The sequence below is a fragment of the Ranitomeya variabilis genome, chromosome 1, assembly GCF_051348905.1.
Source record: "Ranitomeya variabilis isolate aRanVar5 chromosome 1, aRanVar5.hap1, whole genome shotgun sequence".
Lineage (NCBI taxonomy): Eukaryota > Metazoa > Chordata > Amphibia > Anura > Dendrobatidae > Ranitomeya > Ranitomeya variabilis.
This window is the reverse complement of record NC_135232.1, coordinates 1,126,507,689-1,126,579,777: the sequence shown is the minus strand read 5'-3', so window position 1 is coordinate 1,126,579,777 and position 72,089 is coordinate 1,126,507,689. Positions and strand designations below refer to the sequence as shown.

The window sequence follows — 72,089 nt, the reverse complement described above, 5'->3', positions numbered from 1 at the left end:
AGGTGACTGGAAGTTTGATTGTTTTACCATCGTAATAGGGTAAAGGAGAAACCTGTGGGGCAGAAAGAAGTTAGCGGTGACTGAGTGTCAGTCTTGCAGTATAGAGAGGCAGGCAGAGAGGAGAGAATCCTGGCCACAAAATGGTGTTACGTAAAATGTAATCTCATCATGCAAAAAATAAGCCCATACACAACTGTATTAAGGGTAAAGAAAAAATGTTACAGGTTCTCCGATTATGGCTACACAATTTTTTTTTTAACAAATTTCTGAATTTGTTTTTACCACTTAATGGGGTTGTCCTATCTAAAATGAAAAGTTTTAGTCACTGTGTGTGACTGCAGTCTTAGGAAATCCCCAAGGGTAGGCATTATGCGCTGCGAGGATTCGCAAGTCTCTGAGCTGTGAACGGCGATGATGTATACGTTATGTATACTCCTGGGAAGAAACCGTCTAGTAGGCATAACCTCGCTCCATACACTTGCATGAAGTGAGGCTGCGCCCACAAGTTGGGTTCTGCCCAGGAGTATACATAATCTATCCATCACAGCCGTTCCCAACTCAAAAACCAGTGGTTCTTCGTGGGGCACAGTGCCTGCCCTGGGGGATTAGACTGCAGTCTCACAAAGTGACTGCAAACATCAATTTAGACCGTAAAATCTCTTTAAATTAAAAAAACAATACTCAAGTTTGGCATCATCTTAATCTTAATGACCTGGATAATCAGCTTTCTAGGTCGATTTTACCGTACAACAAATACCATAAAAACAAACCCAAATTCAATGTCAAGATTGCATATTTTCCACCATTTCGTCACACTTGGAATTTCTTTCCTATTTTCAGTACTTTAAAATGAATGGCGTCATACAAACCTAAAACTTGTCCATCAAATGACAAGCCGACATACAGCTACAGTACAGAACAAAAGTTTGGATACACCTTCTCATTTAAAGATTTTTCTGTATTTTCATTACTATGAAAATTGTAAATTCACACGGAATGCATCAAAACTGCTTCTTGAAGCTCATCAAGAGAATGCCAAGAGTGTGCAAAGCAGTCATCAAAGCAAAATGTGGCTACTTTGAAGAACCTAGAATATAAGACATATTTTCAGTTGTTTCACACTTTTTTGTTGAGTATATAATTCCACATGTTCCATAGCTCATACTGCCTGATATGGAGTTGGAGGAGTGTTTTGTTATTTGGAGTTGGCGTTTGGAGACTTGCTCTGGCAATTTCTGTGTGGAGTTTGTTTGCGTGTTCATCCTTCTTCCTGTCCTGTTTGGTTTCACCTACCTTACACTCCACTGTGTTCCACTCTGTTGTGTGGTAAGTGTATTTTGTATATGAGTGCAGTTTTAATTTATCCCTGTCTATCTTCCCTTGTCTGTCTGGTTTGTCTAATCCTATACACTTTGGCCTCGCACTATCCTGGGTGGGTGAGATAAAGGTAAGTCAGGAGAATAGCAAGGCAAATGATTCCGGCATCTCCAACTTCCAGGGTAATCCAAGTAACAAGGATAGACTAGGGCACTCCTAGCATGAGCGATTGGAAAGGAGATTCTTTCCCTGAGAATTTCTGCAACACTACCGTGACATATAAGTTTTCAGAGACTTTTACACAAATGCCTGATATTTTTATTGGCATGTCTTGTTTACATTAATGCATTTATTTTAATGTATGGAAAAATGTGGTCAACAACCCTATCCTTCACATCATATTCAGTAAAATTATATTTTTAAGGTAGGAGGTTTCCTATATGTGCTATGTAGCTATATACCTTTGCAATGGCCTGTCACAAAGGATTCCATTTTCTCCATATAAAAGTATGATTTATGCATAAGTGCCTTACAGACCATATGGGTGATTAATAGAGATGGGAGAATCAATTCACAGGACCAAGATCCAATGTCCATGTCAATAGCCCAAGACTGCTGGATGGGAGATGTTCAAACCACTTCTAACCTGTTTGTCATCTCCAGTGTCATGGGAGTATTATTAATCCACCACAATGACATCTCCCTCTCCTACATATCAGAAGAGGTGTTGAGGATTCTGGAAGGTAGAAGATGGTTGGAAAGCCTCTCTTCCAGTTATCATGGACAAGTGGTGAGGCCAATAAGCCAGGGTCCTGGGAATTAATTTGCTCATCTCTAGTGATTACAGAAAACCCATAGTTCCTGTAGCCCCATAATATGGAGACAAATACACTCTGCTTACTGCCACATTTTGCCTCCATATTATTCACCATATTGTGAACACATTTTCACAAAGATGCTATACTTGTAGGAAATTGAGTGAAATCCTAGTTTCAGGGCACTAGGATCTGAGAGAACTTGGTGAAGCAAGAAGAAAATGCAGAGCTTGCAAGTGAGGCTAGAGTATCAGGATAGATACATATTTGTAGGCTTGATAATTAACATACAGGGTGTTCTTACACATATAAAAATTGAGGTATGTAATATTTTATGAACAACTGTACAACTTAACAGTTCTACATGGTATCCATTTTATACAGAATAAGAGGTGACATCTTCTTAACTTTGGACATTCTCTTTATTCACCACCCTGCCCTGGCTGCTATAATGACTGCTTTAATTCCGCATGTGAAAATCTGAGGTTGTGGGTTATAAAAATCACCTAGCCAGGTTAACAATGCAACTATTTTTATTCTATACTTCCATGGATGTACAACAAATCCACGTAGATGGCCAAAGTACAATGTCCTCAGTCCATAAGTTCCCAATCTGAGATCGGTAGTTCCACTAGCTCCATTCCAGGCCATACCCACCGTCTCCCAACTTTTGGTTGGCCCACAGCTTTTAGTATCTCCAGCCGGTATGGTGTGCAGTCACAGCCTATGTTCCTCTGGACAATGGATATCATGACCGTATGTCATGGATACCCCTCCAGCCAGCAGCCAATCTCCTAAACTCCATATACATCCATCCATCCGAGCTTGTATCCTCTCACTTCAAAGTCCCTCCGACCACTGCCTGCCTCAACCCTCCCCCTTAAACATTTTTCTTTAGCTCACAGAACAAAGCATATTCCATCCCCTGAGGCTGATGTGAGACCCCCTGTGGTGACGGCTTCCCTGGGCCTACTATCTCCATCCACACAATGGACCTAGGCAGGTAAAAAAATGGATTGATAGGATGATTGCTTTACATTTACCCTTAGCAGTTTCCTGCCTGGCCTTAGGTTTACAAAAGATCTAGCCAGCTCGTCTTCCTCTGCTTACTGTCACTGAATGGAAACATTGACTCCTGAGGATGAACTGATGAGCAAGCAAATCATTAATAAAACATGGCAAGAAAATATTTAACAAAATACAACAAAACTTGTGCTCTGTGCTGGAAAAAGTCTCTGCTCTATGTCCATTTGTCTAATAGTCTTTAGTAAGTGGCTGTATCTTCACACTGTAGTTTTAGAGCAAACTCATCCAGGATGCTGGGGCCCTATCGCAGGCAAAACTGTTTCATGGTTGACCCTTGGCACACTTTCTCTCTCCTTTACATCCCTGTGCAGACAAGAAAACTTCTTTAATATGACATCTAATGGAGAAGGCCACAATATCATCTTTGTCTTCTTCCATATGAACCCAAGAGCCAAAATGTATGTAAGGCAATATCTTGTTTGCGTGGGTTTCATCAGGGTTCTCCGGTTTCTTTCCACATTACAAAGCCATATTGATAAATATAAAGGGCAAATATACACCTTAACCACACAATACCCACCACACAAACATTAATAAGAACCCCCTAATAACATGTTGTGGTGATGAAACTGTGCTGTTTTTAGATTTAGCGGATGAAAAAATATATTGTGACAATCTCGCACTGTACAGGTGTCTCAGAATTCTCCGTACCTATTTATTCTCGGCAAAGCTTCATATTTAATTTTTGTTTTCCGATATTTTAAGATTTACAAAGACTACAACATGAATTATGCCTCTGTGAGAACACATTCTCCGTTGTGTCAGATAAAAATAAATAGTAAACACAAGGAACATAGAACTAATTCCAGAGCGATATATACGGAGGCTTCGGGATGTTTACCAGTGAAGAAGCTTTTAATACTCGCATTTATTTTCAGAACAATCTGCTACGTGGAGAAATACCCAATATCATTTTGGGCACAAAATAATATTATTAAAGTGTTTTGCTAAATACTTATTTTCCTTCCGCACCTATGGTCTAGTTGAGTTGGGAAATATCGTAACAGTACTAGGTGCATCATTTAGAGGAGCTTATTGTGACATAAAATAAAACCTAAAGCATCTTATTTACCTCTTCTAGTCTTAACACGAACATGAAGATAGCCTTGTCACAGGCTTAGTCTACTCCATTGTTCACTTTCACTTTATAGGAAAGATTATGTGAGTGGTCACATCTTCTACATGTTCCTGAATATGGTTGGCACAGAGGATCAACTGACACCTGGGTTTGAGTAGCGGGATGGTGGCCCCACCAAAGTTTTTAGCTCACGGCCTTCCATTAATATTCTTGTAGACTTGTTTTTAATAAGAAAGTGGGCCCAATTCATACTCCGTGATTTTTGGAAGCCACTTTTCTTTTTATGTCTTGTGCTATCCACCGACGATTGTTTTGTGCCAAATTCAAATAGGCTAACTCGGTTCACAATTTTTTTGCCAAACCAAAAATACTCTTTATTTTTTGCCTTTCACCTGTTTTGCAACCTTTCATAGCAAAAAGTCACATATTCCGCAAAAATGTTGCCAAACTTACGCCAAAGTTTTGTGCCTCTTCTTGATGGAATCCATTAGTGACACAACATTTGTAGCTCTTCAAAAAACCGTAGGAGACGAACTAGACAAAAACATTAGAAAATCCCCAAATCTGCCCACGGGGGGCCCAAAAAAAAAGAACAGACAAAATCGTAAAAAAGTGAATTAAAAAAAGGAATATAGTGCGAACAAATAAAAAAGGCGCAAAACACCAAAAACTCTGCAAAGAACAGGCACATTTCTAAAAAAAATGGGTCACAGATAATTTCACAAATTGCAATATGACTGCTTTCTACTTGACGGAGCCATGTCTTACAATACCTACTTTTTCCGTAATATAAAAGCATTCGGCTAATAGGATAAATTTTGTCTTCCGCTACTGCCACCGTTACACAATTTATTAATTTGTTCTGTATGCTAACATTTGTGGCCTGCCAGGATATGCTGGCACAATATGAAAGAAATATGGAATATATAAAGAGATTAGTCATTTGAGATAAGTGGTGGAGCAAGTAGCACTACATTTGGCCATATAAAACACTGGGCAGAAGTTCGCTGACAATTTCAGGTCATGGAACAGTAGGCTGCAGATTTTTTCCTTGACCTGGGGCCAGCTATTTAAAGGAGGTTCACAGGACTATACTGAGAGTAGATGGAAATACGACTGCAAAGAAGCGAGATGAAAAGGAAGTTTAGCGAGGTTAAATACCATGAGATCTATTCATTATCACAAGCTGCTAGTAGGTCATTTAATGTCTGATCAGCCCACTCTTCCGGAGAAGCTCTTATTAATCAGGGAGAAAGTTCACCTCTGTTTTACTTTTCAGATTATACTTTTTTATATTAAATTGTTAGAGGGATACATATTGCAATTTATGGCCTTAAAATATAGTCAAATATATAAAAAGGAATGATTTCTCATGAAGGCAAATTAAAAATGAATCGCAGAAGATCAATGATCAACAGACTAACTTCTCTAGCCTTTGGTGCTACGATACAAAAAGTGTCACATTTGTTCTGTAATTTTAAATTTAAAGTCTTCCAAGATATTAGCTCACATGTAAAGCGCCATGGAATAAATGGCACTATAATAATAAATGATAATAATTTGCATTCACCATAAAGTGTCAGTAAATATATATGGACTAACATAGATCAACAAGCCAAGTGGACAGCCTGAGAGTTAACAGAAAATCAGCTAAGCTTTAAAAACAGCCTAAGTGTAGCACCTAGGATAGGTAATAACATAACTCAAATAAAAAAAAAGATAATTATGGATATTATTGATTATGTAATAGGCTTTATTGCAATTTATAAACACAGAGAACGGGGTTCATCGGGTCCTAAAGATTAGCTGTGAATATGCTCAGCACGGAAAGTGAAAGCTGTTGTGAATTGACCTTTTGGCTCCCTCTTGTGGTCACTAGTGATATGACACTTTGATATTCCTTCCCTTGCTTGGTATCCACCTGGCCTCGTTAGTCCAGGGGTGTCGCTATTTGAACTTCCTGGATTTTCAGTCTGGTGCCTGGCATCGTTGTAATCAGATCCTTCTGTTTGCTCCTATCTGCTGGTCCTGGTTCTAAGCAAGATTAAGCTAAGTCCTGCTTACTTGTTTTTGGTTATTTTCTGTGCTCTTATTTTTGTCCAGCTTGTACTAAATGTGATTCCTTATATTGCTGGAAGCTCTAGGGTGCGGATGTTCTCCCCCCGTGCCGTTAGACGGTTCGGGGGTTCTTGAATATTCCGCGTGGAGTTTTTGTGAGGGTTTTCGCTGACCATATAAGTCATCTTCCTATATTCTGCTATTAGTTAGCGGGCCTCTCTTTGCTAAAACCTAGTTCATTTCTTGCGTTTGTCTTTTCTTCTTACCTCACCGTTATTATTTGTTGGGGGCTTGTATCCAACTTTTTGGCGTATTTCCTCTGGAGGCAAGAAAGGTCTTTCTTTTCCCTGCTAGGGTTAGTTAGTTCTCCGGCTGGCGCGAGACGTCTAGAATCAATGTAGGTACGTTCCCCGGCTGCTGTTATTTGTGTGCTAGGTTCAGGTATATGGTCAGCCCAGTTACCACTGCCCTATGAGCTGGGTTTTATGTTTGCAGACTTCGCTATTGTCTCTGAGACCCCCTGCCATTGGGGTCATAACAGAAAGCCCCTGCTTGGCTTGAGATGCAGACAATGCAAATGAAGGAATCCAGCTGGCCGTTTGGATATGAAACTTTACCTATTTCTTAGTACAGAGTAAAAGGTAATTTATTAAAACAGCATAAAAAAGTTCCAGGTATATGAAAAATATTGCATCAAAGCAAAATCCTACGCGTTTGTTCCTTGATTCAATATTTTTAATGCACCTGGAACCTTTTAAACTGTACTAAGAAATTACATTTTAAGCCGGACCAATACATGAAATAATACTGAAATATTTTTAATGTACCGGGAACTTTTTCAGCTGTAATAAGAAACTGGTTCCAGGTGCATTAAAAATATTGAATCTCGGCAAAAAACTGACGAGTTTTGGACGTAAAGCTGTTTTTAATGATACCCCGATTAAGGACAGCTCTATGTCTGAAACCGTTTTTGCCTTGTTGCAATATTTTTACTGTACCTGGAAACTTTTAAGCTGTGTTAAGAAATTTGTTCCAGGTGCACTAAAAATATTGCGTCATGGCAAAAAGCAACATTTTTTGGACACAGAGCTGTTTTTAATCCTACCATGGGTAAGGACAGCTCTATGTCTGAAACGCATCGGATTTTGCATTGTTGTAACATTTTTACCATACCTTGCAACCTCTTAAGCTGTACTAATAGATTGGTTTGTTTGCTTTTCCATATTGCAGTTGTTTGCTATACCCTCATCCCTATCCTGGTATGCATGGCCCCATCAGAAAAACATCAAAAAAATTGTACTTACCTTTCTGCGTTCCCTTGCAGCATATTGTTCTGATGCCAGCAGCTGATTTATGCTTGTAAGCAACGCATGGCAGAGACGTCATGTGCTGCTTACAATCAGAGGACAGATGCCGAAATATGTACTGCTCTCCACGCTGTGACTATGTGCGTGGAGGGCAATGAGTATTCATTGTTATTTAGTAGTGTGCAAAGTGTTGGCCGCAGCCACCAACTTCAAGCAGCAGATGAGCAATCATGTGTGCCCGCTACTTAAGGGAGTGAAAATTCACTGCCCTCCACGCCCATGGGAGTGGAGAGAATTGAATATTTTTTCCTCTTAAGTAGCAGGCACACGTGATCACCCGGCTGCTGCAGGAAGCCGGTGGCTGCAACTACTGTGCCCACTATTACAGCGCAATGAATATCCACTGTGAGTGCATTGAATAATCATTTCTCTTTAGCAGCTGGCACAGGCTTAGGCGCAGCAGCTTTCACCTGTCTCCTGTGACCCACTGCTCCGCCGTTGTCTCTCCCTCTCCATCCTCAGGGACCCTCACTCGAGTGTAAGCCCAAAAAAAGTGCTGAAAAACTCGGCTTATACTCGAGTATATATGGTATATATATATGTAAGATTTCTAAAAGATAACATTGAAAACATGCATTGCAGAAGGCTAGCCAAACTGTGCCCAACTCATTAGCTGTACAAAGCAAAAAGTCAGGAATAGAAATGATTGAAACTTTTCAAATTAAAAAAATTACCAGACTTAGCAATTTTTTTGCAAAAACTAATAGATTTGCTACAAATTTCATTTAGTTTGTAATGAAATGAGGGGCTAACATGGTGACATTTTAGTAGGGTGTGCTTATCAGGTTTCAGGAATTTGGAAGTGAGATGCAAAAGAGAGAGATGGTCACAGTTCTGGCTCAGGACAATCCACAGATGTTTTTGTGCCCCTTATTAAGATGAGTTCCCTCTCTCCATTCACCGCTGTCATTATCTAAAATTGTAGACTTTTTATATAATTTAGAAATAGATGAAAGTGTGAAATAAGTGAGCGGTCACATGAGCGGTCACGTGACCAATCACAAGCCGCGACGTCATCGAAGGTCCTAAACTCCTCATTCTTAGGAACGGAGGTTCCCGGTTACATCGGTAAGGTCCAGGGGCCGCGGGAGGGGTGAGTATATCCATATTTTTTATTTTAATTCTTTATTTTTTACATGAATATGGATCCCAGGGATCCCCAGTTTCCTCTCCTTCAGACCCTGGGAACCATCCAGGATACCTTCCGATACTTGTGTCCCATTGACTTGTATTGGTATCGGGTATCGGTATCGGCGATATCCGATATTTTTCGGATATCGGCCGATGCTATCCAATACCGATACTTTCAAGTATCGGAAGGTATCGCTCAACACTAGATTAATCAAAAGCAAACATGAGACTTGTATTACACCCATTTAGGTTAACTGTCACTACTAAGATATTTTGGAGAAGACCATGCAGTCTGTGACTGATGCAGTTTACTACAATGTGGAAAATGGTGATGTCCATTTCTTTCCCATCCTATAAAGTGCTGGGTGAGTTTGCTAGGACATGCAGATTTCATTTTACATCAAATCGATTCAATCATCTCAAGTCATGAATGTCCTTGTACTATAATTATAATTTTGACCAATTTGCCTATTTGCAATGAAACATTACAATCTCCAAAAATACAAACGATAAAAAAGGATAATTTTGTTGGAAGCAGCAAGAGGCTCATTCTTCTTTAGAAAAGTAATTTAGCTAAAATTTTAATATAGCAAAATCAGTAAAGGATGTTTGATCCTAATAAAGTGTCAGTTTTGTGTGGCAATCTATTGCTTTTTATAAAAATAAGTAAACTATCTTACAAAGAGTCAGAAAAAAGATAAATGGAAGAAGATCAATAAAAGCGAGCCAAATCATACTATGCCCAATTAATTAGCTTTAGAAAATACAAAGTGCCATGACTGTCCTATTACATAAATCATAATGTTTCCCAAACTATTTCCAATTAAACATTCCCAATAAAGCATAAGAGCAAATCAAAGCCTTATAAATATGGGCAATCAGGGAGAAAGAAGGAGCTCGAGCAGCTTGAGAGGTAACAGAAAGTCAGCTACTTTTTGAATACAGCAAAATCAGTAAAAGATGATTATTGATCTTGTTAAAGTGGTTAGCTTACTAGTGTACTTTATGGCTTTTTTATCAAAATAATTGTAGTATTTCTAAAAGAGACCGAAGAAAGATAAATGAAAGAAGAACAATGAAGGTCAACCCAACTGTACCATGCCCAAGCAATTAGTCATAGAAAAACAAAGTGCCATGAATGTCCAGTTACTACTGTTTCAATAATAGGGTTGAGCGAAACGGGTCGATCATTTTCAAAAGTCGCCGACTTTTGGCTAAGTCGGCGTCTCATGAAACCCGATCCGACCCCTGTGCTTGTCGGCCATGCGGTACGCGACTTTCGCGCCAAAGTCGCGTTTCAATGACGCGAAAAGCGCCATTTCTCAGCCAATGAAGGTGAACGCAGAGTGTGGGCAGCGTGATGACATAGGTCCTGGTCCCCACCATCTTAGAGAAGGGCATTGCAGTGATTGGCTTGCTGTCTGCGGCGTCACAGGGGCTATAAAGGGGCGTTCCCGCCGACCGCCATCTTACTGCTGCTGATCTGAGCTTAGGGAGAGGTTGCTGCCGCTTCGTCAGAAGCAGGGAGAGCGTTAGGCAGGGTCCACTAACCACCAAACCGCTTGTGCTGTAGCGATTTCCACTGTCCAACACCACCTTCGGTGTGCAGGAACAGTGGAAGCTATTTTTTTTTTTTCCTCAGCGCTGTAGCTCATTGGGCTGCCCTAGAAGGCTCCGTGATAGCTGTATTGCTGTGTGTACGCCACTGTGGAAACCAACTGCTTTTTTCAAAGCACATATCCTCTTGTTCCTTTCTGCACAGCTATCTTTTTTGTTTGTCCACACTTTTTATTTAATTTGTGCATCAGTCCACTCCTATTGCTGCCTGCCATACCTGGCTTAGATTACTGCAGGGAGATAGTAATTGTAGGACAGTCCCTGTTTTTTTTTTTTTTTTTGTGGGAGATTAAGATTGGCATTTCTGCTACAGTGCCATCCCTGTGTGTGCCATCTCTCACTGAGTGGGCCATAGAAAGCCTATTTATTTTTTCCGTGATTTGTGTTCTAAATTCTACCTCAACACAAAAACACTACATCAATCAGTGGTAGAAAAATATTGGCCTCAGTCAGGGCTTGTGTGCCACTGCTGTGTGTGCTATCTCTTATTCAGTGGGCTATAGAAAGCCTATTTATTTATTTATTTTTTTTCTTATTATTTGGTTTCTAAAGTCTCCCTGAAAAAAAAAAAAATAATAAAAAAACAGTGGGAGAGTAATATTGCCCTTTCAGCTTGTGTGCCAGTCTTGACTCCTGGGTGTGCCACCTCTCTCTCTAATTGTGGGCCATAGAAAGCCTTTTTTTTTTTTTTTTTAAATATTATTGGGTTTCTAAAGTCTCCCTTAAAAAACAAAAAATACATAAAAAAACAGTGGGAGAGTAATATTGCCCTTTCAGCTTGTGTGCCAGTCTTGACTCCTGGGTGTGCCACCTCTCTCTCTCATTCAGTGGGCCATAGAAAGCCTTTTTTTTTTTTTTTTTTTTTAAATATTATTGGGTTTCTAAAGTCTCCCTTAAAAAACAAAAAATACATAAAAAAACAGTGGGAGAGTAATATTGCCCTTTCAGCTTGTGTGCCAGTCTTGACTCCTGGGTGTGCCACCTCTCTCTCTCATTCAGTGGGCCATAGAAAGGCTATTTATTTTTTTGGTTTTTTTAATATTATTTGGTTTCTAAAGTCTCCCTGAAAATAATAAAAAAAAAAATTAAAAAAACAGTGGGAGAGTAATATTGCCCTTTCAGCTTGTGTGCCAGTCTTGACTCCTGGGTGTGCCACCTCTCTCTCTCATTCAGTGGGCCATAGAAAGGCTATTTATTTTTTTGGTTTTTTTAATATTATTTGGTTTCTAAAGTCTCCCTGAAAATAATAAAAAAAAAAATTAAAAAAACAGTGGGAGAGTAATATTGCCCTTTCAGCTTGTGCGCCAGTCTTGACTCCTGGGTGTGCCACCTCTCTCTCTCATTCAGTGGGCCATAGAAAGCCTTTTTTTTTTTTTTTTTTTTAAATATTATTGGGTTTCTAAAGTCTCCCTTAAAAAACAAAAAATACATAAAAAAACAGTGGGAGAGTAATATTGCCCTTTCAGCTTGTGTGCCAGTCTTGACTCCTGGGTGTGCCACCTCTCTCTCTCATTCAGTGGGCCATAGAAAGGCTATTTATTTTTTTGGTTTTTTTAATATTATTTGGTTTCTAAAGTCTCCCTGAAAATAAAAAAAAAAAAAAAACTTAAAAAAACAGTGGGAGAGTAATATTGCCCTTTCAGCTTGTGTGCCAGTCTTGACTCCTGGGTGTGCCACCTCTCTCTCTCATTCAGTGGGCCATAGAAAGGCTATTTATTTTTTTGGTTTTTTTAATATTATTTGGTTTCTAAAGTCTCCCTGAAAATAATAAAAAAAAAAATTAAAAAAACAGTGGGAGAGTAATATTGCCCTTTCAGCTTGTGTGCCAGTCTTGACTCCTGGGTGTGCCACCTCTCTCTCTCATTCAGTGGGCCATAGAAAGGCTATTTATTTTTTTGGTTTTTTTAATATTATTTGGTTTCTAAAGTCTCCCTGAAAATAATAAAAAAAAAAATTAAAAAAACAGTGGGAGAGTAATATTGCCCTTTCAGCTTGTGCGCCAGTCTTGACTCCTGGGTGTGCCACCTCTCTCTCTCATTCAGTGGGCCATAGAAAGCCTTTTTTTTTTTTTTTTTTTTAAATATTATTGGGTTTCTAAAGTCTCCCTTAAAAAACAAAAAATACATAAAAAAACAGTGGGAGAGTAATATTGCCCTTTCAGCTTGTGTGCCAGTCTTGACTCCTGGGTGTGCCACCTCTCTCTCTCATTCAGTGGGCCATAGAAAGGCTATTTATTTTTTTGGTTTTTTTAATATTATTTGGTTTCTAAAGTCTCCCTGAAAATAAAAAAAAAAAAAAAACTTAAAAAAACAGTGGGAGAGTAATATTGCCCTTTCAGCTTGTGTGCCAGTCTTGACTCCTGGGTGTGCCACCTCTCTCTCTCATTCAGTGGGCCATAGAAAGGCTATTTATTTTTTTGGTTTTTTTAATATTATTTGGTTTCTAAAGTCTCCCTGAAAATAATAAAAAAAAAACGTAAAAAAACAGTGGGAGAGTAATATTGCCCTTTCAGCTTGTGCGCCAGTCTTGACTCCTGGGTGTGCCACCTCTCTCTCTCATTCAGTGGGCCATAGAAAGCCTTTTTTTTTTTTTTTTTTAAATATTATTGGGTCTCTAAAGTCTCCCTTAAAAAACAAAAAATACATAAAAAAACAGTGGGAGAGTAATATTGCCCTTTCAGCTTGTGTGCCAGTCTTGACTCCTGGGTGTGCCACCTCTCTCTCTCATTCAGTGGGCCATAGAAAGGCTATTTATTTTTTTGGTTTTTTTAATATTATTTGGTTTCTAAAGTCTCCCTGAAAATAATAAAAAAAAAACTTAAAAAAACAGTGGGAGAGTAATATTGCCCTTTCAGCTTGTGTGCCAGTCTTGACTCCTGGGTGTGCCACCTCTCTCTCTCATTCAGTGGGCCATAGAAAGCCTTTTTTTTTTTTTTTTTTTAAATATTATTGGGTTTCTAAAGTCTCCCTTAAAAAACAAAAAATACATAAAAAAACAGTGGGAGAGTAATATTGCCCTTTCAGCTTGTGTGCCAGTCTTGACTCCTGGGTGTGCCACCTCTCTCTCTCATTCAGTGGGCCATAGAAAGGCTATTTGTTTTTTTGGTTTTTTTAATATTATTTGGTTTCTAAAGTCTCCCTGAAAATAAAAAAAAAAAAAACTTAAAAAAACAGTGGGAGAGTAATATTGCCCTTTCAGCTTGTGTGCCAGTCTTGACTCCTGGGTGTGCCACCTCTCTCTCTCATTCAGTGGGCCATAGAAAGGCTATTTATTTTTTTGGTTTTTTTAATATTATTTGGTTTCTAAAGTCTCCCTGAAAATAATAAAAAAAAAACTTAAAAAAACAGTGGGAGAGTAATATTGCCCTTTCAGCTTGTGCGCCAGTCTTGACTCCTGGGTGTGCCACCTCTCTCTCTCATTCAGTGGGCCATAGAAAGCCTTTTTTTTTTTTTTTTTAAATATTATTGGGTTTCTAAAGTCTCCCTTAAAAAACAAAAAATACATAAAAAAACAGTGGGAGAGTAATATTACCCTTTCAGCTTGTGTGCCAGTCTTGACTCCTGGGTGTGCCACCTCTCTCTCTCATTCAGTGGGCCATAGAAAGCCTTTTTTTTTTTTTTTTTTTTTTTAAATATTATTGGGTTTCTAAAGTCTCCCTTAAAAAACAAAAAATACATAAAAAAACAGTGGGAGAGTAATATTGCCCTTTCAGCTTGTGTGCCAGTCTTGACTCCTGGGTGTGCCACCTCTCTCTCTCATTCAGTGGGCCATAGAAAGCCTTTTTTTTATTTTTTTTTTTTAAATATTATTGGGTTTCTAAAGTCTCCCTTAAAAAACAAAAAATACATAAAAAAACAGTGGGAGAGTAATATTGCCCTTTCAGCTTGTGTGCCAGTCTTGACTCCTGGGTGTGCTACCTCTCTCTCTCATTCAGTGGGCCATAGAAAGGCTATTTATTTTTTTGGTTTTTTTAATATTATTTGGTTTCTAAAGTCTCCCTGAAAATAAAAAAAAAAAAACTTAAAAAAACAGTGGGAGAGTAATATTGCCCTTTCAGCTTGTGTGCCAGTCTTGACTCCTGGGTGTGCCACCTCTCTCTCTCATTCAGTGGGCCATAGAAAGGCTTTTTTTTTTTTTTTTTTTAAATATTATTGGGTTTCTAAAGTCTCCCTTAAAAAACAAAAAATACATAAAAAAACAGTGGGAGAGTAATATTGCCCTTTCAGCTTGTGTGCCAGTCTTGACTCCTGGGTGTGCCACCTCTCTCTCTCATTCAGTGGGCCATAGAAAGGCTATTTATTTTTTTGGTTTTTTTAATATTATTTGGTTTCTAAAGTCTCCCTGAAAATAAAAGAAAAAAAAACTTAAAAAAACAGTGGGAGAGTAATATTGCCCTTTCAGCTTGTGTGCCAGTCTTGACTCCTGGGTGTGCCACCTCTCTCTCTCATTCAGTGGGCCATAGAAAGGCTATTTATTTTTTTGGTTTTTTTAATATTATTTGGTTTCTAAAGTCTCCCTGAAAATAATAAAAAAAAAACTTAAAAAAACAGTGGGAGAGTAATATTGCCCTTTCAGCTTGTGCGCCAGTCTTGACTCCTGGGTGTGCCACCTCTCTCTCTCATTCAGTGGGCCATAGAAAGCCTTTTTTTTTTTTTTTTTTAAATATTATTGGGTCTCTAAAGTCTCCCTTAAAAAACAAAAAATACATAAAAAAACAGTGGGAGAGTAATATTGCCCTTTCAGCTTGTGTGCCAGTCTTGACTCCTGGGTGTGCCACCTCTCTCTCTCATTCAGTGGGCCATAGAAAGGCTATTTATTTTTTTGGTTTTTTTAATATTATTTGGTTTCTAAAGTCTCCCTGAAAATAATAAAAAAAAAACTTAAAAAAACAGTGGGAGAGTAATATTGCCCTTTCAGCTTGTGCGCCAGTCTTGACTCCTGGGTGTGCCACCTCTCTCTCTCATTCAGTGGGCCTTAGAAAGCCTTTTTTTTTTTTTTTTTAAATATTATTGGGTTTCTAAAGTCTCCCTTAAAAAACAAAAAATACATAAAAAAACAGTGGGAGAGTAATATTGCCCTTTCAGCTTGTGTGCCAGTCTTGACTCCTGGGTGTGCCACCTCTCTCTCTCATTCAGTGGGCCATAGAAAGGCTATTTGTTTTTTTGGTTTTTTTAATATTATTTGGTTTCTAAAATCTCCCTGAAAATAATAAAAAAAAAAACTTAAAAAAACAGTGGGAGAGTAATATTGCCCTTTCAGCTTGTGTGCCAGTCTTGACTCCTGGGTGTGCCACCTCTCTCTCTCATTCAGTGGGCCATAGAAAGGCTATTTATTTTTTTGGTTTTTTTAATATTATTTGGTTTCTAAAGTCTCCCTGAAAATAATAAAAAAAAAACTTAAAAAAACAGTGGGAGAGTAATATTGCCCTTTCAGCTTGTGCGCCAGTCTTGACTCCTGGGTGTGCCACCTCTCTCTCTCATTCAGTGGGCCATAGAAAGCCTTTTTTTTTTTTTTTTTTTAAATATTATTGGGTTTCTAAAGTCTCCCTTAAAAAACAAAAAATACATAAAAAAACAGTGGGAGAGTAATATTGCCCTTTCAGCTTGTGTGCCAGTCTTGACTCCTGGGTGTGCCACCTCTCTCTCTCATTCAGTGGGCCATAGAAAGGCTATTTGTTTTTTTGGTTTTTTTAATATTATTTGGTTTCTAAAGTCTCCCTGAAAATAAAAAAAAAAAAAACTTAAAAAAACAGTGGGAGAGTAATATTGCCCTTTCAGCTTGTGTGCCAGTCTTGACTCCTGGGTGTGCCACCTCTCTCTCTCATTCAGTGGGCCATAGAAAGGCTATTTATTTTTTTGGTTTTTTTAATATTATTTGGTTTCTAAAGTCTCCCTGAAAATAATAAAAAAAAAACTTAAAAAAACAGTGGGAGAGTAATATTGCCCTTTCAGCTTGTGCGCCAGTCTTGACTCCTGGGTGTGCCACCTCTCTCTCTCATTCAGTGGGCCATAGAAAGCCTTTTTTTTTTTTTTTTTTAAATATTATTGGGTTTCTAAAGTCTCCCTTAAAAAACAAAAAATACATAAAAAAACAGTGGGAGAGTAATATTGCCCTTTCAGCTTGTGTGCCAGTCTTGACTCCTGGGTGTGCCACCTCTCTCTCTCATTCAGTGGGCCATAGAAAGGCTATTTATTTTTTTGTTTTTTTTAATATTATTTGGTTTCTAAAGTCTCCCTGAAAATAATAAAAAAAAAACTTAAAAAAACAGTGGGAGAGTAATATTGCCCTTTCAGCTTAAGTGCCAGTCTTGACTCCTGGGTGTGCCACCTCTGTCTCTCATTCAGTGGGCCATAGAAAGCCTTTTTTTTTTTTTTTTTTTTTTTAAATATTATTGGGTTTCTAAAGTCTCCCTTAAAAAACAAAAAATACATAAAAAAAACAGTGGGAGAGTAATATTGCCCTTTCAGCTTGTGTGCCAGTCTTGACTCCTGGGTGTGCCACCTCTCTCTCTCATTCAGTGGGCCATAGAAAGGCTATTTATTTTTTTGGTTTTTTTAATATTATTTGGTTTCTAAAGTCTCCCTGAAAATAATAAAAAAAAAACTTAAAAAAACAGTGGGAGAGTAATATTGCCCTTTCAGCTTGTGCGCCAGTCTTGACTCCTGGGTGTGCCACCTCTCTCTCTCATTCAGTGGGCCATAGAAAGCCTTTTTTGTTTTTTGTTTTTTTAAATATTATTGGGTTTCTAAAGTCTCCCTTAAAAAACAAAAAATACATAAAAAAACAGTGGGAGAGTAATATTGCCCTTTCAGCTTGTGTGCCAGTCTTGACTCCTGGGTGTGCCACCTCTCTCTCTCATTCAGTGGGCCATAGAAAGGCTATTTATTTTTTTGTTTTTTTTAATATTATTTGGTTTCTAAAGTCTCCCTGAAAAAAAAAAAAAAAAAACTTAAAAAAACAGTGGGAGAGTAATATTGCCCTTTCAGCTTGTGTGCCAGTCTTGACTCCTGGGTGTGCCACCTCTTTCTCTCTCATTCAGTGGGCCATAGAAAGCCTTTTTTTTTTTTTTTTTTTTAAATATTATTGGGTTTCTAAAGTCTCCCTTAAAAAACAAAAAATACATAAAAAAACAGTGGGAGAGTAATATTGCCCTTTCAGCTCGTGTGCCAGTCTTGACTCCTGGGTGTGCCACCTCTCTCTCTCATTCAGTGGGCCATAGAAAGGCTATTTATTTTTTTGGTTTTTTTAATATTATTTGGTTTCTAAAGTCTCCCTGAAAATAAAAAATAATAAACTTAAAAAAACAGTGGGAGAGTAATATTGCCCTTTCAGCTTGTGTGCCAGTCTTGACTCCTGGGTGTGCCACCTCTCTCTCTCATTCAGTGGGCCATAGAAAGGCTATTTATTTTTTTGGTTTTTTTAATATTATTTGGTTTCTAAAGTCTCCCTGAAAATAATAAAAAAAAAAATTAAAAAAACAGTGGGAGAGTAATATTGCCCTTTCAGCTTGTGCGCCAGTCTTGACTCCTGGGTGTGCCACCTCTCTCTCTCATTCAGTGGGCCATAGAAAGCCTTTTTTTTTTTTTTTTTTTAAATATTATTGGGTTTCTAAAGTCTCCCTTAAAAAACAAAAAATACATAAAAAAACAGTGGGAGAGTAATATTGCCCTTTCAGCTTGTGTGCCAGTCTTGACTCCTGGGTGTGCCACCTCTCTCTCTCATTCAGTGGGCCATAGAAAGGCTATTTATTTTTTTGGTTTTTTTAATATTATTTGGTTTCTAAAGTCTCCCTGAAAATAAAAAAAAAAAAACTTAAAAAAACAGTGGGAGAGTAATATTGCCCTTTCAGCTTGTGTGCCAGTCTTGACTCCTGGGTGTGCCACCTCTCTCTCTCATTCAGTGGGCCATAGAAAGGCTATTTATTTTTTTGGTTTTTTTAATATTATTTGGTTTCTAAAGTCTCCCTGAAAATAATTAAAAAAAAAATTAAAAAAACAGTGGGAGAGTAATATTGCCCTTTCAGCTTGTGTGCCAGTCTTGACTCCTGGGTGTGCCACCTCTCTCTCTCATTCAGTGGGCCATAGAAAGCCTTTTTTTTTTTTTTTTTTTTAAATATTATTGGGTTTCTAAAGTCTCCCTTAAAAAACAAAAAATACATAAAAAAACAGTGGGAGAGTAATATTGCCCTTTCAGCTTGTGTGCCAGTCTTGACTCCTGGGTGTGCCACCTCTCTCTCTCATTCAGTGGGCCATAGAAAGGCTATTTATTTTTTTGGTTTTTTTAATATTATTTGGTTTCTAAAGTCTCCCTGAAAATAATAAAAAAAAAACTTAAAAAAACAGTGGGAGAGTAATATTGCCCTTTCAGCTTGTGCGCCAGTCTTGACTCCTGGGTGTGCCACCTCTCTCTCTCATTCAGTGGGCCATAGAAAGCCTTTTTTTTTTTTTTTTTTAAATATTATTGGGTTTCTAAAGTCTCCCTTAAAAAACAAAAAATACATAAAAAAACAGTGGGAGAGTAATATTGCCCTTTCAGCTTGTGTGCCAGTCTTGACTCCTGGGTGTGCCACCTCTCTCTCTCATTCAGTGGGCCATAGAAAGGCTATTTATTTTTTTGGTTTTTTTAATATTATTTGGTTTCTAAAGTCTCCCTGAAAATAAAAAAAAAAAAACTTAAAAAATCAGTGGGAGAGTAATATTGCCCTTTCAGCTTGTGTGCCAGTCTTGACTCCTGGGTGTGCCACCTCTCTCTCTCATTCAGTGGGCCATAGAAAGGCTATTTATTTTTTGGGTTTTTTTAATATTATTTGGTTTCTAAAGTCTCCCTGAAATTAAAAAAAAAAAAACTTAAAAAAACAGTGGGAGAGTAATATTGCCCTTTCAGCTTGTGCGCCAGTCTTGACTCCTGGGTGTGCCACCTCTCTCTCTCTAATTGTGGGCCATAGAAAGCCTTTTTTTTGTTGTTGTTTTTTTTGTTTTTTTTTTAATATTATTTGGTTTCTAAAGTCTCCCTGAGAAAAAAAAATAAATAAATTAGGTGGGAGATTAATATTGACATTAGTGCTTGAGTGACAGTCCTGCGTGTGTGTCATCTCTGTGATTTTGTGCCACAGAAAACAGAGTGTGTAACATTGTGCCTGATTTTCCTTGTGGTCTCACTAACCTGTTAAGGGATATTGAAATCATACTGAAGTTATAGCTCACCGTGTAAGTTGTTTGACAGCAACAAATAAAGTTACTTTGGTTAAGATTTTAAAACAATGAGGAAGTCTGGTGCAAGAGGTCGTCGTGGGCGTTCATTGTCAGCTGGTAATGATGGTAGTGGTAGTGGAGCATCAGGTGGTCGTGGGGATAAAAATATTCCACCTAAGTCTGGAGCTGTGGAGCCAGTTTCGTCGTCAGGCTACACAAGGCCTCGAACGCTCTCTTTTCTGGGAGTAGGAAAACCGCTTTTAAAGGCGGAGCAGCAACAGCAAGTTTTGGCTTACATTGCAGACTCAGCCTCTAGCTCTTTTGCCTCCTCTTCCGAAACTGGTAAATGTAAAAGCAGCGCGTCGCTTGTGGATGTTCACGGTCAGGGACAAGTCGCTTCCTTGTCCTCCTCAGCAAAAACTACAACAAGAGAGAAGGATGCAGCAGGCGACACAACGGGTCACTCCATGGAGCTCTTTACACATACCGTCCCTGGCTTAGAAAGTGAAACATTTAACAGGCCATGCCCATTACAAGTATATTCTGACATGGAGTGCACTGATGCACAGCCACAGCCAGAGTACTATGCTGCTCCTTTGACTCAGACCACCACATTGCCCTCTCAGGGTACAGATCCACAATCATACCCTGATGAGACTATGTTGCCCCGCCACGAACGCTATACCACCGACCGACACAGTGACACAGACGAAGTTGCACACGAGCTCGAAGAGGAGGTAATAGATGACCCAGTTATTGACCCCGATTGGCAGCCATTGGGGGAACAGGGTGCAGGCGGCAGTAGTTCAGAAGCGGAGGTGGAGGAGGGGCCGCAGCAGGCATCAACATCGCAACAGGTTCCATCTGCCGGGCCCGTATCTGGCCCAAAACGCGTGTCAAAGCCAAAACCTGTTGGAGGACAGCGTGGCCATCCGGTTAAAGCTCAGTCTGCAATCCCTGAAAAGGGATCCGAGTCTAGGAAGAGTGCAGTCTGGCATTTTTTTAAACAACATCCAACTGATCAGCGCAAAGTCATCTGTCAAAAATGTTCAACTAGCTTAAGCAGAGGTCAGAATCTGAAAAGTCTAAATACTAGTTGCATGCATAGACACTTAACCACCATGCATTTTCAAGCCTGGACTAACTACCAAACGTCCCTTAAGGTTGTAGCACCCTCGGCCAATGAAGCTAGTCAGCAACGCAACATCCCTTCCGTCACTGTAAGGCCACCATTTTCCGCACCACCGGCAGTATCTGTGCAGGTTTCTTTGCCAGCCAAAAGCAGTCAGGGTCAGGGAACCACCAGTTTTGTAGGAGGAAATATTGCATCTAGGGCACCGGCGGAAACAATACCATCTCCAACCGTCTCTCAGTCTGCCATGTACACCGGCACACCCGAAAGTTCCACGATCTCCAGCTCTCCAGTCCAGCTCACCCTACATGAGACTCTGGTTAGAAAAAGGAAGTACTTATCCTCGCATCCGCGTACACAGGGTTTTAACGCCCACATAGCTAGACTAATCTCGTTAGAGATGATGCCCTACCGGTTAGTTGAAAGCGAAGCTTTCAAAGCCCTGATGGAGTACGCTGAACCACGATACGAGCTACCCAGTCGACACTTTTTTTCCAGAAAAGCCATCCCAGCCCTGCACCAGCATGTTAAACAGCGCATCGTCCATGCACTCAGGCAATCTGTGAGTACAAAGGTGCACCTGACTACAGATGCATGGACCAGTAGGCATGGCCAGGGACGTTATGTGTCCATCACGGCACACTGGGTGAATGTGGTGGATGCAGGGTCCACAGGCGACATCAATTTAGGGACAGTTGTGCCTAGCCCACGGTCTAGGAAACAGTTGGCTGTAGGCGTTCGCACCCCCTCCTCCTCCTCCTCCTCGTCCTCCTGCAGAAGCTACAGCTCTTCCACAGAACGCAGTCTGCCAACCACTCCATCGGCAGATGACACTGTTGCACACCAGTTGTCCCATTATGGGCCAGCTACTGCCAAGCGTCAGCAGGCTATATTGGCTATGAAGTGTTTGGGCGAAAACAGACACACCGCGGAAGTTCTGTCCGAGTTCTTGCAACAAGAAACGCAGTCGTGGCTGGGCACAGTAGATCTTGAGGCAGGCAAGGTAGTGAGTGATAACGGAAGGAATTTCATGGCTGCCATCTCCCTTTCCCAACTGAAACACATTCCTTGCCTGGCTCACACCTTAAACCTGGTGGTGCAGTGCTTATTGAAAACTTATCCTGGGTTCTCCGACCTGCTCCTCAAAGTGCGTGCACTTTGCTCACATATCCGACGTTCGCCTGTACACGCCAGCCGTATGCAGACCTATCAGCGGTCTTTGAACCTTCCCCAGCATCGCCTCATCATAGACGTTGCAACAAGGTGGAACTCAACACTGCACATGCTTCAGAGACTGTGCGAACAGAGGCGTGCTGTTATTTATTTGTGGGAGGATACACGGGCAGGCAGTAGGATGGCAGACATGGAGTTGTCAGGTGTGCAGTGGTCTAAGATACAAGACATGTGTCAAGTCCTTCAGTGTTTTGAGGAATGCACATGGCTGGTTAGTGCAGACAACGCCGTAATAAGCATGAGCATCCCCCTAATGCGTCTGCTGATGCAAAGTTTGACGCACATAAAGGAGCAGGCGTCTGCACCAGAGGAAGAGGAAAGCCTTGATGACAGTCAGCCATTGTCTGGTCAGGGCAGTGTACAGGACGAGGTAGCGGGCGAAGAGGAGGTGGAGGACGAGGAGGATGATGGGGATGAGTATATTTTTAATGCCGAACCTTTCCCGGGGGCACAGGAAATTGGTTGCGTGTCACGGCCGGGTTCTGGTTTTTTGAGGGACACAAGTGACGTAGATTTGCCTGCAACTGCCCCTCAACCAATCACAACCGGAGATTTGACAACTGGAACTTTGGCCCACATGGCGGATTATGCCTTACGTATCCTAAAAAGGGACACACGCATTACAAAAATGATGAACGATGACGATTACTGGTTGGCCTGCCTCCTTGATCCACGCTATAAAGGCAAATTGCAAAATATTATGCCACATGAGAACTTGGAACTAATATTAGCAACCAAACAATCAACTCTTGTTGACCGTTTGCTTCAGGCATTCCCAGCACACAGCGCACGTGATCGTTCTCACACGAGCTCCAGGGGGCAGCAGACTAGGAGTGTTAGGGGTGCACACATCAGAAGTGGCGTTGGACAGAGGGGTTTTCTGACCAGGTTGTGGAGTGATTTTGCTATGACCGCAGACAGGACAGGTACTGCTGCATCAATTGAAAGTGACAGGAGACAACATTTGTCCAGTATGGTTACTAACTATTTTTCATCCCTTATCGATGTTCTCCCTCAACCGTCATTCCCATTTGATTACTGGGCCTCCAAATTAGACACCTGGCCAGAATTGGCAGAATATGCATTGCAGGAGCTTGCTTGCCCGGCAGCAAGTGTCCTATCAGAAAGAGTATTCAGTGCTGCAGGTTCAATATTAACCGAAAAAAGGACTCGTCTGGCTACCCAAAATGTTGACGATCTAACATTCATTAAAATGAACCACAACTGGATTTCGAAATCTTTTGCCCCACCTTGCCCGGCCGACACCTAGCTTTCCTATGAAAAGCTCTTGCCTGTGAATTACTTTTCTAATGTCTAATTTGCTGCAGCTGATTGTACAGCATACGACATGTTTACACCTCCCTAAATGGCCAAACTCCCCACACGGGGCCGTGGTATCGCGACTTGGCGCAAGCACCCGTGAGACTGCTGTTTGTCTGAAGAGGTGGGTGTGCTCGCTTTTGGTTGACGGCATTGCTACTGGGTCCCTAATAGTACAATGTAGTGTCTCTGGCGGTGGCGGTGCGCACCCAACGTCAGACACACCGTTGTAACATGAGGGGCCCTGGGGCGGTCCCGCCGGCCTCAAGAGAGTTCCCCCCTACCCCAGCTCAAAATGTGCTCTACCACGTGCAAAATTATGTCGCACAGCTCCACCAATCTTTAGTCTATTCGCTGACATCATTCAATGTCTGGCACTGACAATACAAATTTGTAGACATCTATGATGCAACTTAAAGTAGTCTGTGTCTGTGTCCTATATTGGCACCATTAAATAGTTACTGCCAAATTACTATGTTAGAAACTCAGTAGATGAGCCCACCCCTGTACCTAAGTATGCCACCTTTTTTTTTGTTTTGGTTGTTTTGCGAGACATTAACATCTATTTATATTTTGGGAGTACTGGGACAGACACTCCTTGCACTACTCCTCCACTCACCACCAAGCTGCCTGTGTATCCATGTAACCGCTGTAAAGCTGCCATGAGCCTATTGTTTGTTATTTTAGGCCTTTGATAGCCTGTCTGCGGTCCCTACTTTAAATACTCCTCCACTCATCACCAAGCTGCCTGTGTATCCATGTAACCGCTGTAAAACTGCCATGAGCCTATTGTTTGTTATTTTAGGCCTTTGATAGCCTGTCTGCGGTCCCTACTTTAAATACTCCTCCACTCACCACCAAGCTGCCTGTGTATCCATGTAACCGCTGTAAAACTGCCATGAGCCTATTGTTTGTTATTTTAGGCCTTTGATAGCCTGTCTGCGGTCCCTACTTTAAATACTCCTCCACTCATCACCAGCTGCCTGCCCGTGTATCCATGTAACCGCTGTAAAACTGCCATGAGCCTATTGTTTGTTATTTTAGGCCTTTGATAGCCTGTCTGCGGTCCCTACTTTAAATACTCCTCCACTCATCACCAGCTGCCTGTGTATCCATGTAACCGCTGTAAAACTGCCATGAGCCTATTGTTTGTTATTTTAGGCCTTTGATAGCCTGTCTGCGGTCCCTACTTTAAATACTCCTCCACTCATCACCAGCTGCCTGCCCGTGTATCCATGTAACCGCTGTAAAACTGCCATGAGCCTATTGTTTGTTATTTTAGGCCTTTGATAGCCTGTCTGCGGTCCCTACTTTAAATACTCCTCCACTCATCACCAGCTGCCTGCCCGTGTATCCATGTAACCGCTGTAAAACTGCCATGAGCCTATTGTTTGTTATTTTAGGCCTTTGATAGCCTGTCTGCGGTCCCTACTTTAAATACTCCTCCACTCATCACCAGCTGCCTGTGTATCCATGTAACCGCTGTAAAACTGCCATGAGCCTATTGTTTGTTATTTTAGGCCTTTGATAGCCTGTCTGCGGTCCCTACTTTAAATACTCCTCCACTCATCACCAGCTGCCTGCCCGTGTATCCATGTAACCACTGTAAAACTGCCATGAGCCTATTGTTTGTTATTTTAGGCCTTTGATAGCCTGTCTGCGGTCCCTACTTTAAATACTCCTCCACTCACCACCAAGCTGCCTGTGTATCCATGTAACCGCTGTAAAACTGCCATGAGCCTATTGTTTGTTATTTTAGGCCTTTGATAGCCTGTCTGCGGTCCCTACTTTAAATACTCCTCCACTCATCACCAGCTGCCTGCCCGTGTATCCATGTAACCGCTGTAAAACTGCCATGAGCCTATTGTTTGTTATTTTAGGCCTTTGATAGCCTGTCTGCGGTCCCTACTTTAAATACTCCTCCACTCACCACCAAGCTGCCTGTGTATCCATGTAACCGCTGTAAAACTGCCATGAGCCTATTGTTTGTTATTTTAGGCCTTTGATAGCCTGTCTGCAGTCCCTACTTTAAATACTCCTCCACTCATCACCAGCTGCCTGCCCGTGTATCCATGTAACCGCTGTAAAACTGCCATGAGCCTATTGTTTGTTATTTTAGGCCTTTGATAGCCTGTCTGCGGTCCCTCCTTCCACTAGGCCTCCACTGACCAGACCACTGCTGCCCGTGTACCCCTGGAACCAATTTTAAAGTGCCTACAGCCAGCCCATTTTATTGTGTTAGGCCTTCGAAGCCTGTCTGCGGTCCCTCCTTCCACTAGGCCTCCACTGACCAGACCACTGCTGCCCGTGTACCCCTGGAACCAATTTTAAAGTGCCTACAGCCAGCCCATTTTATTGTGTTAGGCCTTTGAAGCCTGTCTGCGGTCCCTCCTTCCAATAGGCCTACACTGACAAAGGTACACCTGACAACAGACACATGGACCTGTAGGCATGGCCACGGAAGGTTACGTGTCCTTTGTGGCTCAATGGGTTAATGTATTGGATGCATGGTCCACACAGGGGACAGCCTGCTAAGTCTGTATGCAGTCCCTAATTCAAGTTGTCCTCAACTGAATAAAGCTGAGCTTCTACCTTCTGGCTCTCATTAAGTGTTTTTTAAAAAACAAAATGGTGGTTAGGGCCTACTAACGGCTTCTGCCCCTCCCTGGTGTTGCCCTCAACTGAATAAAGCTGAGCTTCTACCTTCCGGCTCTGATTAACTGCTGTTTTTAAACAAAATGGTGGTTCCGGCCTACTAACGGTGTCTGCCCCTGCCTGGTGTTGCCCTCAACTGAATAAAGCTGAGCTTCAACCTTCTGGCTCTCATTAAGTGTTTTTTAAAAAACAAAATGGTGGTTAGGGCCTACTAACGGCTTCTGCCCCTCCCTGGTGTTGCCCTCAACTGAATAAAGCTGAGCTTCTACCTTCCGGCTCTGATTAACTGCTGTTTTTAAACACATTGCTGGTTCCGGCCTACTAACGGTGTCTGCCCCTGCCTGGTGTTGCCCTCAACTGAATAAAGCTGAGCTTCAACCTTCTGGCTCTCATTAAGTGTTTTTTAAAAAACAAAATGGTGGTTAGGGCCTACTAACGGCTTCTGCCCCTCCCTGGTGTTGCCCTCAACTGAATAAAGCTGAGCTTCTACCTTCCGGCTCTGATTAACTGCTGTTTTTAAACACATTGCTGGTTCCGGCCTACTAACGGTGTCTGCCCCTGCCTGGTGTTGCCCTCAACTAAATAAAGCTGAGCTTCAACCTTCTGGCTCTCATTAAGTGTTTTTTAAAAAACAAAATGGTGGTTAGGGCCTACTAACGGCTTCTGCCCCTCCCTGGTGTTGCCCTCAACTGAATAAAGCTGAGCTTCTACCTTCCGGCTCTGATTAACTGCTGTTTTTAAACACATTGCTGGTTCCGGCCTACTAACGGTGTCTGCCCCTGCCTGGTGCTGCCCTCAACTGAATAAAGCTGAGCTTCAACCTTCTGGCTCTCATTAAGTGTTTTTTAAAAAACAAAATGGTGGTTAGGGCCTACTAACGGCTTCTGCCCCTCCCTGGTGTTGCCCTCAACTGAATAAAGCTGAGCTTCTACCTTCCGGCTCTGATTAACTGCTGTTTTTAAACACATTGCTGGTTCCGGCCTACTAACGGTGTCTGCCCCTGCCTGGTGTTGCCCTCAACTGAATAAAGCTGAGCTTCAACCTTCTGGCTCTCATTAAGTGTTTTTTAAAAAACAAAATGGTGGTTAGGGCCTACTAACGGCTTCTGCCCCTCCCTGGTGTTGCCCTCAACTGAATAAAGCTGAGCTTCTACCTTCCGGCTCTGATTAACTGCTGTTTTTAAACACATTGCTGGTTCCGGCCTACTAACGGTGTCTGCCCCTGCCTGGTGTTGCCCTCAACTGAATAAAGCTGAGCTTCAACCTTCTGGCTCTCATTAAGTGTTTTTTAAAAAACAAAATGGTGGTTAGGGCCTACTAACGGCTTCTGCCCCTCCCTGGTGTTGCCCTCAACTGAATAAAGCTGAGCTTCTACCTTCCGGCTCTGATTAACTGCTGTTTTTAAACACATTGCTGGTTCCGGCCTACTAACGGTGTCTGCCCCTGCCTGGTGTTGCCCTCAACTGAATAAAGCTGAGCTTCAACCTTCTGGCTCTCATTAAGTGTTTTTTAAAAAACAAAATGGTGGTTAGGGCCTACTAACGGCTTCTGCCCCTCCCTGGTGTTGCCCTCAACTGAATAAAGCTGAGCTTCTACCTTCCGGCTCTGATTAACTGCTGTTTTTAAACACATTGCTGGTTCCGGCCTACTAACGGTGTCTGCCCCTGCCTGGTGTTGCCCTCAACTGAATAAAGCTGAGCTTCAACCTTCTGGCTCTCATTAAGTGTTTTTTAAAAAACAAAATGGTGGTTCCGGCCTACTAACGGTGTCTGCCCCTGCCTGGTGTTGCCCTCAACTGAACAAAGCTGAGCTTCCACATTCTGGCTTTCGGCCTATACTATCAGATATTAAACTGCATTTGGCCTACTAGTGTGGTTAGGCCCTTGAAACAGTGTCTGCTGCTCTTGGGTTTGCTACTCCACTGAACAAAGCAATGCCGCCTGTTTAGTCCTGTTACCAATTTTGATCTGCATTTAGCCTACTTTATTCTTTGGCCCTATATCTGTTTCCTCATCATCCTGCCCATTGCCCAGCCACTGCTAGATGAGTCTGCTAGTACATTGACCTAGACCACTACATTCCCCTTGTACTCTACACAGCCAGAATCTGACCCTGCTGAAAGTAAGGTTCCCCTTCCCGCATATTATACCACCTTACACAGGGACAAAGAGGAAGGTGCAGATGAAAGTGCAGGTTCCTTCATCAGGTGGGGGGGCATACTCGTTGGCGACGTCACTGGCACAGGGCCACTCAGAGTACGCAAAAGTGTCGCTGCTGGTGGGAGGCGCCCCCGCCATGCAAACACACCGCCGTACTTTGAGGGGCCCTGTGCCAGTGCCAATGCGAACGAGTGGGCCCCCCCTGCTTGCTCAGGATCACAGCACTTGCAACGTTGAAATACTTACCTCTCCCTGCTCCACCGCCATGACGTAGTCCATGTTTCCTGGGCCCACTAAAACCTTGAACCAGCCCTACCCCCACAACTTTTGCCAAATGACCCCCAATTTCCAGTGCCCAACTATTATTATAAAGTTAATTAAGATTGACAAGCTTCAGAAAACAAGAATGGATGTTTTTGGCAGTAAAATGTGCACTGTAGGTGTTTTCCTGGCCTCCACTCACTGCCGGCTATGCTTCCCCATTGACTTGCATTGGGTTTCGTGTTTCGGTCGATCCCCGACTTTTAGCGATAATCGGCCGACTTCACTCGACTCGACTCTGGACTAAATCGGGTTTCACAAAACCAGACTCGATCTTAAAAAAATGAAAGTCGCTCAACCCTATTCAATAATACTAATGTTTCCCCAACCATTTGCAATTACACCCTACATTTCATGTAAAGCACAAAAGCCGAGCATTACCTACAGTAAATAGAGCAGCAGCAAAGACAAAAAGTTTGAGAGATAGCAGGATATCAGCAAAGTTTTGAATATAGCTTTGTTGTAACATGGATATTGACCATGATGTAACTTAAGATCTGTAAAATTTCCTGAGAGGTCCAAATTGCAAATATAGCCTTAAAAAATATAGCTATAGTTTCTTAAAATGACAAAAGATAAAATTATTAATTCTTCTAATTTAGATAGGTCCATTAATTCCACGGTACTTTACAGACAGTATCATCACTGCCCCCACTGGCAAAGCAAAAACAAAATCTTGTATCTGTATTTATTTGGAGTGTAGGAGGAAACTGGAGAACCCGGAAGAAAACCTTGCAAGCACGAGGACACCATACAAACGCCTTGCAGATGTCCTTGACATCTCACTGGATATTGAGCAGAAGATGTTGAGAGCAGGAGGGTCAAAACAAGTGATGGGAGGCATCATAGTCTACCTAGAGACAAGTCATCAACTTTACAGTTAACCCTTACCAAAAATGACTTTAGTGGTGAGAATTAGGCGCCAAGCTCAACTCCAAATGGTGGTATCTTCTGCTGCACCATTGAAGCCTCCCCTTGACCACTCGGTCTTGTAGGCTAAGAAAGAATAATGGGAGATCGAGACTAGAGCCTCAGAAGATAATCAAGTAATATATAATATATTCTTATGGGTCTTGAAAGAGAAGGTTTTTAAAGGCCTTCAGTTCTTATTTCAACTTTTTATTTTTGTATCATTAAGTTGCAAACCAATGCTGTAAACAATATGTAAAGAACTTCACTGTGGATGTCGAAGTCGTTTTCCATCAGCGTCCTTTCAATATATTATTTATAGATGAACCAGCTGTGTTATCCATTTCCATTTTCGTATAAACACTTAATTCATAAGCAAAAACTGCTGATCACTCATCAACTCCACACACTATTAATAATTATCTGAGCATACAACGCGCAATGTTGTTTTATTGAAAATTAAGCCATGTATTGTACGAAAATTACTGGCCTCGGAAATTAAAAAAGTGAATCCAAAGAGTCTCCATGTTTTGAAGCTTTTTCTTGCTTTTTGCTTTTGTGTTTTGAAAAATATGTGGAACATTTAGCTTACCTGATTTTCTACAGTAAAGAACATAAAATAAAATAGAAATTGCACACTGTATACTGGATGAAGTAAGGGTATAAGTTGTTTGCAGTCAACGGTTGCTGAAAAAGTTGTATAAAATTAAAGCAATGTTAAGTCCTACCTGTTACAGAAGTGAACTGGGTAGGTCTGCATGCCCACTCCAACAACCCAGGAATGGTAAATGGGGCCTGGAGAAGAGAAAATTAGGTGAGCAGACAGCATCAGATAAGAAACTCTCACTTGACTCCTTTATCTTCATCTTCCTGAGGCAAACAGGAAGATCAATAGTCCACTCAGCTTTTGGCTAAGGGTACTGTCACACATTGGCACTTTGATCGCTACGACGGTACGATCTGTGACGTTCCAGCGATATCCATACGATATCGCAGTGTCTGACACGCAGCAGCGATCAGGGACCCTGCTGAGAATCGTACGTTGTAGCAGATCATTTGGAACTTTCTTTCGTCGCTGGATCTCCCGCTGTCATCGCTGGATCGTTGTGTGTGACAGCGATCCAGCGATGCGTTCGCTTGTAACCAGGGTAAACATCGGGTTACTAAGCGCAGGGCCGCACTTAGTAACCCGATGTTTACTGTGGTTACCAGCGTAAAAGTAAAAAAAAACAAACAGTACATACTTACATTCCGGTGTCTGTCCCCCGGCGTTCTGCTTCTCTGCACTGTGAGCGCCGGCTGGCCGGAAAGCGAGCACAGCGGTGACTGTGCGACAGCTCCCTAGCGACCACACAACCACTTACCAATGATCACGGCCAGGTCGTATCGCTGGTCGTGATCGTTGGTAAATCGTATAGTGTGACAGTACTCTAAGGTAACAACAGGGTATTTTCTCGTATCCGAGCGAACTTGGCTGATTATGCTAATCACATTGTGATCATACCCTATCAAGGTTTTTGTCAGAGTGTCAGCATAGTGTGATCAAGTTTTCTCGCATGTCAGTCTGTGAAAATCTAAATGCACTTAGATGTCATACGTGTGCAGTCCAATGGTTTCCACAAACTCATTGACTTGAATGGCCCATAATTGCATCCAACTTGGGTATGATGCAATTTTTTACTTTGGCCGGCCTGTTCCACAGAAAAATTTGTACATGTGCATGGTCCCATAGAATAACATTGTCTGCAGTTCGATCAGATGTTTTGTTGGGTTGCACACGGTCGTCTGCCCGAGCCATCAGAATCATTGGCTTTTGCTTGATTCCTCAACTGCCTGTTACTTTCCATAAAGTTTATTCATGAATATACATTGCTGAGCTTTACTGATATATTTTAATGACAATAGTTGCCCCGATAATCTGATTTCAGTTCTGGTCCGCTCCACTTCAATTGTCAGTAAGGGAGTTTCCTCTATCTCATTGGTAGCACCTAGCTAGTGATTCAACTTATTTATTAGGGATATAAAATAAAAGATTAATAATGTTGTTTTATTTTTTTGTCAAACTATGTAGCATTGTGCAGTCTATGGAAGTTTGTCATTATTACAGGATAACATGGGCACTAATAATATGCGGCCACCATATGTTCTAGAGCAGGGGTGTCAAACTGCATTCCTCAAGGGCTGCAAACAGGTCATGTTTTCAGGATTTCCTTGTATTGCACAGGTGATCATTTAATCACCTGCACAGAATGATTCCAGCACCTTGTGCAATGAGAAGGAAATCTTGAAAACACGCATGGTTTGAGGCCCTCGAGGAATGCAGTTTGACACCCCTGTTCTAGAGGGAGTAAAATGTGGTGAGTCACTTCTAGAGAAGGATCACTTAGATCTAAGGTCTGCAGGATATAGTCATGAAATAAAAGAGGTATAAACAAACAGGACATGAAAATAATACTGCCGCTTTACAAATTGTTAATGCAAACTCGTCTGAAATTTTTCAGTTTTGCTTTAGGCAAAAAAGTGCAAGGAAAAGTTTCAAAACTGATAAGGTGATGGAAAGTGTTAGGTTCCCGCCTCTGCACAGAGGGAATCTCAAACCATCTCCACTGCTGTCTCCCATTCTTCTCCAGCCGCAGTGGAGCCTGCTCAGCAGAGAAGTTGGTCCCAGCATCTGGCTCAAGCTGATACTGTGCGACTGGTTACTGCAGCTCTTCCAGGCTCTGCCTTTGTAGCCAGCACTGATCAGCAGTGAGCAGGTCTTTCTGGGACTAAGTCCTGCTTTTCCCATCCTGAGCATGCTCACGGGATGACCTTCCATTGAAGGTCGGGGGTCACATGCTCGGGTCCTGTTGCGGCTCCTATTGGACCATCTGGAAGGTCCTGTAGCACTGCTGCTATAAAAGGTTTGCATGGCCGCTTGGCCATGCACTAGTGTATACTTGAAAACGTGTGTGTGTAGGTGTGTGACTGTTGCTCTTTAATCATCCCCCTTTCTAGTGTTGTTGACTAGGGTTGAGCGACTTTCATTTTTTTAAGATCGAGTAGGGTTTTGGGAAACCCGATTTTGTCCAGAGTCGAGTCAAGTGCAGTCGGCCGATTATCGCTAAAAGTCGGGGATCGACCGAAACACGAAACCCAATGCAAGTCAATGGGGAAGCATAGTCGGCAGTGAGTGGAGGCCAGGAAAACACCTACAGTGCCCATTTTAATGCCAAAAACATCCATTCTTGTTTCTGAAGCTTGCCAATCTTAATTAACTGTATAATAATAGTTGGGCATAGGGAATTGGGGGAAAGTTGTGGGGGGAGTAGGGCTGGCTCAAGTTTTTCGTGGGCCCAGGAAATGCGGACTACGTCACGGCGGTGTTGCAGGGAAAGGTAAGTATTTAAATGTTGCAAGTGCTGTGATCCTGAGCAAGCAGGGGGGGGCCCACTCGTTCGCATTGGCACTGGCACAGGGCCCCTCAAAGTACGGCGGTGTGTTTGCATGGCGGGCGCGCCTCCCACCAGCAGCGACACTTTTGCGTACTCTGAGGGGCCCTGTGCCAGTGACGTCGCCAACGAGTATGCCCCCCCACCTGATGAAGGAACCTGCACTTTCATCTGCACCTTCCTCTTTGTCCCTGTGTAAGGTGGTATAACATGCGGGAAGGGGAACCTTACTTTCAGCAGGGTCAGATTCTGGCTGTGTAGAGTACAAGGGGAATGTAGTGGTCTAGGTCAATGTACCAGCAGACTCATTTAGCAGTGGCTGGGCAATGGGCAGGATGAGGAGGAAACAGATATAGGGCCAAAGAATAAAGTAGGCTAAATGCAGTTCAAAATTGGTAACAGGACTAAACAGGCGGCATTGCTTTGTTCAGTGGAGTAGCAAACCCAAGAGCAGCAGACACTGTTTCAAGGGCCTAACCACACTAGTAGGCCAAATGCAGTTTAATATCTGATAGTATAGGGCGAAAGCCAGAATGTGGAAGCTCAGCTTTGTTCAGTTGAGGACAACACCAGGGAGGGGCAGAAGCCGTTAGTAGGCCCTAACCACCATTTTTTTTTTTAAAAACCACTTAATGAGAGCCGGAAGGTTGAAGCTCAGCTTTATTTAGTTGAGGACAACACCAGGCAGGGGCACACAGACAGACACCTTTAGTAGGCCGGAAAAGCCTATTGCATTTTTTAAAATGGTAATTTGGAGCAGAAGGTTGAAGCTCAGCTTTATTTAGTTGAGGGCAACACCAGGCAGGGGCACACAGACAGACACCTTTAGTAGGCCGGAAAAGCCTATTGCATTTTTTAAAATGGTAATTTGGAGCAGAAGGTTGAAGCTCAGCTTTATTTAGTTGAGGACAACACCAGGCAGGGGCACACAGACAGACACCTTTAGTAGGCCGGAAAAGCCTATTGCATTTTTTAAAATGGTAATTTGGAGCAGAAGGTTGAAGCTCAGCTTTATTTAGTTGAGGGCAACACCAGGCAGGGGCACACAGACAGACACCTTTAGTAGGCCGGAAAAGCCTATTGCATTTTTTAAAATGGTAATTTGGAGCAGAAGGTTGAAGCTCAGCTTTATTTAGTTGAGGACAACACCAGGCAGGGGCACACAGACAGACACCTTTAGTAGGCCGGAAAAGCCTATTGCATTTTTTAAAATGGTAATTTGGAGCAGAAGGTTGAAGCTCAGCTTTATTTAGTTGAGGGCAACACCAGGGAGGGGCAGAAGCCGTTAGTAGGCCCTAACCACCATTTTTTTTTTAAAAACCACTTAATGAGAGCCGGAAGGTTGAAGCTCAGCTTTATTTAGTTGAGGGCAACACCAGGGAGGGGCAGAAGCCGTTAGTAGGCCCTAACCAAAGTTGAAGGCCAAATGCAGTTTAATTTCTGATACTATAGGCCGAAAGCCAGAAGGTGGAAGCTCCAATTTAGACAGTGGAGGATAATTTGAATTAGGGACTGCAGACAGACTTAGTAGGCTGTCCCCTGTGGACCATGCATCCACCACATTAACCCATTGCGCCGTAATGGACACGTAATCTTCCGTGGCCATGCCTACAGGTCCATGCGTCTGTTGTCAGGTGCACCTTTGTACTCACAGATTGCCAGAGTGCATGGACAATGCGGTCTTCTACATGCTTGTGGAGGGTTGGGATGGCTTTTCTCGCAAAAGAAGTGTCGACTGGTTAGCTTGTAGCGTGGTACAGCGTAGTCCATCATGGCCTTATTAATAGTAAATAAAATATATAACTAGGCTCTATGAACTTTTAAATAGGTTCCAGGGGTACACGGGCAGCATTGGTGTGGTCAGTGGAGGAGTATTGCAAGTAGGGGCTGCAGACAGGCTATCAAAGGCCTAAAATACCAAACAGTAGGCACTCATGGCAGTTTTACATCGGTTACATGGATACACAGGCAGGCACTCCAGGCAGCATTGTGGTCAGTGGAGGAGTATTGCAAGTAGGGGCCGCAGACAGGCTATCAAAGGCCTAAAATAACAAACAGTAGGCAGTCATGGCAGTTTTACATCGGTTACATGGATACACAGGCAGGCACTCCAGGCAGCATTGTGGTCAGTGGAGGAGTATTGCAAGTAGGGGCCGCAGACAGGCTATCAAAGGCCTAAAATAACAAACAGTAGGCAGTCATGGCAGTTTTACATCGGTTACATGGATACACAGGCAGGCACTCCAGGCAGCATTGTGGTCAGTGGAGGAGTATTGCAAGTAGGGGCCGCAGACAGGCTATCAAAGGCCTAAAATAACAAACAGTAGGCAGTCATGGCAGTTTTACATCGGTTACATGGATACACAGGCAGGCACTCCAGGCAGCATTGTGGTCAGTGGAGGAGTATTGCAAGTAGGGGCCGCAGACAGGCTATCAAAGGCCTAAAATAACAAACAGTAGGCAGTCATGGCAGTTTTACATCGGTTACATGGATACACAGGCAGGCACTCCAGGCAGCATTGTGGTCAGTGGAGGAGTATTGCAAGTAGGGGCCGCAGACAGGCTATCAAAGGCCTAAAATAACAAACAGTAGGCAGTCATGGCAGTTTTACATCGGTTACATGGATACACAGGCAGCTAGGTGGTGAGTGGAGGAGTATTTAAATTAAGGACCGCAGACAGGCTATCAAAGGCCTAACATAACAAACAATAGGCTCATGGCAGTTTTACAGCGGTTACATGGATAGACGGGCAGGCAGCTTGGTGGTGAGTGGAGGAGTATTTAAAGTAGGGACCGCAGACAGGCTATCAAAGGCCTAACATAACAAACAATAGGCTCATGGCAGTTTTACAGCGGTTACATGGATACACGGGCAGGCAGCTTGGTGGTGAGTGGAGGAGTATTTAAAGTAGGGACCGCAGACAGGCTTCAAAGGCCTAACATAAGAAAATGGGCTGGCTGTAGGCACTTTATAATTGGTTCCAGGGGTACACGGGCAGCAGTGGTCTGGCCAGTGGAGGACTAGTGGAAGGAGGGACCGCAGACAGGCTTCAAAGGCCTAACATAAAAAAATGGGCTGGCTGTAGGCACTTTATAATTGGTTCCAGGGGTACACGGGCAGCAGTGGTCTGGCCAGTGGAGGACTAGTGGAAGGAGGGACCGCAGACAGGCTTCAAAGGCCTAACATAAAAAAATGGGCTGGCTGTAGGCACTTTATAATTGGTTCCAGGGGTACACGGGCAGCAGTGGTCTGGTCAGTGGAGGACTAGTGGAAGGAGGGACCGCAGACAGGCTTCAAAGGCCTAACATAAAAAAATGGGCTGGCTGTAGGCACTTTATAATTGGTTCCAGGGGTACACGGGCAGCAGTGGTCTGGCCAGTGGAGGACTAGTGGAAGGAGGGACCGCAGACAGGCTTCAAAGGCCTAACATAAAAAAATGGGCTGGCTGTAGGCACTTTATAATTGGTTCCAGGGGTACACGGGCAGCAGTGGTCTGGCCAGTGGAGGACTAGTGGAAGGAGGGACCGCAGACAGGCTTCAAAGGCCTAACATAAAAAAATGGGCTGGCTGTAGGCACTTTATAATTGGTTCCAGGGGTACACGGGCAGCAGTGGTCTGGCCAGTGGAGGACTAGTGGAAGGAGGGACCGCAGACAGGCTTCAAAGGCCTAACATAAAAAAATGGGCTGGCTGTAGGCACTTTATAATTGGTTCCAGGGGTACACGGGCAGCAGTGGTCTGGCCAGTGGAGGACTAGTGGAAGGAGGGACCGCAGACAGGCTTCAAAGGCCTAACATAAAAAAATGGGCTGGCTGTAGGCACTTTATAATTGGTTCCAGGGGTACACGGGCAGCAGTGGTCTGGTCAGTGGAGGACTAGTGGAAGGAGGGACCGCAGACAGGCTTCAAAGGCCTAAAATAACAAACAATAGGCTCATGGCAGTTTTACAGCGGTTACATGGATACACGGGCAGCTTGGTGGTGAGTGGAGGAGTAGTGCAAGGAGTGTCTGTCCCAGTACTCCCAAAATATAAATAGATGTTAATGTCTCGCAAAACAACCAAAACAAAAAAAAAGGTGGCATACTTAGGTACAGGGGTGGGCTCATCTGCTGAGTTTCTGACATAGTAATTTGGCAGTAACTATTTAATGGTGCCAATATAGGACACAGACACAGACTACTTTAAGTTGCATCATAGATGTCTACAAATTTGTATTGTCAGTGCCAGACATTGAATCATGTCAGCGAATAGACTAAAGATTGGTGGAGCTGTGCGACATAATTTTGCACGTGGTAGAGCACATTTTGAGCTGGGGTAGGGGGGAACTCTCTTGAGGCCGGCGGGACCGCCCCAGGGCCCCTCATGTTACAACGGTGTGTCTGACGTTGGGTGCGCACCACCACCGCCAGAGACACTACATTGTACTATGAGGGACCCAGTAGCAATGCCGTCAACCAAAAGCGAGCACACCCACCTCTTCAGACAAACAGCAGTCTCACGGGTGCTTGCGCCAAGTCGCGATACCACGGCCCCGTGTGGGGAGTTTTGCCATTTAGGGAGGTGTAAACATGTCGTATGCTGTACAATCAGCTGCAGCAAATTAGACATTAGAAAAGTAATTCACAGGCAAGAGCTTTTCATAGGAAAGCTAGGTGTCGGCCGGGCAAGGTGGGGCAAAAGATTTCGAAATCCAGTTGTGGTTCATTTTAATGAATGTTAGATCGTCAACATTTTGGGTAGCCAGACGAGTCCTTTTTTCGGTTAATATTGAACCTGCAGCACTGAATACTCTTTCTGATAGGACACTTGCTGCCGGGCAAGCAAGCTCCTGCAATGCATATTCTGCCAATTCTGGCCAGGTGTCTAATTTGGAGGCCCAGTAATCAAATGGGAATGACGGTTGAGGGAGAACATCGATAAGGGATGAAAAATAGTTAGTAACCATACTGGACAAATGTTGTCTCCTGTCACTTTCAATTGATGCAGCAGTACCTGTCCTGTCTGCGGTCATAGCAAAATCACTCCACAACCTGGTCAGAAAACCCCTCTGTCCAACGCCACTTCTGATGTGTGCACCCCTAACACTCCTAGTCTGCTGCCCCCTGGAGCTCGTGTGAGAACGATCACGTGCGCTGTGTGCTGGGAATGCCTGAAGCAAACGGTCAACAAGAGTTGATTGTTTGGTTGCTAATATTAGTTCCAAGTTCTCATGTGGCATAATATTTTGCAATTTGCCTTTATAGCGTGGATCAAGGAGGCAGGCCAACCAGTAATCGTCATCGTTCATCATTTTCGTAATGCGTGTGTCCCTTTTTAGGATACGTAAGGCATAATCCGCCATGTGGGCCAAAGTTCCAGTTGTCAAATCTCCGGTTGTGATTGGTTGAGGGGCAGTTGCAGGCAAATCTACGTCACTTGTGTCCCTCAAAAAACCAGAACCTGGCCGTGACACGCAACCAATTTCCTGTGCCCCCGGGAAAGGTTCGGCATTAAAAATATACTCATCCCCATCATCCTCCTCGTCCTCCACCTCCTCTTCGCCCGCTACCTCGTCCTGTACACTGCCCTGACCAGACAATGGCTGACTGTCATCAAGGCTTTCCTCTTCCTCTGGTGCAGACGCCTGCTCCTTTATGTGCGTCAAACTTTGCATCAGCAGACGCATTAGGGGGATGCTCATGCTTATTACGGCGTTGTCTGCACTAACCAGCCGTGTGCATTCCTCAAAACACTGAAGGACTTGACACATGTCTTGTATCTTAGACCACTGCACACCTGACAACTCCATGTCTGCCATCCTACTGCCTGCCCGTGTATCCTCCCACAAATAAATAACAGCACGCCTCTGTTCGCACAGTCTCTGAAGCATGTGCAGTGTTGAGTTCCACCTTGTTGCAATGTCTATGATTAGGCGATGCTGGGGAAGGTTCAAAGACCGCTGATAGGTCTGCATACGGCTGGCGTGTACAGGCGAACGTCGGATATGTGAGCAAAGTGCACGCACTTTGAGGAGCAGGTCGGAGAACCCAGGATAAGTTTTCAATAAGCACTGCACCACCAGGTTTAAGGTGTGAGCCAGGCAAGGAATGTGTTTCAGTTGGGAAAGGGAGATGGCAGCCATGAAATTCCTTCAGTTATCACTCACTACCTTGCCTGCCTCAAGATCTACTGTGCCCAGCCACGACTGCGTTTCTTGTTGCAAGAACTCGGACAGAACTTCCGCGGTGTGTCTGTTGTCGCCCAAGCACTTCATAGCCAATACAGCCTGCTGACGCTTGGCAGTAGCTGGCCCATAATGGGACAACTGGTGTGCAACAGTGTCATCTGCCGATGGAGTGGTTGGCAGACTGCGTTCTGTGGAAGAGCTGTAGCTTCTGCAGGAGGACGAGGAGGAGGAGGAGGAGGGGGTGCGAACGCCTACAGCCAACTGTTTCCTAGACCGTGGGCTAGGCACAACTGTCCCTAAATTGATGTCGCCTGTGGACCCTGCATCCACCACATTCACCCAGTGTGCCGTGATGGACACATAACGTCCCTGGCCATGCCTACTGGTCCATGCATCTGTAGTCAGGTGCACCTTTGTACTCACAGATTGCCTGAGTGCATGGACGATGCGCTGTTTAACATGCTGGTGCAGGGCTGGGATGGCTTTTCTGGAAAAAAAGTGTCGACTGGGTAGCTCGTATCGTGGTTCAGCGTACTCCATCAGGGCTTTGAAAGCTTCGCTTTCAACTAACCGGTAGGGCATCATCTCTACCGAGATTAGTCTAGCTATGTGGGCGTTAAAACACTGTGTACGCGGATGCGAGGATAAGTACTTCCTTTTTCTAACCAGAGTCTCATGTAGGGTGAGCTGGACTGGAGAGCTGGAGATCGTGGAACTTTCGGGTGTGCCGGTGTACATGGCAGACTGAGAGACGGTTGGAGACGGTATTGTTTCCGCCGGTGCCCTAGATGCAATATTTCCTCCTACAAAACTGGTGATTCCCTGACCCTGACTGCTTTTGGCTGGCAAAGAAACCTGCACAGATACTGCCGGTGGTGCGGAAAATGGTGGCCTTACAGTGACGGAAGGGATGTTGCGTTGCTGACTAGCTTCATTGGCCGAGGGTGCTACAACCTTGAGGGACGTTTGGTAGTTAGTCCAGGCTTGCAAATGCATGGTGGTTAAGTGTCTATGCATGCAACTAGTATTTAGACTTTTCAGATTCTGACCTCTGCTTAAGCTAGTTGAACATTTTTGACAGATGACTTTGCGCTGATCAGTTGGATGTTGTTTAAAAAAATGCCAGACTGCACTCTTCCTAGACTCGGATCCCTTTTCAGGGATTGCAGACTGAGCTTTAACCGGATGGCAACGCTGTGCTCCAACAGGTTTTGGCTTTGACACGCGTTTTGGGCCAGATACGGGCCCGGCAGATGGAACCTGTTGCGATGTTGATGCCTGCTGCGGCCCCTCCTCCACCTCCGCTTCTGAACTACTGCCGCCTGCACCCTGTTCCCCCAATGGCTGCCAATCGGGGTCAATAACTGGGTCATCTATTACCTCCTCTTCGAGCTCGTGTGCAACTTCGTCTGTGTCACTGTGTCGGTCGGTGGTATAGCGTTCGTGGCGGGGCAACATAGTCTCATCAGGGTCTGATTGTGGATCTGTACCCTGAGAGGGCAATGTGGTGGTCTGAGTCAAAGGAGCAGCATAGTACTCTGGCTGTGGCTGTGCATCAGTGCACTCCATGTCAGAATATACTTGTAATGGGCATGGCCTGTTAAATGTTTCACTTTCTAAGCCAGGGACGGTATGTGTAAAGAGCTCCATGGAGTGACCCGTTGTGTCGCCTGCTGCATCCTTCTCTCTTGTTGTAGTTTTTGCTGAGGAGGACAAGGAAGCGACTTGTCCCTGACCGTGAACATCCACAAGCGACGCGCTGCTTTTACATTTACCAGTTTCGGAAGAGGAGGCAAAAGAGCTAGAGGCTGAGTCTGCAATGTAAGCCAAAACTTGCTGTTGCTGCTCCGCCTTTAAAAGCGGTTTTCCTACTCCCAGAAAAGAGAGCGTTCGAGGCCTTGTGTAGCCTGACGACGAAACTGGCTCCACAGCTCCAGACTTAGGTGGAATATTTTTATCCCCACGACCACCTGATGCTCCACTACCACTACCATCATTACCAGCTGACAATGAACGCCCACGACGACCTCTTGCACCAGACTTCCTCATTGTTTTAAAATCTTAACCAAAGTAACTTTATTTGTTGCTGTCAAACAACTTACACGGTGAGCTATAACTTCAGTATGATTTCAATATCCCTTAACAGGTTGGTGAGACCACAAGGAAAATCAGGCACAATGTTACACACTCTGTTTTCTGTGGCACAAAATCACAGAGATGACACACACGCAGGACTGTCACTCAAGCACTAATGTCAATATTAATCTCCCACCTAATTTATTTATTTTTTTTTCTCAGGGAGACTTTAGAAACCAAATAATATAAAAAAAAAAAAAAAAAAAAAGGCTTTCTATGGCCCACAATTAGAGAGAGAGAGGTGGCACACCCAGGAGTCAAGACTGGCGCACAAGCTGAAAGGGCAATATTACTCTCCCACTGTTTTTTTAAGTTTTTTTTTTATTTCAGGGAGACTTTAGAAACCAAATAATATTAAAAAAACCAAAAAAAAAAATAGCCTTTCTATGGCCCACTGAATGAGAGAGAGAGGTGGCACACCCAGGAGTCAAGACTGGCACACAAGCTGAAAGGGCAATATTACTCTCCCACTGTTTTTTTTATGTATTTTTTGTTTTTTAAGGGAGACTTTAGAAACCCAATAATATTTAAAAAAATAAAATAAATAGGCTTTCTATGGCCCACTGAATGAGAGGGAGAGAGGTGGCACACCCAGGAGTCAAGACTGGCACACAAGCTGAAAGGGCAATATTACTCTCCCACTGTTTTTTTATGTTTTTTTTTTTTTTTTCAGGGAGACTTTAGAAACCAAATAATAAGAAAAAAAATAAATAAATAAATAGGCTTTCTATAGCCCACTGAATGAGAGATAGCACACACAGCAGTGGCACACAAGCCCTGACTGAGGCCAATATTTTTCTCCCACTGATTGATGTAGTGTTTTTGTGTTGAGGTAGAATTTAGAACACAAATCACGGAAAAAATAAATAGGCTTTCTATGGCCCACTCAGTGAGAGATGGCACACACAGGGATGGCACTGTAGCAGAAATGCCAATCTTAATCTCCCACAAAAAAAAAAAAAAAAAAACAGGGACTGTCCTACAATTACTATCTCCCTGCAGTAATCTAAGCCAGGTATGGCAGGCAGCAATAGGAGTGGACTGATGCACAAATTAAATAAAAAGTGTGGACAAACAAAAAAGATAGCTGTGCAGAAAGGAAGGAACAAGAGGATATGTGCTTTGAAAAAAGCAGTTGGTTTCCACAGTGGCGTACACACAGCAATACAGCTATCACGGAGCCTTCTAGGGCAGCCCAATGAGCTACAGCGCTGAGGGGAAAAAAAAAAAAAAATAGCTTCCACTGTTCCTGCACACCGAAGGTGGTGTTGGACAGTGGAAATCGCTGCAGCACAAGCGGTTTGGTGGTTAGTGGACCCTGCCTAACGCTCTCCCTGCTTCTGACGAAGCGGCAGCAACCTGTCCCTAAGCTCAGATCAGCAGCAGTAAGATGGCGGTCGGCGGGAACGCCCCTTTATAGCCCCTGTGACGCCGCAGACAGCAAGCCAATCACTGCAATGCCCTTCTCTAAGATGGTGGGGACCAGGATCTATGTCATCACGCTGCCCACACTCTGCGTTCACCTTCATTGGCTGAGAAATGGCGCTTTTCGCGTCATTGAAACGCGACTTTGGCGCGAAAGTCGCGTACCGCATGGCCGACAAGCACAGGGGTCGGATCGGGTTTCATGAGACGCCGACTTAGCCAAAAGTCGGCGACTTTTGAAAATGATCGACCCGTTTCGCTCAACCCTATTGTTGACTACTCATGAATGGTGGATGCTTGCTATCCAGCGCCCAACAGTGCTACCTGCACACCTAGTTCACGATCCAGCATCTTATTACAATGACCGCCAGTGCGGCGCCGTGCGCTAATAGGAGCACTTTCCTGACCCAAGTCTGGGTGGTTAGTGGAATTCGCCAGAGTGGCACTGCATGCACTCTTGTGCATTACATTATTATTTCTGTTTAACTCTGACACCCAAGTAGCGATGTCGAGTGCAAGAGGTCTAGAGGAACTCTTCCCCTGAGTCTTGGGATAGAGTTCTGTGACTCCTTGCTTGAGCTCTTTGTGCAGTACCGCGGCCCTGTGACGCAACAGGGTTAATTTCCTTCATAGCGGGTGAAGCTAACCCTTGTGTGTATCCACATTATACCGCCATATAGTCCGTCATTACTCAGCAGCAGGTTCCATCTCTGCACGGTGGACCCCGGGCTGCGAACGCACCTTATACCATCTTCCTTATTAATTGGTGCATTCCGCTAGCCCTAACATTACACTAGCACCAGGGTCTGGCTAGTAATGGTGGACGAACAGCGATTACAATGCTACATTCAGCAGCTGGAAGGTAGGTTGGCAGCTCTTGAGTGCACAACCTCGGCTGTGGATGTTACCGCGGTCGCTGTTCAGGCTGCTAGCATAGCTGCAGCCAGTTTGTCCACTGCCACCCCTGCTCTGACTTTATCCCATCTCTCGCTACCTGATAAGTTTACTGGTGACAGTAAGCTGTGTCAGGGATTCGTGAGTCAGTGTGCCTTACACCTTGAGCTCCTGGCTGCACGTTTTCCCATGGAGCGGGTAAAGGAGGGATTTATTGTAACACTTTTGTCTGGCAGGGCGTTAGAGTGGGCAATGCCGCTGTGGGAGCGTGACGATCATGTGGTGCAGAGTGCTCCAAGGTTTCTGGACTCTCTGAGATAGGTCTTTTTGGGACCTCGTGTCACCCATGATTCGGCGCTCCAACTGCTGGCTTTGACGCAGGGTTTATCCATGGTCAGTCACTTTTCCATTCACTTCCGGACTTTGGCATCCGAGCTGGAGTAGCCAGATAAGGTCCTTATCCCTGTGTTCTGGAGAGGACTGGCTGACCATGTGAAGGATGCCTTGGCCACTAGGGAGATTCCCATCACACTGGAAGAGCTAATAGCCATATCCACTCACATTGACCTCCGTTTTCATGAGCGGGGGTTGGAGCGAGCCCAGTGTAGGCAGAGGTTTCAGCTGGCACCTATCTTCGCCAAGCCACTAGAGTCCCATGAGGCATCCAAGCCCTATGAGGCCATGGAGGTTTCTCGAGCGGGTCCTAAGTCTCAGGCAGCTCAAATACCCATGGTCTGTAATTTCTGCCAGCAGTCTGGACATTATACCAAGAAATGTCCACAGTGGCAGGGGAAATGACCGCATGTAGTAACTGTAGGAGGAGGTTCACTAGACACAGCAGCGTTTTCCTCCAAATTGTCCTTCAAGGGGACAATTACCTTTGGCCCTTCCACTTTTACAGTCAAGCTATGTGTGGATTCCGGGGCGGAGGTAAATTTCATGTCCTCAGCCTTCGCCCAATGGCACGCAATACCCCTGGTTATGCTAGCCAAACCAGTGACCGTAAGAGTGGTGAATGGGTCGACACTGCCCTCACAAATTACACACCAGACTATCCCGTTTACATTATCCATGTCTCCATCACATCAGGAGATCATTTCCTTTCTTGTCATTCCTGAGGAAATAGATGAGATTCTGCTAGGGATACCTTGGTTGCATTACCACTCTCCACATATAGAGTGGTCCTCTGGGAGAATTCTGGGATGGAGTAAATCTTGTGAGGGCAGATGTCTGAGGGAGTGCGTTCAGATTGCCACAACTGAGGTACCCGCAGAATTTACCTCTCTCCCCAAACACTATTGGTCTTATGCGGACATATTCTCCAAGAGAGCTGCAGAGACTCTACCGCCTCACCGCCCCTATGACTGTCCTATTGATCTCTTGCCTGGGTCAGAGCCTCCCCGGGGATGAGTATATCCCCTGTCTCTCCCGGAGATGGAGGCAATGTCCCTATACATCCAGGAAAATCTGGCAAGAGGATTCATTAGGAAGTCAGTGTCATCTGTAGGGGTGGGGTTCTTCTTTGTGCAAAAGAAGAATGGAGAATTGCGTCCATGTATTCACTACCGGGGTCTTAATGCCCTCACCCTTAAGAATAAGTACCCTCTGCCCTTGATATCTGAGCTCTTCGATAGACTACGTGGGACGAGGGTTTTTACTAAGTTAGATCTGTGGGGTGCTTACAACCTGATTCACATCCGAGAGGGGGACGAATGGAAGATGGCTTTTAATACCAGGGATTGGCACTATGAGTATCTGATGATGCCCTTTGGGCTCTGTAATGCCCCAGCTGTCTTCCAAGACTTTATGAATGGCATCTTCCAAGATATGCTCTCTACCTCAGTGGTAGTCTATCTGGATGATATTCTCTGTTGTGAACTATACTTCTTGGCTCCCTCTTGTGGTCACTAGTGATTTGGCACTTGGATTGTCTTTTACCAGGTTTGTACTCACCTGCTTCGTTAGGCCTGGGGTGTTGCTATTTAAACTTCCTGGATTCTCAGTCCAGTGCCTGGCATCGTTGTAATCAGTTCATTTCTTTTTGCTCCTGTCTTCAGGTCCTGGTTCTTTGCAAGATAAGCTAAGTCCTGCTTTCTTACTTTTGTTTATTTGCATTGTTCTTATTTTTGTCCAGCTTGTACAAAATACGATTCCTGATATCGCTGGAAGCTCTAGGGGGCTGATATTCTCCCCCCTCACCGTTAGTCGGTTTGGGGGTTCTTGGATATTCAGCGTGGATATTTTGCAGGGTTTTTTGCTGACCATATAAGTCATCTTACTATCTTCTGCTATTTAGTCAGCGGGCCTCTCTTTGCTAAAATCTAGTTCATTCTTACGTTTGTCTTTTCTTCTTGCCTCACCGTTATTATTTGTTGGGGGCTTGTATTTCTTTGGGGTCTTTTCTCTGGAGGCAAGAGAGGTCTTATTTTCCCTGATAGGGTTAGTTAGTTCTCCGGCTGGCGCGAGACGTCTAGGATCAACGTAGGCACGTTCCCCGGCTACTGTTAGTGTTTGTGCTAGGATCAGCTATATGGTCAGCCTAGTTACCACTTCCCTATGAGCTGGTATTTATGTTTGCAGACTTTGCTTAATCTCTGTGATCCCTTGCCATTGAGATCATAACAGTATACCAGGCCAAAATAGTTAATGCATTGCAGAAGTGGGATTAAAAGAAAAGGAGTTCTGAGTTTTTTGTTTTTTTTCCTCCTCTTTCTTCCTTCCCCTTTTTCTCAGAGTGGCTGTGAGCTTGCTGCAGACATGACTGTTCAGACCTTGATTACTAGTGTGGATCAGCTTGCTGCACGAGTGCAGAGCATTCAGGATTTTGTTGTTAGCAGTCCTATGTCTGAGCCTAAGATACCTATTCCTGAGCTGTTCTCTGGAGATCGATTTAAATTTGGGAATTTTAGGAATAATTGTAAATTGTTTCTATCTTTGAAACCTCGTTCGTCTGGAGATTCAGCTCAGCAAGTTAAAATTGTTATCTCCTTTTTGCGTGGCGACCCTCAGGATTGGGCTTTCTTGTTGGCGCCAGGAGATCCGGCATTGGCGGATGTTGATGCGTTTTTTCTGGCGCTCGGATTGCTTTATGAGGAGCCTAATCTTGAAATTCAGGCAGAAAAAGCTCTACTGGCTATCTCTCAGGGCCAGGATGAAGTTGAGATGTACTGCCAAAAATTTCAGAAATGGTCCGTGCTTACTCAATGGAATGAATGTGCTCTGGCCGCAAATTTCAGAAATGGCCTTTCTGAAGCCATTAAGAATGTGATGGTGGGTTTTCCAATTCCTACAAGTCTGAATGATTCTATGGCGCTGGCTATTCAGATTGATCGGCGTTTGCGGGAGCGCAAATCCGCTAATCCTCTCGCGGTGTTGTCTGAACGGACACCTGTCTCAATGCAATGCGACAGAATCCTGACTAGAACCGAACGACAAAATCATAGACGTCAGAATGGGTTGTGTTTTTACTGTGGTGATTCTACACATGTTATATCAGCATGCTCTAAACGCCTAACCAAGGTTATCAGTCCTGTCACCATTGGTAATTTGCAGCCTAAATTTATTTTGTCTGTGACTTTAATTTGTTCATTGTCTTCCTACCCTGTTATGGCATTTGTGGATTCAGGTGCTGCCCTGAGTCTTATGGACTTGTCGTTTGCCAAGCGCTGCGGTTTTGTCCTGGAGCCTTTAAAAATTCCTATTCCTCTCAGAGGAATTGATGCTACGCCACTGGCGGAAAATAAACCGCAGTTTTGGACACAAGTGACCATGTGCATGACTCCTGAACATCGGGAGGTGATTCGTTTTCTTGTTCTGCATAAAATGAATGATTTGGTCGTGTTAGGTCTGCCATGGTTACAGACCCATAATCCTGTTTTGGATCGGAAGGCTATGTCTGTGTCGAGTTGGGGTTGTCAGGGAATTCATTACAATTCTCCGCCGGTGTCTATTGCTACTTCTACTCCTTCAGAGGTTCCTGAGTATTTGTGTGACTATCAGGATGTATTCAGTGAGTCCAGGTCCAGTGATCTTCCTCCTCATAGGGACTGTGACTGCGCTATAGATTTGATTCCTGGCAGTAAATTTCCTAAGGGACGATTATTTAATTTGTCTGTACCCGAGCATGCCGCGATGCGTTCTTATGTCAAGGAGTCTTTGGAGAAGGGGCATATTCGCCCATCCTCTTCCCCTCTTGGTGCGGGATTCTTTTTTGTGGCCAAGAAAGACGGGTCTTTGAGACCTTGTATAGACTATCGGCTTCTGAATAAAATCACTGTTAAGTTTCAGTATCCTTTGCCACTATTGTCGGACTTGTTTGCTCGGATTAAGGGTGCCAAGTGGTTCACCAAGATAGATCTTCGTGGTGCGTACAACCTTGTGCGCATTAGGCAGGGAGATGAATGGAAAACTGCATTCAATACGCCCAAAGGTCATTTTGAATACTTGGTGATTCCCTTTGGGCTCTCTAATGCTCCTTCAGTGTTTCAGTCCTTTATGCATGATATATTCCGGAAGTATCTGGATAAATTTATGATTGTTTATCTGGATGATATTCTGGTTTTCTCGGATGATTGGGATTCTCATGTAAAGCAGGTCAGGATGGTGTTTCAGGTTTTGCGTGATAATGCTTTGTTTGTGAAGGGCTCAAAGTGTCTCTTTGGAGTGCAGAAGGTTTCCTTTTTGGGTTTTATTTTCTCCCCTTCTGCTGTGGAGATGGACCCAGTCAAGGTCCGAGCTATTCATGATTGGACTCAGCCCACGTCTGTTAAGAGTATTCAGAAGTTCTTGGGGTTTGCTAATTTCTACCGTCGCTTTATCGCTAATTTTTCTAGCATTGTTAAACCTTTGACGGATATGACCAAGAAAGGTTCTGATGTGGCTAATTGGGCCCCTGCAGCCGTGGAGGCCTTCCAGGAGCTGAAGCGCCGGTTTACTTCGGCGCCTGTTTTGTGCCAGCCTGATGCCTCACTTCCCTTTCAGGTTGAAGTGGATGCTTCTGAGATCGGTGCTGGGGCTGTTTTGTCGCAGAGAGGCTCTGGTTGCTCTGTGATGAGACCATGTGCCTTTTTCTCTAGGAATTTTTCGCCTGCTGAGCGGAACTATGATGTTGGTAATCGGGAGTTGTTGGCCATGAAGTGGGCATTTGAGGAGTGGCGTCATTGGCTCGAGGGTGCTAAGCATCGTGTGGTGGTCTTGACTGATCACAAAAATCTGATGTATCTCGAGTCTGCTAAGCGCCTGAATCCTAGACAGGCTCGTTGGTCATTGTTTTTCTCTCGTTTTGACTTTGTGGTCTCGTACCTGCCTGGTTCGAAGAATGTTAAGGCTGATGCTCTTTCTAGGAGCTTTGTGCCTGACTCTTCTGGAGTCTCGGAGCCAGCTGGTATTCTTAAAGAGGGAGTAATCGTGTCGGCCATATCTCCTGATTTGCGACGTGTGTTGCAGAGATTTCAGGCTGGTAGACCTGACTCTTGTCCACCCGACAGACTTTTTGTTCCTGATAAATGGACCAGCAAAGTCATTTCCGAGGTTCATTCCTTGGTGTTGGCAGGGCATCCGGGAATTTTTGGTACCCGAGATTTGGTGGCTAGGTCCTTTTGGTGGCCTTCCTTGTCACGGGATGTGCGGTCATTTGTGCAGTCCTGTGGGACTTGTGCTCGGGCTAAGCCTTGTTGTTCTCGTGCTAGCGGGTTGCTTCTGCCCTTGCCCATCCCGAAGAGGCCTTGGACACACATTTCCATGGATTTCATTTCTGATCTTCCGGTGTCTCAAGGAATGTCTGTCATCTGGGTGGTGTGTGATCGTTTTTCCAAGATGGTCCATTTGGTACCCTTGCCTAAGTTGCCTTCCTCTTCCGATCTGGTTCCTTTGTTTTTTCAGAATGTGGTTCGTTTACACGGCATTCCGGAGAATATCGTGTCCGACAGAGGTTCCCAGTTTGTGTCCAGATTCTGGCGATCTTTTTGTGCTAAAATGGGCATTGATTTGTCGTTTTCATCTGCCTTCCATCCTCAGACTAATGATCAAACGGAGCGAACTAATCAGACACTGGAGGCTTATTTGAGATGTTTTGTTTCTGCGGACCAGGATGATTGGGTGACCTTCTTGCCATTGGCGGAGTTTGCCCTTAATAATCGGGCTAGTTCTGCTACTTTGGTTTTGCCATTCTTCTGCAACTCTGGTTTTCATCCTCGTTTCTCCTCGGGTCATGTTGAGTCTTCTGACTGTCCTGGGGTGGATTCCGTGGTGGATAGGTTGCAGCGGATTTGGAATCATGTGGTGGACAACTTGAAGTTGTCACAGGAGAAGGCTCAGCGTTTTGCCAACCGCCGGCGCGGTGTGGGCCCCCGACTTCGTGTTGGGGATTTGGTTTGGTTGTCTTCTCGGTATGTCCCTCTGAAGGTTTCCTCTCCTAAGTTTAAGCCTCGCTTTATTGGTCCTTATAAAATTTTGGAAGTTCTTAACCCGGTTTCTTTTCGTTTGGATCTTCCGGTGTCGTTTGCCATTCACAACGTGTTCCATAGGTCTTTGTTGCGGCGGTACGTTGTGCCTGTGGTTCCTGCTGTTGAGCCTCCTGTTCCGGTGTTGGTTGAGGGCGAGTTGGAGTACGTGATAGAGAAGATCTTGGATTCTCGTCTCTCTAGATGGAGGCTTCAGTATTTGGTCAAATGGAAGGGCTATGGTCAGGAGGATAATTCCTGGGTGGCCGCCTCTGATGTTCATGCGGCCGATTTGGTTCGTGCCTTCCAAGCTGCTCATCCTGGTCGCCCTGGTGGTCTTGGTGAGGGTTCGGTGACCCCTCGTTAAAGGGGGGGTACTGTTGTGAACTATACTTCTTGGCTCCCTCTTGTGGTCACTAGTGATTTGGCACTTGGATTGTCTTTTACCAGGTTTGTACTCACTTGCTTCGTTAGGCCTGGGGTGTTGCTATTTAAACTTCCTGGATTCTCAGTCCAGTGCCTGGCATCGTTGTAATCAGTTCATTTCTGTTTGCTCCTGTCTTCAGGTCCTGGTTCTTTGCAAGATAAGCTAAGTCCTGCTTTCTTACTTTTGTTTATTTGCATTGTTCTTATTTTTGTCCAGCTTGTACAAAATGCGATTCCTGATATCGCTGGAAGCTCTAGGGGGCTGATATTCTCCCCCCTCACCGTTAGTCGGTTTGGGGGTTCTTGGATATTCAGCGTGGATATTTTGCAGGGTTTTTTGCTGACCATATAAGTCATCTTACTATCTTCTGCTATTTAGTCAGTGGGCCTCCCTTTGCTAAAATCTAGTTCATTCTTACGTTTGTCTTTTCTTCTTGCCTCACCGTTATTATTTGTTGGGGGCTTGTATTTCTTTGGGGTCTTTTCTCTGGAGGCAAGAGAGGTCTTATTTTCCCTGATAGGGTTAGTTAGTTCTCCGGCTGGCGTGAGACGTCTAGGATCAACGTAGGCACGTTCCCCGGCTACTGTTAGTGTTTGTGCTAGGATCAGCTATATGGTCAGCCTAGTTACCACTTCCCTATGAGCTGGTATTTATGTTTGCAGACTTTGCTTAATCTCTGTGATCCCTTGCCATTGAGATCATAACAATTCTCATCTACTCTCCAGATATAGATTCCCACCGGAGAGATGTTTGCAGAGTCTTCGACCTCCTATGGGGAAGCTCCCTCTTTGCCAAGTTGGAGAAGTGTCTGTTTGAGCAGGAGTCCCTGCCTTTCCTGAATTATATCATCACAGGCTGGGGATTAGCTATGGATCCTGCCAAGCTACAAGCAGTGATGGACTGGCAGGAACCTCATTCTCTCAAAGTGATGCAGCGCCCTATGGGGTTCATTAATTACTATCACCAGTTCATTCCCCACTTCTCCACTTTGGTAGCTCCCTTGGTAACCCTCACCAAGAAGGGTGCAAATCCCAAATTGTGGTCGAAGGAAGTCTCCAAGGCCTTCTTATCTGTTAAATCCCATTTTTCTAGTGCTCCCATTCTGCATCGTCCTGATGTAGATAAGCCCTTCATTATTGAGGTGGATGCTTCATCCGTTGGTGCTGGAGTTGTCCTCTTCCAAAAGGACGCTCAAGGTCTAAAGCATCCTTGCTTCTTCTCCAAGACTTTCACTCTGGTGGAGAGGAATTATTCCATCGGAGACAGGGAATTGCTAGCAATGAAGTTGTCCTTTTCAGAGTGGAGACACCTCCTGGAGGGAGCTTGCTTTCCCTTCCAAGTTTACACTGACCGCAAGAATTTGGTGTATTTGCAAACAGCCCAGCGGCTAAATTCTCGCCAGGCTAGGTGGTCCCTGTTCTTCCCCCGGTTCCACTTCACCCTTCATTTCCTATCCAGGGAGAAAAACATTTGCTCTCTCCCGCTCCGTGGTGTCATCAGAGGAGGAGGAGGAGCCTCGGCTAATTGTCCCCTCTGAGAGTCTGAGAACTGTGGCTCCGGTGTCACTAGAGTCTGTGCCCCCGGGCAAGACTTTCGTGCCATCTAATTTGCGACCAGAGGTTCTCTCTTGGGCTCTCTCATTCAGGGTGGGTGGACATTTCAGGATCAAAAGGACATCAGAGCTTCTGGCGAGGACGTACTGGTGGCTGCATATGGCTCATGACGTCAAAGACTATATTTGAGCGTGTGTCTCCTGCGCCAGGAATAAGTCTTCTCGACAATGGCCTGCTGGGCTACTTTACCCCCTACTGGAGGCTGATAGGCCCTGGGAGATGGTCGGGATGGACTTTGTGGTTGGCTTACCGAAGTCCCATAGCTGCACCATTATTTGGGTATTTACCATTTCTCTAAAATGGTGCATTTGGTGCCTCTCCCACGGTTACCTTCTGCACGGGCCTTGGCTGCGTTGTTTGTCAAACATGTCTTCCGCTTACATGGTATGCCTGATAAGATTGACACTGACCGGGTCCCCAGTTTGCATCTCATTTCTGGAGAGAGCTTTTTCTCCTACTAAGTTTTGAGCTGAATCTCTCTTCAGCACACCATCCCGAGACGAATGGGTTGGTGGATAGTGCCAACCAGACCCTGGTCACATACCTACGACATTTTTTATCGGCCAGGCAGGATGACTGGGCATCCCTGCTACCGTGGGCTGAGTTTGCCTTGAACAACGCCGTAGCCATCTCCACTGGCCAGACCCCATTCCTCCTTAATTACGGCCAGCATCCGTGGGTTCCTGTGCCCATGCTCGTGCCTTCCGCCAACTCTAGGGTGGCAGACTGGGCAGTGGAAGCACAGGACATCTGGGACCACACACAGAATGCCATCCGGGCCTCCAAGGAGAGAATGAGAGTCTCTGCCAATGCACATCAATGCCCCATTCCAAACTTTGCTCCTCGCGAATTAGTGTGGCTCTCCGCCCGAAATATCAGGCTGCGAGTTGAGTCCACTAAGTTTGTGTCTCGCTACTTAGGTCCCTTCAAGGTTCTGGAACAGGTTAATCCTGTGGTATATCGTCTGGCTCTTCCTCCATGCCTGGGTATCACCGACACCTTTCATGTGTCCCTCTTAAAGCCCGTTTACATGTCCCGGTTTTCCGAGTCATCTGCTGGGACATCGGGTTCGTCCACAGATGATCATGAGGTGAACACTATCTTGGGGTGCAAGGTGGTACGTGGCAAAAAGTTCTATCTGGTGGACTGGAAGGGTCACGACCCATAGGACAGAATCTGGGAACCTGTGGAGCACATTCGGGCTTCGCTGCTCATTGCAGCTTTTGAACATAGCAAGGCCCAGGGAGGGGGGTAATGTTAGTTGTCGAGTTTTCGCCTCTGCACAGGGGGAATCTCAAACCATCTCCACTGCGGTCTCCCATTCTTCTCCAGCCGCAGTGGAGCCTGCTCAGTGGAGACATCGGTCCCAGCGCATGGCTTAAGCTGATACTGTGCGACTGGTTACTGCTGCCCTTCCAGGCTCTGCCTTTGCAGCCAACACTGATCAGCAGTGGCAGGTCTTTCTGGGAATAAGTCCTGCTTTTCCCATCCTGAGCATGCCCATGGGATGATCTCCCATTGGAGGTTGGAGGTCGGGGGTCATATGCTCGGGTCCTGTTGTGGCTCCTATTGGACCACCTGGAAGGTCCCGTAGCACTGCTGCTATAAAAGGTTTGCATGGCCGCTCGGCCATGTGCTAGTGTATACTTGAAAACGTGTGTGTGTAGATGTGTGACTGTCGCGCTTTAATCATCCCCCTTCCTAGTGTTGTTGACTGCTCACGAATGGTGGATGCTTGCTCTCTAGCACTCGACAGTGCTACCTGCACACCTAGTACACGATCCAGCGTCTTATTGCAGTGACCGCCAGTGCAGCGCCATGCGCTAATAGAGTGCATTCCTGACCCAAGTCTGGGTGGTTAGTGGCGTCCGCCAGAGCAGCACTGCATGCACTCTTGTGCATTAAATTATTATTTCTGTTTAACTCTGACACCCCAGTAGTGGTGTCGAGCGCAAGAGGTCTAGAGGAACTATTCCCCTGAGTCTTGGGATAGAGTTCTGTGACTTGGGACAAAACTGGAATTGTGCTGAAAATGGGATCATGGGACAACATTACTTAATGAAATCTGGTGCCTTATCCTTGCTGCAAAATCTGCTATGGGACAAAACTTATCAATCACCTGCAATGATGCTGGAAGAAGCCGGCTGGTGGTGCCATACTAGTTTAGTTTTTAGCTTTGGTCTACAGCCGGATCTTTATAGTATATCTTCTCTGAAATTGCAGAGCGTGTCAGAGTAAAATATACTTGACTGCAATTGGGCATGGGCAGAATTACTCAGATGACAAGTTTCTGTGTTTTAAATTTTTGCGTTGTTCCTGTCCTGTCACAGAATAGTAGTGAAAAAATATCACTCAAAAGGTTTCTTTAAAAGTTAACAAATTGAATGTCTCTAAAATATATGTCAGGTATACATTTGCCGATCATAAGACTTTTTTCAGATGTTGAACATTTTTGGTGGAGGAGAAGAAAGGAAAGGCAGTGAGCCCTGGTTGCCAACAAAGGGGGAAGGTTGAAGATATTAATGCTAGAAAGTCTTGAAAAGGTATTTAGATACTCAGATAGGACAGAAACCTTTGTCCTAGAGAAGGACTATAGGCCAAGTCAGGTCATCGAAAGTTAATTTTATATTTGCCCCTCCAAATAAAAAAAATATTTTGATGTCTTTGGATTTATTTTTTGTAACTTTGTAATGTGAAATTGTTCTAGTAATATTACATCCAATATGTTTCTGATGATGTAATTATTATCTATTAGGAGACCAAAAACTTGGATTATGGGCTCAAAAACTAGTCTTTAGTATTATTTTGTATAAGAGAAAGAAGACTTTGGAGTATTTTGTCTACGGCATTAGTAGAAGCCATTGATCTTAGACAGACTTAGCCTGTAATTCCAGTAATTTTCTTCAGGTTCTTACTGCCTACTCCATTTATCCCTTATCGCTTTCTGTCACGTAACTGACGAATGCTGGTGTCATTGTTGGGAACCTGTATTTTAATTTGTATTATTGACCCGTCTTTGGCTCTGGCAACAAAATAATTAAATTCTCTAACATTATTGAATTTATAAAGCCATCAAATATACACAAAGGAGAATAAAATATTTCATTTCTAACCATTTGAAAATTGGGAAATTAATTACCGATTTCAATCTTTTGATGTCGTAAATTACATTTTCTATTCCCCGAAAACACCTGTTTGAGTCTTCAGATGCCACTATAATTGTGTCCTGAGAGTTTTATCAATGAGATGAGGATTTCAATAAATATGGAGATTAGATTTGTGTCCTGCCTTTTCCTTCTGCGTTCAACAGGTTAAAATCTTACCGAACGATCCTATATTCAGCAGCGGTCCCTGGCACCCTACTCCTCACTTGTCTGCGTGGTCCTTCAATTATTTTCTAATCTATGAATGACTGATTAGACATCTCTGCGGACATACAATTTGTCAGTGTCACGTTTAATAGTATTCAATGCACAATGAAAATACAAAAAAAAAGAGGTTCGGAAATAAAGGAATGGGGTTGAAAATTAAAGGGACAATAATACTACATTATCCCATGCAAGAAAGGATATTTTGATAAATTTATGAAGAGTATAAGCCAATAATGTTTTGCAATCACTTGCTTTAAGCATAGTAAGTTATCAACTTATTTGCATAAATGTAAAAATGCGGAGGCTTGAAAGAAAGTCATCAATGGAATCACACTGGCGCTGCTTTACAAAACCTGTAAAAAAGCTTAAAACGTTGAATATATTTTTATGGAAACATTGGAACTTATTGTGTTTATTTATACCAAAAACCATGTTGAGTTTTTTTCCTCCATTTTATTATTATTATTATTATTATTATTTATTTATTTTATTATTATTAAAATATATCACATTTTTAGTTTTTCATATAAATGAAACTCTAAAAGTCGATTTTTCCTCATTGTTTTTTATTTTTCCTTTTATTCCAAAATTCATAATTCTTTTCATTTTTCCATCAACAGAACCATATACATCTTTTTTTAAAGGGATTCTTTGCAGTTTTGAATGACATAATTTATTTTAGCATTCAATGTATTGGAAAATATGAAAATAAAGTTCCAAGTATGGAGAAATTGTGAAAAAAAAGCAATTCTGCCATTTTTTTTTTTGAGCTTTGTTTTTTGTTCATTCATTCATGGGTAAAACTCTGAAACATGATTCCCCAGGTCAGTATGATGACAGAGAAGACAAAATTGCAAATATTTTTTATTATGCAAGTGGTAAAAATATTCAGAATTAAAAAAAAATAAAAAATTGTTTATTGTTTATGCAGCTAGTTTCTGAGATCCTTAATATTTTTATTTTTCTATTGATGGAGCTGTGTAAAGGATTTTTCTTCGTGTGGGGGGCTGAAAGTTTTATTGATACCAATTTTGTGCACATTTTGACATTTTCTTTTTAAAACTTTTCTTTAATTATTGCTTTATTTTTTAGTCCCCTTAAGAGACTTAGAATCATAGAATGTTTGAGTTGGAAGAGACCTCAAGGGTCATCGTATCCAACCCCCTACTCAATGCAGGATTCACTAAACCATTTCAGACAGATGTTGTCACGACACAGCTGTCAGGTGACCTGTGACCTGGGGCTCCTTCCTTGACCCTAACACTAGGGGGTACCCTAGCTCACCTGCTCCCCGGGATACTTTAGGTGGCGAAGATGCCAGGGCCTCCGCCCTTGTCTTTTCTCCTGAGTTAGCCCTCCATCTGTACTCTTCCACTACCCAGGGAAGAAGGGACGCTACTGTGCAGCATAGTACACCAACCCGACAAACAAGGCAACCCAAACAAGAGTTAACAAAAAACTTCAGACATACAAAATATTCACTCACATGTAACAGAGGAAGGCACTGGGGCGTGCACGTAGGGAAATAAACCAAAACGGAGAAGGATAAGGAAATACCATGAATACAAACCAAGCAACAGTCACTAATAACTCCTCCAACTCTCCTTCGCATATGTCCTCCTCTCCCTCCATTAGTCATGCAGCAATAAGGCAGCTCTGACAAGGATTTGTATCAGAGTCCAGATAATAAAGGGGAAATGAGTGGCTAACCAAACACACCTGTGAGCACAGGGATTTCTAACATGGCTGATTAACCCCTGTTCTGCCAGAAGGAATAAATACATTTAAAATGCTGGAGAAGTGCTTCTTCTCAGCGCTGAAGTAGGAGCAATCAGGCGCTGTGGTCTTCTGGCTCCATACTGTCACGGTAACCACATGACAGATGTCTGTTCAGGCTCTATTTGAAGACTTCAATTGAAGGAGAACTCACCATCTCTCATGGCAGCCTGTTCCACTTATTGATCTCCCTCACTGTCAAAAGTTTCTTCTAATATCTAATCTGTATCTTCTCCCTTTCAGTTTCATCCCATTGCTTATTGTGTTTCCATGTGCAAATGAGAATAAGGATGATTCCTCTAAACTGTGACAGCCGTTTAGATATTTGTAAACAGCTATTAAGGCTCCTCTTAGCCTAAAGGGGATGGTTGGCCTTGGGGTACTCTACTGTATGTGACTTCAGACTTGTGAAACCTTATAGCGCATGCACTGTGCATTGTAAAGATTCTCTGGTGCCGGCATCGGGAGAAGGCGGTCATGCGACTACAACTACAGGATTTGTATATTCTCAGCAACATTCATACTAGACTTATTTGGCCTCGTTCAATACACTTGGACGTCTAGTCAGCACATGATCACATGTATGAAAATCACATACTTGAGTTCATGCGACCACCAGTCTCGGTGCCAGCATTAGAGGATTCTCACAGCACTCAGTGCACAGACTTTTACCCCAAGGCCAGACAGCCCCTTTATATATGCAATCAGCTGATAGTTTATTCTATATTCTGCAATACCACAGTATATAATGTAAATCACTGTATAATGTGAATCACAGACTTCAAAAGAGATCAGCCTGTGGCTATTCTTCACAAGAAGACAAAAATGGCACAGACAGCAGCTGCCATGGTAACCCATCGGTGCCTCCTGATTACATTACAGGCACTGATGCGTGCTGGAGTATGTAAACATTGGTAAATGTTCCTCTTAAATACCCCTTTCAAAGAGTGACAGGGGCAATTAAATGCCTCTACAGTCAAATACATGTTTGGGATTTTGTGCTAATGGGTTTATAGGGGTTGTGTACAAAAGATGGGTAAGAAATTTGTGATTATGTAGCTGTTGGAACTCTTACCAGTCGTGAGAATGGGCATCTCAATGTCCACGATTTTTATGGAGCGATATTGCACATGTGTGACCATCTCTCCACCCACTGTTATGCATGTGCATTATTTCTCACATGAAACCACATAAGTAAACAAAATGGTGGCCTGCACTACCTTCCAAAGACACAAAAGAATTTGGGACCCTCCACTTTTTCTGATTAGTGGGGGCTAGTGTTGAGCATTCCGATACTGCAAGTATCGGGTATCGGCCGATATCTGCTGTATCGGAATTCCGATACCGAGTTCCGATATCTTTGCGATATCGGAAATCGGAATCGGAAGTGCGCGGTGTCATGGTTCCCAATGGCAAGGGAACGTAAGAAACATATAAGTAACGAACGAGCTCTCGGGTGATGGAAACTCGAGTTGACCGTGAGCTAAATCTACTACACAACTAACAGTAGCCAGGGAGCATACCTACGGCTTCCTATATGCCACGCGCCAGCCGGAGGACTAACTACGCCTGGTAGAGGAAGAAACAACCTGGCTTACCTCTAGGGAAATACCCCAAAAGATGATAGCAGCCCCCCACATGTAATAACGGTGAATTAAGAGGAAAAGACATACACAGTATGAAAGTAGATTTAGCAAAGAGAGGTCCACTTACTAGATAGCAGAAGGATACAAAAGAGGACTTCACGGTCAACTGAAAACCCTTTCAAAAACCATCCTGAAATTACTTTAAGACTCCTGTGTCAACTCATGACACAGGAGTGGCAATTTCAGCCCGCAAGAGCTTCCAGCTACAGAGAATTACAAAAACTGCAAACTGGACAAAAGGTACAAAACAAAAGGACAAAGTCCACTTAGCTGATCAGCAGACTAGTAGCAGGAACATGCAACCGAAGGCTCTGGTTACAATGATGACCGGCAAGGAAATGACTGGAGAGCAAGGCTAAATAGGAAACTCCCAAACACTGATGGAAGCAGGTGAACAGAAGAAGCAAAGTGCAAACAAGTCACCAGTACCACCAGCAACCACCAGGGGAGCCCAAAAAGTGGATACACAACAGTAACCTCCCCTTAAGGAGGGGGCACCGAACCCTCACAAGAACCGCCAGGGCGATCTGGATGAGCCCTATGAAAGGCACGAACCAAATCCGAGGCATGAACATCAGAGGCAGTTACCCAAGAATTATCTTCCTGACCATAGCCTTTCCATTTAACCAGATATTGAAGTCTCCGTCTGGAAATACGGGAGTCCAAGATCTTCTCTACGACGTACTCCAATTCACCCTCCCCTTATGCGAGCAAACAAATCAGTCAGCAAAGGCAACGGATACTGATATTTGACTGTAATTTTATTCAGGAGACGATAATCAATACAAGGCCTCAGAGAGCCATCCTTTTTAGAGACAAAGAAAAAACCGGCTCCTAAAGGTGATGAAGAAGGACGAATATGTCCCCTTTCCAGGGACTCCTTAATATACTCGCGCATAGCAGCATGTTCAGGTACAGACAGGTTAAACAAACGACCCTTTGGAAATTTACTGCCAGGAATCAGATCTATGGCGCAATCACAATCCCTGTGAGGAGGGAGTGAACCAATCTTAGGCTCTTCAAAAATATCACGATAATCAGACAAAAATGCCGGAATCTCAGATGGAATAGATGACGAAATGGACACCATAGGAGTGTCCCCATGAGCCCCCCGACATCCCCAGCTTAACACAGACATAGCCTTCCAGTCAAGGACTGGGTTCTGAGACTGTAACCATGGTAATCCAAGCACCAAAACATCATGTAAATTGTACAACACAAGGAAGCGAATCACCTCCTGATGGTCTGGAGTCATATGCATAGTCACTTGCGTCCAGAACTGTGGTTTATTACAAGCCAAAGGTGTAGAATCAATACCCTTCAGAGGTATAGGGACTTCCAGAGGCTCTAAATCAAACCCACAGCGCCTGGCAAAGGACCAGTCTATAAGACTCAGAGCGGCGCCAGAGTCCACATAGGCATCCACAGTAATAACTGACAATGAACAAATCAAGGTTACAGACAAAATAAATTTGGACTGTAAAGTGCCAATTGAAATGGAGTTGTCAACCTTCCTAGTACGCTTAGAGCATGCCGATATAACATGAGCAGAATCACCACAATAGAAGCATAACCCACTTTTACGCCTATAATTCTGCCGCTCGCTTCTGGACATAACTCTGTCACATTGCATTTTCTCTGGCGTCTCTTCAGAAGATACCGCCAAATGGTGCACGGGTTTGCGCTCCCGCAAACGCCGATCAATCTGAATTGCCATTGTCATGGACTCATTCAGACCTGTAGGCACAGGGAACCCGACCATAACATCTTTAACGGCATCAGAAAGGCCCTCTCTGAAATTTGCCGCTAAGGCGCACTCATTCCACTGAGTAAGCACAGACCACCTACGAAATTTTTGGCAGTATATCTCCGCTTCATCTTGCCCTTGAGATAGGGCTATCAAAGCTTTTTCAGCTTGAATCTCCAAATTAGGTTCCTCATAAAGCAACCCTAACGCCAGGAAAAACGCATCCACATTGAGCAACGCAGGATCCCCTGGTGCCAATGAAAATGCCCAATTTTGAGGGTCACCTCGCAGCAAAGAGATTACAATCTTAACCTGCTGGAAAGGATCTCCTGAGGAGTGAGGTCTGAGAGAAAGGAATAACTTACAATTATATTTGAAATTCAAAAACCGAGATCTATCTCCGGAAAACACCTCTGGTGTAGGGATTTTAGGTTCAGAAATAGGAGCATGTATAACAAAATCTTGTAAATTTTGAACCTTCGTAGCAAGATTATTTAAACCTGCAGCCAAACTCTGAGGATCCATCTTTAAACAGGTGAGCTCAGAGCCATTCAAGGATTATAAGGAGAGAAAGGCAAAGGCTGTAATTAAAGCTGAAATACAACAGATCCAACTATGGAGCAAGCATAGAGGAAAAAGGGAAAAAAAAAAAAATTTACAGACTTCTTTTTTCTCTCCTTTCTTCTGCCAATAAGTTTAACACATGGCCGGTCATACTGTCATGGTTCCCAATGGCAAGGGAACGTAAGAAACATATAAGTAACGAACGAGCTCTCGGGTGATGGAAACTCGAGTTGACCGTGAGCTAAATCTACCACACAACTAACAGTAGCCAGGGAGCATACCTACGGCTTCCTATATGCCACGCGCCAGCCGGAGGACTAACTACGCCTGGTAGAGGAAGAAACAGACCTGGCTTACCTCTAGGGAAATACCCCAAAAGATGATAGCAGCCCCCCACATGTAATAACGGTGAATTAAGAGGAAAAGACATACACAGTATGAAAGTAGATTTAGCAAAGAGAGGTCCACTTACTAGATAGCAGAAGGATACAAAAGAGGACTTCACGGTCAACTGAAAACCCTTTCAAAAACCATCCTGAAATTACTTTAAGACTCCTGTGTCAACTCATGACACAGGAGTGGCAATTTCAGCCCGCAAGAGCTTCCAGCTACAGAGAATTACAAAAACTGCAAACTGGACAAAAGGTACAAAACAAAAGGACAAAGTCCACTTAGCTGATCAGCAGACTAGTAGCAGGAACATGCAACCGAAGGCTCTGGTTACAATGATGACCGGCAAGGAAATGACTGGAGAGCAAGGCTAAATAGGAAACTCCCAAACACTGATGGAAGCAGGTGAACAGAAGAAGCAAAGTGCAAACAAGTCACCAGTACCACCATCAACCACCAGGGGAGCCCAAAAAGCGGATACACAACAGTGCGGTGCGTATGGTTCCCAGGGTCTGGAGGAGAGGAGACTCTCCTTCAGGCCCTGGGATCCATATTCATGTAAAAAATAAATAATAAAAATAAAAAATATTGATATACTCACCCCTCCGGCGGACCCTGGACCTTAGCGATGTAACCGGCAGCCTCCGTTCCTAAGAATGAGTGAGTGTAGGGCCTGCGATGACGTCGCGGCTTGTGCTTGGTCGCGTGAGTGGTCACATGAGCGGTCACACGACTAATCACAAGCCGCGACGTCATCGAAGGTCCTTCACTCTGCATTCTTAGGGAACGGAGGCAGACGCTTGGACCGGTGAGAGCCGGGGCCGTCAGAGGGGTGAGTATATCAATATTTTTTATTTTTATTCTTTATTTTATACATGAATATGGATCCCAGGGCCTGAAGGAGAGTTTCCTCTCCTTCAGACCCTGGGAACCATTCCGATATTTTGTGTCCCATTGATATGCATTGGTATCGGGTATCGGTATCGGCGATATCCGATACTTTTTGGGTATCGGCCGATCCAATCCGATACCGATACCTTTGCATATCGGAAGGTATCGCTCAACACTAGTGGGGGCACAACAATCAAACTCCTAATGGTCATATATTTATCACCTACTCTGTGGACCCATGTAAATTTGTTATGTAAGATTACTCCTTCAAAATCAAATTCACATCAATAATAGTTTAATAATTTTGAATGATAAAAAAGCTTAAAAATTCAATAACGATAGAGAATTATCTAATAGATTTCTTCTTTTTAATTATCATTACTAAACAGTTACCAATGCTAATTGAAAACCAATTCTAACAAAAATAGACAATAATAATTTAGTACTTTTTTTCACCTAAATGTTTTTAAATAATAAAATAAAAAATAATCATGATTAATAATCAGAAGTCATTTTGTAATTCATTAATTTACTTAATAGTGTCTCTTTTTTTAGCATATAATAATAAAAGTAATACAAATAAAAATGGTTGGATAAAGATTTTGCTTTCAGCTCATTTAAGTAGCAGAAATCAGTAATAAGCTTAATTTTTTCGGAAGGGAAAGATGGATGGCTCCTTGGCAAGCAGTGAGCATAATCATTTGGTTGCTGAAGTTCAGTTGCTCCATTTAATTCCACATCTTCATCATCTGCGGTGTATGTTTTGTGCATTAGAGTACAGCTTGTCCCACACCGATGGTGATAAGTCAGACACATGCTCATTAAGCAATTCAGGGTGTTGCAATGTATTCAAGGTCTCACCCCAAAGGTCTCAAGGTTGGTATTAAGTATCTGAGAAAATGATGTATACTCCTCCAGCTCGAATGCAGCAGATTGAAGCCCATCTGGATGGCAGCTGGCTCTCAATTTAGAAGTGTCTTGTGTCCTCAATACTAGAGAAAGCCAGGAACGATTGAGGAAGCCGGGCTCCTGGACAGCCACTTAGAGGAAATAATTTGGGCTTTTGGCAGATGAAAGCATCTGTATTTTTCAAAATTGAGCTTAATAAGTGCTTATTTATTTAGACCTCTATGTCTGCTGTAAACAAGTAGGAAACAGAGGTTACAACATAAAATTTGGCAAAGTAGGGAAGTCTTTTGTAATTCTTTAAAATTTTGTCTTAATGGTGAAAATATGTTTTTCTTTTCGACTACAATGTAGCCATGTGGCATATTTATATATCAAGCATAGTGATACTGATTCTATCTGTTCAGTTGTATGCAACTCTTGGAAACTCATTAAGTCATTTCTAGTCAACCTTCGCAGACTTCTTTCAATTCTGTGGTGTGAATTTCCATGTCATTCTTGATGGTGTCCAGCCAACAGGTCTTTGATCTCTCCTCTTTCTTTTAGCCACTGACCATTCTGAATAGCACTTCCCTTTCTAGTGAATTTGCCTTCATCCCATGTCCAAAATTGGTCAATTTCGGTCTGGTGATCTTGACCAGAGACAACGCTGGGTTTATGCGATCAAGAACATGTTTGTTGGTGATGTTGGATGTCTTTGGGATTCAAAGAAGTCTTCTCCAACACCACAACTTAATCAATATTTCTTCTGCCTGCTTTTGTGAGTGTCCACGTCTCACTGCCGTATATCAGAACTGGGAACATAACTGCAGTGATTAGTCTTTATTTCATGGTGATTGAGACGTTGTAGCACTTCCACATTTAATCCATACTCACCATGGATGAATGCCCAAATGCTAGTTAATGCTTGATCTCGTCTGTCATTTTGCCACTGTGATTAATGAGGGAACCAAGAAAAATGATGTTGCCTGCCACTTCTTTTCCAAATATTTTATTGAAATTTTAAAGTTTTAACTGGGAAGGATAGACAAGGATGTGGAGGAGGGGTAGGGGCGGGACTTGCCTGCCACTTCTATTCATTTCTATTCACTACTATTTAACTATACTAGATGAAAAGTAATATAACCCATAACTACCTGATACCAGCAAGCCTTCTAAATTTCAGTAAGGTCAATGCAATTTTTTTCCATCAATCTCCGCATCCCTACATCTTTCTGAAATAATAGGTATTTTTGACATAACAATGCTGCTCTGTGAAAGACCATGAAACCATTTGGCCTTAGAATTTGTAACATTCCCACTTATTAATTGCCATATATAATACTGGTGCCATTGGACCAATTAGTCTTGTCAATGGCTAATATTAATGCATGAATTATTACACCACAGTTAGAACTGGTCTAGTAATGAACCAATGCCCCCAAGGTAGAGACACCAGAGTCAAATAGCAAATGGATGTCCTAGCCAAGTAAATTTTTCAGTCTCATGATTCTAGACCAAGTTATTACTCAGTTTAGGAGAATTGGGTCCAATTTTTCAGCCATTTATTGAGAATTAAGTGACAACTGCGCACAATTTGTCATTTTAAAAATCACCCTCCTACAAGTGATTTTTCATGGGGAAACAATTTTCCGTCAAGATAACTTGGTACGCCTTCCCTTACCTTTCATCTTGGCTTGAGATATCCCAAAATTAGCAGCATGAAAGGACCAGCCTTAAAAAAATAAAATTGCGTTACTAACACCGCTCATCTCAGAAGATCTTAAGTCTAGTGGAAATGTAAGGAAGGACATGTCAATCTTGCACACACCTCATAATGCTATATGACATCTCTTTATAAGAGTGGGAAACTAATAGAATAGCTTCAGGTCTGGGAAGCTCAGTGATATCATATATTGCATGACTGGTGGTTGATCACATATTGTAATGGATGCTTTTTTATGCTTCAATTCCTCTGTAACGACAAATATCAGAGAAATGAGTGGCCAAAGCTTGTCCCATTGCCTGTAACAGTTAGGGAAATCATTCTATCTTACAAATAAAAAGTAATCAAAAAAGACAACAAGATTATTTTTCGAAACCGGAAATGAAAGAGAAACAATGAAAAACTTTTGTACATCTAAATATATGTTTCTAGGTGAACATTACTTACCGTAGTATTCAACCTGGCCTATATCTAATTGTACTTTATATTGTTCCCACTTTTTAATGTATATTTTACAAAAATTTTTAGTGTTTTATTTTTTTTTTGTTTTCTGTGGTCATATTCTAAAATTAAGAATTTTCATAAATATTTACCATTGAAAAACAGAATTCAGGAGGGTCCGCCAATGGTGCCATTGACTTTAATGAAGAAGACAGAGTCATTTTATGCTATGTCTGACCTCATTTTAGGCACTAACTGCCTTTTTCAAGCTGGCAGAAAAATGCATCTCGTTAAAGTCAATGATTTCGTCTGCGGATTCACCCTTATACTGTTTTGCAGGGCTTCAAAAGTAAACCCTCAAGGAGCCACTGACGTGTATCAAAAATGTGATGCGAACCCGGCCTCATGCACATGACATTTTTGTCTCTTGATCTGTTGGCATTTCATATATTTCTTGACTTGTTCTTTTAGTGAATATTTTATTTTGTGAGTCACTATATGCTCTGCTCATATCAGAAACAAAAGGGTCAGAAGCCAGGGCAGAATTAGTTGCACATTCAAGTTTAATTCAGTGATTTACCAGATTTTCTGTGATTTTAACATGTACTAAAATCCCAGTCTGACAAATATTGCATGTTTTCGGAAAATAAAGACACATCAAACTTAAAAAATAATAATGCTATTTTAGAATGAATCCAAGTTTCTATTTTTCATGGATGAAACGTTCTTGAAATTGACCATTTAAACAATAGAGATCTGCTTTTTAATCTGTAACAGTGCCACACTTCATCATTTTCTGGTATTGCAACTTAGCACCTGAATGAGGCTAGCCTGCCATACCAGACATGAGATTACTGGTAGGGATGCAATACCTACAGAAAAAAGTGATCCTTTTTTCACAGTTTTTAATCTACTATATAAATATACCCTCTCCTCGCCACTAATTGTAAACTTTCTGCCTATGCATAGTGCAGGGAAAACTTATTAAAGGGACTCTGTCACCTGATTTTGGCTGGCCCTGTGTTCGGTCCGATTGGCGGTGTTTTCTCTTGTTTCATTCACCCCTTCCTTTCCCGCTGGCCGCACTGTTTTCATGAATGTGAGTTGGTTTCCTCCGTAGTACACGCGTGCGCAATACAATCTTGCCTTGCGCACGCGCAGTATGCTTTGCCCAACTGCGGGCAAAGCCAAAAAGCATTAGTGTGCATGCGCCGCCGCACTATGTCCCGGAAGTATTTCGCTGTGTTCCGCACTGAATCAGAAGGTTAATTTGAAGTTGCACGTCAACATTGAATAATTTGTATCAGGTCCATCATAAGCAAGATTCGAACTTTTACACCAGTCTCTTCAAAGTTGATCTTTGGACCACCCACAGTTACAATAGATGGATACAACTGTTCTGGTTTTCTATTCCACATCTGGAACAGGAGCTGTGCACTTTGAAGCAATCAGAAATCTCCTTGTCCTTCTCCGTCTTCTTCTCTGCCTCCTTCTCTGCCTCGATGTCCGCCTACTTCTCCACCTCCTTCACCTCCTTCTCAACCTACTTCTCTGCCTTCTTCTCCACCTACTTCTCCATCTCCTTCTCCGCCTCCTTCTCAACCTACTTCTCTGCCTTCTTCTCCACCTACTTCACCTCCTTCTCCACTTACTTCTCTGCCTCCTTCTCTGCATCCTTCTCCACCACTTCTCCACCTCCTTCTCCACCTACTTCTCCACCTACTTCTCTGCCTACTCCGCATTCTTCTCCACCTCCTGATCCACCTCTTCTCCACCTCCTTCTCCACCTCCTTCTCCGCCTCTTTTCCTCCTCCTTCTCTACCTCCTTCTCCACCTACTTCTCTGCCTCCTTCTCTGCATCCTTCTCCGCCTCCTTCTCCGCCTATTCTCCACCACCTTCTCTACCTCCTTCTCCACCTACTTTTACGCCTCCTTCTACACCTCATCCTCTGCCTCCTTTGTTATATAATGCAGTCTCACAGACACAGTGAGACTGCAGCTGCATCTATATCTTCTCCCCCATCCTTTTTTTTATGCTGTAAAAATGGTGATCTTTCTAAACATTTAGAGGAAGTCAGAAAAGTAGATGGGGAAGATGTTTCCCTTCCCATAATAAGTTATGTTGCATCGAGACACATTCAATTAGAAAAAAAAACCTTTTGCAGATGTTTTCTTAAATTTAAAAATCTATTAAAAATGCAGTGTCTGTGAGCACACACAAAGGGACAGATGAAAAGGTGTTTTTTTTCTTAATGTGCCTAAGTTATAGCTTTTGATAATAACCTTGAAAGACTGAGCAAAAAATATCAAAATCCTAATGGTTCTATGAATTACATTTTTAGTAAAATTGCTTTTGCACTTAAAAGTTCTTCAATAAGTTTTTTTGGGGAAATTAAAAAGATTAATTACGGATAATTTGCAGAAGATCAAAGATAAGTGTCTCTATAGTTTTAAAGATGGATTGCAAAGGTGGCGGAAATAATGTTAGAAAGCTATAATAAGAAGAATATCCAGAGCTAACTGTGATCTTTTTTTAAATCCTTAAGGAATAATAAGTAATGGATCATATAAATGAACATCATGGTATTTGTCACATCGTTTTTCTTTCCTTATGTTCCCATCAAAATGTTACATGTAAAGATAGTATGCATTTTTACTGTGTGTTCATTGAGGCTTTGTGTGTATGAATGATCATTCAAAGTAAAATATCAACATGTGCAATACTGAATCAATAGCATGAACAGTTTTCATAAGCCTGAGCTGAAAGCACCAAAAAAGATTTCATTGTGGAGGATCTGACTTTGTATTGTGCCGTTTCACCTGTGGAGGCGCTGCAGATAAATTAAATGTTTTCAGTTTCACCATGTTACTGCTTATCATAAGGGAATTTTCTAACAGAAAGGACCGGTAAAGTGTAAAAGCCCTAATTCTATGCTGATCAATATGCCTCACGGTAATATTTCATGTCATCCTTTTTCTGAAGGTTGACCTGGATTATAAAAACTGCAGTCACTCTATATGTTGGAACTAGGAGCGGTGGACATGGGACCACAAGTATGCAGTGTGAATACTCCTGGCCACATTCCGACTAGACGGCATTCCTCAGTGAAAATGTATTGAGCGAAGCTGGAAACAGTCTAGTCTGAATGTGTCCAGGAGTATACATATCGGATATTTACAGTCCCATAACCACTATTCCCAGTGCTGGCATCAGAGAAACTTCACAGCACACAGACCTATAATCAATTACATCTAGAAGATTATTTTGAACTAGTTGGTAGACCGATTCTAATGCATCGGGTATTCTAGAATATGTATGTAGTTTATTTATGAAGATTTTAGAATAAGGCAATTTATACACATGATTCGGCCGGCCGCGACCAATTAGCGAAGCGTGGTTCAAATCCCGCGCCAATTCGCAGCCGGACTGCGCCTGACGCTGATTGTTCGCAGCCGGCCACGTAGTATATAGCACAGCCATGTAGTATATAGCAGCCCACGTAGTAAACAGCACAGCCATATAGTACATAGCACAGCCACGTAGTACATAGCACAGCCACGTAGTATATTGCACAGCCACGTAGTATACAGTTATATGAAAAAGTTTGGGCACCCCTATTAATCTTAAGCTTAATGTTTTTTGTTTTTTTTTGCAACAGCTATTTCAGTTTCATATATCTAATAACTGTTGGACACAGTAATGTTTCTGCCTTGAAATGAGGTTTATTGTACTAACAGAAAACGTGCAATCTGCATTCAAACAAAATTTGACAGGTGCATAAGTATGGGCACCCTTATCATTTTCTTGTTTTAAATACTCCTACTTACCTTTTACTGACTTACTAAAGCACTTTTTTTGGTTTTGTAACCTCATTGAGCTTTGAACTTCATAGCCAGGTGTATGCAATCATGAGAAAAGCTACTTAAAGTGGCCACTTGCAGGTTGTTCTCCTGTTTGAATTTCCTCTGAAGAGTGGCATCATGGGCTCCTCAAAACAACTGTCAAATGATCTGAAAACAAAGATTATTCAACATAGTTGTTCAGGGGAAGGATACAAAAAGCTGTCTCAGAGATTTAACCTGTCAATTTCCACTGTAAGGAACATAGTAAGCAAATGGAAGAACACAGGTACAGTTCTTGTTAAGGCCAGAAGTGGCAGGCCAAGAAAAACATCAGAAAGGCAGAGAAGAAGAATGGTGAGATCAGTCAAGGACAATCCTCAGACCACCTCCAGAGAGCTGCAGCATCAATTTGCTGCAGATGGTGTCACTGTGCATCGGTCAACTATACAACACACTTTGCACAAGGAGAAGCTGTATGGGAGAGTGATGCAAAAGAAGCCATTTCTGCAAGCACACCACAAACAGAATTGGCTGAGGTATGCAAAAGCACATTTGGGGAAGCCAATTACTTTTTGGAAGAAGGTCCTGTTGACTGATGAAACCAAGATTGAGTTGTTTGGTCATACAAAAAGGCGTTAGGCATGGCAACCAAAAAACACAGCATTCCAAGAAAAACACTTGCTACCCACAGTAAATTTTGGTGGAGGTTCCATCATGTTTTGGGGCTGTGTGGCCATTGCCGGCACCAGGAATCTGGTTAAAGTTGAGGGACGCATGGATTCCTCTCAGTATCAGCAGATTCTTGACAATAATGTTCATGAATCAGTGACAAAGTTGAAGTTACGCAGGGGATGGATCTTTCAGCAAGACAATGATCCAAAACACCGCTCCAAATCTACTCAGGCATTCATGCAGAGGAACAATTACACTGTTCTGGAATGGCCATCCCAGTCCCCAGACCTGAATATCATTGAACATCTATGGCATCATTTGAAGAGGGCTGTCCATGCTCGGCGACCATCCAACTTAACTGAACTGGAATTGTTTTGTAAAGAGGAATGGTCAAAAATACCTTCATCCAGGATCCAGGAACTCATTAAAAGCTACAGGAAGCGACTAAAGGCTGTTATTTTTGCAAAAGGAGGATCTACTAAATATTAATGTCACTTTTCTGGTGAGTTGCCCATACTTATGCACCTGTCAAATTTTGTTAGAATGCAGATTGCACATTTTCTGTTAGTACAATAAACCTCATTTCAAGGCAGAAACATTACTGTGTCCAAGAGTTATTAGATATATGAAACTGAAATAGCTGTTGCAAAAAAAAATATTTTTATAAAACATAAAGCTTAAGATTAATAGGGGTGCCCAAACTTTCTCATATAACTGTATAGCACAGCCTCGTAGTATATAGCACAGCCCACAGAGTAAATAGCTCAGCCCAGGGAGTATATAGCACAGCCACATAGTATATAGCACAGCCCACTGAGTGTATAACAGCTCACATAGCATATAACACAGCCACGTAGTTTATAACAGCCCACATAGCATATAACACAGCTCACATAGTACTGTATATAACAGCCCACACACGCAGTATATAACACAGCCCACGTACTGTATAACACAGCCCACATAGTGTATAACACAGCCCACGTAGTTTATAACACAGCCCACGTAGTATATAGCACAGCCACATAGTATATTGCACAGCCCACGTAGTATATTGCACAGCCCATGTAGTTTATTGCACAGCCCACATAGTACATTGCACAGCCCACGTAGTACATTGCACAGCCCACGTAGTACATTGCACAGCCCACGTAGTACATTGCACAGCCCACGTAGTAAATTGTACAGCCCACGTAGTATATTGCACAGCCCACGTAGCACATTGCACAGCCCACGTAGTACATTGCACAGCCCACGTAGTATATAGCACAGCCCATGTAGTATATTACACAGCCCACGTAGTATATTGCACAGCCCACATAGTATATTTCACAGCCCACGAAGTACATTGCACAGCCCACGTAGTACATTGCACAGCCCACGTAGTATATTGCACAGCCCACGTAGTATATAGCAATGTGGGCATCATATCCCTGTTAAAGAAAATAATTAAAATAAAAAATAGTTATATACTCACCTTCCGTTGGCCCCCGGATCCAGGCGAAGCGTTTACCGATGCTCCTCGCGCGCTCGGGTCCCAAGAGTGCATTGCCGTCTCTCAAGATGATGACGTGGCAGTCTCGTGAGACCACTACGTCATCATCTCGTGAGATCGCAATGCATGGAGAGGTCACCATAGCGTCGTGAGGAGCGGGAAAGGCCTGTTCTGGATCCGAGGGGCCGAAGGACGGTGAGTATATAATTATTTTTTATTTTCTTTATTATTTTTAACATTAGATCTTTTTACTATTGATGCTGCATAGGCAGCATCAATATTAAAAAGATGGTCACACAGGGTTATTAGCAGTGTTAACAGAGTGCGTTACACTGCGGCATAACGCGGTCTGTTAACGCTGCCATTGACCCTGTGTGAGCGCTGACTGGAGGAGAGTATGGAGCGGGCACTGACTGCGGGGAGTAAGGAGAGGCCATTTTGCCGCCGGACTGTGCTCGTTGCTGATTGGTCGTGGCTGTTTTGCCGCAACCAATCAGTGACTTGGGATTTCCGTGACAGACAGACAGACAGAAAGACAGAAGTGATCCTTAGACAATTATATAGTAGATTATACCATAAAAATAGTCTTTGCTATTGATCAGCTCCAAAAGCGTTCTGTGGATATTTGATGCCCATTATTTAAGTAAAGGGGATATTCAATCCAATGTTTTACTTTTATAAAGAGCTACCAATAACCTAATATTTTAAAGGACAAATACT

At 43.2% G+C, this 72,089-nt stretch overlaps 1 long non-coding RNA gene across 1 annotated transcript; it reads right to left on the bottom strand.

Annotated features, from left to right (window-relative positions):
- Nucleotides 1-29,434: 29,434 nt before the first annotated feature.
- On the bottom strand, nt 29,435-64,934 carry LOC143793371 (uncharacterized). Its single transcript, XR_013220115.1, has 3 exons — nt 64,877-64,934; nt 30,117-30,183; nt 29,435-29,475 (listed from the first exon to the last, which is right to left on the bottom strand). It is a non-coding gene; the product is annotated as an uncharacterized LOC143793371 (long non-coding RNA).
- Between the last annotated feature and the right edge of the window lie 7,155 nt (nt 64,935-72,089).